This window comes from Zingiber officinale, chromosome 1A (assembly GCF_018446385.1).
Source record: "Zingiber officinale cultivar Zhangliang chromosome 1A, Zo_v1.1, whole genome shotgun sequence".
NCBI lineage: Eukaryota > Viridiplantae > Streptophyta > Magnoliopsida > Zingiberales > Zingiberaceae > Zingiber > Zingiber officinale.
The window spans coordinates 117106774-117178862 of record NC_055987.1 but is presented as its reverse complement, the minus strand read 5'-3'; the positions used below and the strand labels follow the sequence as shown (position 1 = coordinate 117178862).

At 37.3% G+C, this 72089-nt stretch overlaps 1 protein-coding gene and 1 pseudogene across 1 annotated transcript; one reads left to right on the top strand and one right to left on the bottom strand.

Annotated features, from left to right (window-relative positions):
* Positions 1 to 48849: 48849 nt before the first annotated feature.
* Positions 48850 to 55989, top strand: LOC122029104 (annotated as a pseudogene).
* Positions 55990 to 56235: 246 nt separating this feature from the next.
* LOC122002055 (myosin-binding protein 1-like) lies at positions 56236 to 56811 on the bottom strand. The gene has a single exon (XM_042557092.1). The coding sequence runs from the start codon at positions 56809 to 56811 to the stop codon at positions 56236 to 56238; it is 576 nt and encodes a 191-aa protein (XP_042413026.1).
* Between the last annotated feature and the right edge of the window lie 15278 nt (positions 56812 to 72089).

The following is a 72089-nucleotide window of genomic DNA, read 5'->3' as shown; positions in this document are numbered from 1 at the left end:
TGAATGTCGTCTTTGGTATATCCCCTTCTTTAACCTTTACTTGATGATAACCTGATCTGAGATCTACCTTAGAGAACACTGATGCCCCCTTCAGCTGATCGAATAGGTCATCTATTCTGGGAAGAGGATACCTGTTTTTGATTGTGACCTGGTTCAGTGATCTGTAGTCTATGCACAGTCGCATGCTTCCATCCTTCTTCTTCACGAACAACACAGGCGCTCCCCATGGTGAGTGACTCGGGCGTATGAAACCCTTGTAATTGCTCCTGAAGTTCCTTCAGTTCTGCTGGAGCCATGCGGTATGGTGCCTTGGAAATTGGATTTGTGCCGGGAATAAGCTCTATCTCAAATTCAATCTCCCTGTCTGGTGCTAAGCCTGGTAGCTCTTCAGGGAAGACTGCTGGGTAGTCACAAACGACTCGGACCTCTGCTAGCTGTTGGTCCCTGTCCTGACTGGTGCTGACTACGTGTGCTAGGAATCCCGTGCATCCTGAATCCAGTAACTTCTGTGCCTTCATAGCTGAGAGAAACCTCTTGGCCTTTCTCCTTGGTTCCCCGACGAATTCGAACTGTGCTTCCGCTTCAGGTTGGAACGTGACTTTCTGTTTACGGCACTCGATAGAGGCACCGTATTTGACCAAAAAGTCCATTCCGAAGATAACGTCATAGTCGGTCATTTCTAGCACTATCAGATCGCAAAAGAGCTCCCTGTCTGCTATAATGACCGGCACTGCTCTGAGCCAGTGCGTGGACGCCATGATCTCTCCTGAAGGTAGCGTCGTCAAAAACTGACCGCTGAGTATCTCTGGGGGTACCTCTAATTTTTCGGAGAACATCCTGGCTATATATGAATGGGTTGCCCCAGTATCAAATAGAACAGTAGCACTATGCTGAAAAATGCTAATCTGACCTGTGACAACCGTCGAGGCATTGGCTACGTCCTCTCCGGTGAGTGCGTAGATCCTCGCATTCGCTAAAGCTGGAGGGCTTCTAATCGCCTGGCGATAAGTGGACCTTCTAGAGCGCCGCATCTCGATGTAATCGAGCCGGGTGGCCGCATACGGAATCTGGCCGAGGAAGACCGGTCTTGCTCGGCACCGCCCATGTGCCCTTCTTGTCCACATTCAAGCATCCTCGTGTGCCTGCGACAAACCCCCGGGTGGAATTTCCCACAAGTGACACACTTTGGATAACTGGGTCGCTAGATGGTCCTCCTTTTGAGTCACTCCCCGATTTGCGCTTGCTGTTGGAGTTCCCTTCCTAGAGCTGTGGCCTGCCGCTTTGAGTGTGAGAGTTTCCTGGCCCTTGGCCTCGAGAAGACTTGCTTCGCTGTTTCATGCTGCTCGTAATGCTCGTGGTCAAGGCACCGCTCACTAGCTCCTCCGTGGTCTGTGGCCTAGAATGCCACCAGCCACGTTCATCGCGATCTCGGCCTCGGCATCTTGAGCATCAACCGACCTCGTTCCTTCTTGCTGACTAACTCTGGACATAGATGAGCCAACCTGTCCAATTTCTTCACGGCTTCCTCCACCGAAAGGTTGCCTGACGAAACTCCGTGAACTCGTCGTAGTGGCGGTTTGTAACCCGCATGTGAAAGAACTCCTCAAAGAATTCCTTCTCAAAGTCCCCCATGACATCTTCACTGGGCGCTTCGTTCGATTCTTTCCCACCACATGCGCGCGTCTCCGGCGTAAGGAGGCACACTTCACCTTCTCGTGTTCGGGCCGGTCCAAGCTCCATCGTCTTTCCAGTGTTTTGAACCATGCTTGTGCATCCCATGGTTCACTAGTGCCCGAGAAGTTCTCTGGCTTGACTCGCGCCACTGGATCGGATAGGCTTCCTTTCTTGGCTCACCTGCTGGGGCTGCTGGTGCCGGTGTTGGCGCTGTAGGCAGAGCTGGTGGAACCTCTAAGACTTCTGGAGTCGTCAGATTCGGTTCCGGGGTGACTGTGGGGGTACTCTGCTGGTTAGCCTTTAAGGTGGCTATTTCCTGTTGCTGTTCAGCTAGCTGCTGCTGTAACTGAGCCACTAATGCTGTAAGATCTGGAGGAGGCACTGAACTGCCTGCCTCTTGCTGTGGCTCAGTAGCTAGTGCCCTTCTAGCGGGGCGTCCTCGTGCCATTTCTAAAGACATAAGGAACATATGTATAACTAATACTATCACAGTTATATAGTTTCTGATATCATGTTTAAACTATCACATACTAACAAGCAATAAGCATATAACATGAACTGTAACTATAAACAAGAACAATAAAGAGAGTAGAGGTATTCTTACTTGGAAGCTGCAGGTACAATGCTGATGTGTGTGTAGGAAGTATGGAACACTGCTCTGATACCACTCTGTAACGACCCACCTTCTGGGTACTAAGTGTAAGGCGAATCGCTACAATATCGCTAAGCTATACCGCGGAAAGTCAGGCTAATTAAAATTTTGCTAACTAATTGATTCTTATAAACTAATCGCCTTACTGCATCGATCTATCGACATCGTACGGTCACAAGACCGGATCGGTTCGCTGTCCGATCCTCAAGCTTCATTGCTTTCTGGTGGATCGGTCCACGCATCGATTCAGAGTGCCGATCGGCCGCAGACCGATCGCTGGCTTTCGTGCTATCGTTACACCGATCGGCCGGTGACCGATCCTTAAACCCGCAACCGGGTTCGCTATCGTTCGGTCGATCGGCGGCATCGATCCAGCGAGGCGGATCGGCGGCCGATCCAGTATAGTCGATCGGCCTACCGACCGATCCGTACCAAAATCTCTTCGAGGCTATCAGATCGGCCGGATCGGCCGGCGACCGATCCAGAGGATACAGATGTTATCAGATTCACCGATCGGCCGACCGATCCAGGGCATCGTTGCACCGATCGGTCCGAGACCGATCGGTCTCGATTTCGCCGGAACTCGATTTCGTGACTCGGTGCCAAAATACAATCCAACAACTACCTACTGCATAATAAACTATTCTAATAACAGGTAGTGGCAATTCTAAACTGGTTCATGGCATTTCACTCACTAAAACACATTTTAACAACTTAACGTGCATGAAAACGACAGTATCAAACTAATAAACTGAAAGTGCTGAAAGTAAATGCTAAAGAGTTCTAATGTATAAATGAAGCTCGTTAGATCCCTAAGATCTTTCATTCCAGTTCGCCACACACACCATCTTCGCATTGCCCTCCAGCTTCCTCTGCTAGTCCATCTTTCCTTTACCCTTATCTGCAGATAAGGAAAAATAGAATCTGTAAGCTTAAAGCTTAGTAAGAAACCATCTACCTCACAAAACATGCAACGATGCAATCATGGATTTAAATCATGCTATTTGAAAACATGCACTGAAAAGCTAAACCATGGCATACTGAAATCTAATGGCATAACATATAAGCATGGCATATACACTGGAATCATGGCATAGCAAGTAATCACACTAAGCTAATCATAAGTTAAGCTAACTGGAACTAAAGCTGTAACTGAAAACAAACTCCACTAGCATATCTGATTTTGAGTTTGAAACTAATACATAATAAGTGAAAATAATAAACATGCTGTTGGGCCCGGCAACTGTATTTGTTGCGTGCATCCCTACTAGACCCGGGTTGCAAGTCCCGAATTTAGCAGGGTTTACTAGGTTGTCTCGAACCTAGGGACGACTGTGGAGTCCAACCCAATGGATATCTAATCCAAGACAGTGCCACTGAAAATAAAATACTAATATCTTTAGCTAACTGATATAACATGCTGATTCTAGGTTATCTCAACCTAGAGCTAGGTTATCTGAACCTAGAGGCGATTGTGAGCCACCCATTGGACCATAGTCCCATATAAGTCGTAGTGAGCAAAGTTACTAATTTAAATGCTACTAATGCATTTAACTGGGCTAATAAACATAACTGAAGGGTAATTAGCTAAACTAACCCCTTTTTCGAACACTTGGTGTGCTTCAACCCCTCTCTGCATTAGGAAAGACACCTCTAGGCACCCAACCGCGTCTATGATCTCCAACTGAAGGAGAATAAACGTGTCCGGCCCATCTAAAGGTGCTAACTAAATTCCTAATCTTCGAGAAGGGTTAAAACACATCCTAGGTGCCGGAAACTACACATATAGCTAATAACTAATGCATATAAACGAACGGAGCTATTATACCGCAGGTGAGGGGTTTCTTACCTCCTGATCTTAATTTCTTACGATTCTATTCGCTAGAGTTCCGGTGGAGATGATCCTCTCGATGATCCGATCACGTCTTCGCGTTCCTCTCGCGGAGAAGAACCTCTTTCGTGTTGGAGTCGTCGCCGGAAAGTGAACCTATGGACCCTTGCCTTGGTGTGCCGTGCGTGAGGAAGAGGAAGAGGAAGAGGAGTGGGCGGCGGTGAGGGTTTGGAGAGGATCGGCGTGAGTTAGGGTGAGGAGAAGGAAGTTGCCGAACCAAAACTAAAATAAACCAAACCCCACTTAAACCCTCTATTTATATTAAGTGGGTAACCCGAACCAACTCTAATATAAATTTAATTGTCTCCCTTTCCTTTCAGCACGGCCCTGCTGGGTTCAACTGGTTACTAACATTATCCTCTACACGATAGGTCTCGGGTTCGATTCCCGCTTAGACCGTTTTCGTTTATATTTATTTTTGCTACTTCCGCTACTCGGAAAATTCCGGAAAAATATCTAAAAATTCCAGAAAAAATCATACTATATTTCTAAAACAGTTTTGAGAATTTTCGGGCGTTACACCATGCCCAAATGAGTCAATATGAGATATTGAGCTCATTTGATTTAGTGAGTCTACTTGGAGTTCAAGATTTAGATTGATTAGAGGATGACACGGTCTATGCCTCATATTGATCAATCTAGATGTCTAGGATAGAAGGACATTTGTCATATATTGTGAGGAGTCACAATTAGTAGTCACAAGGTGATGTTGGATCTCAACATTCTTGTAACTTGGGTAGTAATGATGTGTTGCTAGGTACCGCTCATTACTTATGCTCCTAAATGGGTTTAGGGTCATTGCCAATATTACAAGAACCTATAGGGTCACACACTGAGGATAATTAGATGGAAATTAGGTTCATATGATGAACCAGGAGGATTAGATTCATTTGATGAATCAAATTGGATTAAGAGTAATCCTAATTGGGCTAACTTGAGTTGGACTCAAGTTGATTCATGTATTCAATGAGTCTAATTTAGATTATGACTCATTAGATCAACTTAATTTAATGAATTAGATTCATTATATTAAGTTGGCTTGAATCAAATGGTTAGATTAGATCAACCATGGAAGAGATTTGGTCAAGTTTGACTTGACTTGAGAGGAAGATAAAAGTCAAGTTTGACTTGACTTTATGCCACCTCATTGGTGAGTTGGCATTGATGTGGACTAATGATGTTACTTCACATCATCATGGGGTGCCACCTCATGGAAGTTACAAAGCAATTCTCTTTAATGGCTTCACATTAATTGCACTTAATGCAAAATTTGGGGGTTACACTTGGGAAGTGGCCGGCCACTTTTGAATGGGAAGAGAATTCATTTTTCTCATTCAAGTGCATTCACATCTTCTTCCTCTTGGAGCTCTTTCTTCTCCCTCTCCTCCTCTCTTGGCCGAACAAGACAAGGTGCTAGCACACCTTTGTTTGGTCTTCTCCATCAAGGATTGTTCGTGTGGATACTTCTAGAGGACCGTACGCTTGACGGTCTAGAGATCCGGCACCTTAGACGAGCGGGATTCGCGAAGGGCGCGCTTCAAAGGTATAACCTTTTTCTTCATGTAGATCTAGAAGTAGATCTAAGTAGAAACTCGTACATGTAAATTTTTGAAATCTATCCTTCGCACGAAATCCAGTGGCATGGGTGATTCGGGGTTTCCGTGACGCGAAAACACGATTTTCGCGGCCCGAAAAACCCAACAGTGGTATCAGAGCCACGTGCGGAGGCGTGTACGAGTTTGTTTTTTATTTTATGAAAAAAAAATAGCTTCTGTGATTTTCTGTAAATTTAGGTTTTTTATAGTTTTTATGGGTAATTTTCTCGTAGAAGCGAAGGACAAGTGTTTCGGCACTTGTAGGCTTCCGCTACCGGGAAGATTTTTCCAAAATGGCTTGGTTTCGCCCCAAATCTTTTTGGGACAGCGGGCTAAGGCACTGTTAGATCGCAAAGGAACCCTCACGATGGTTAGATCGTGGGTAGGGGCGCTCCCCTCGGCCCTGCAAGGGGATTCGTTCCGCGATTGCGTCCGAAAACCGCTAAACGGAACCGCCAGGAAATTGTACCCGCAAAAATTGTGAAATTATAAAAAAATTACAGAAAATTATAGAAATATATAATTTTGAATTATATATTAATTTTGTGATAGTCATGGACCAAACAATCCAAATTGGATTTGGAAATGTGTTGTAATTCATAACACGGCCTGCGTGCCGTTATGTGATGTGCGTGCTGTATTTATTCTTTTTATTTATTTTATTTTCACGACCTGCGCGTCGTGCCTTTCTCTTATATTCTGGTTGTAAATTAGATTTAGACTCGAATGTAACTCGAGTTTCAAAATTGTAATGTAATTTTGAAGCGGTGGAAGGTCCACACGAGACGGAGTTACGAGGAGGGCGCGAGCAACACAAAGTGGTCAAAGGAAGAAGCTTGAGAAGCTGTTGACCTTAGGGGTCCCATCCGATCTTCTCATTGGCTTGAGAAGATCGTAGTAGGGCAATGACACAATCACAAAATAATTTAATTAATTGCTTATATGTATGTGATGCATGTTTAATTAAGTAGTTAATTAGTGCCTAGCGATTAGATTAGATCTAAATCGTGCACATGATGCACCCCACGATTAGATTAGATCTAAATCAAGTATTTGATACGCATCATCATTTAGATTAGATCTAAATCACGTCAACTCGTAATGCCTACCATGTCGTGATACCTACCACTACCTCGATCGCATGTTGTTGTTGAATCTACCAAAGAAGAGCAACATATACTATCTTGGTAGGGTACGGAGGGACAATTTTGGTCCCGCCTATCAACGCATGGGTGAGTACAACTCAATTAGATTGAGTAACTAGTTAACTCAATTGGATCGAGTTTAACTATAGGCATTATCCAATGGTTGGTAGATAGGTCAAAATCACGTTTATATTAACTCTTGGGCGTATTAGCCAAAGCTAACTCGAGTTTTAATATAAATGCGGATTTTGATCCTATAAACAAGAGTTGCATAGAGATGTAATTGGTAATCATTACCTACAAATTATACTAAGTCTTGGGCGTATTAGCCAAAGCTAACTCAAGGGTTAGTATGATGTGGATCTTGTTCCACATGAATTATAGAATTTAGTGGGAGCATCATTTAGTTAAAGGCCTAATTAAATGATTAAGAATATGATATTTATTTCTGCTTTTATTTCTGTTGTAGATTACCATGATGTCAAACACGAACACCTTCTCTCTGCGATCTGTCCTCGAGAAGGACAAGCTCAACGGAGCAAACTTCCTGGACTGGTACAGGAACCTGAGAATAGTTCTCACCCAAGAACGTAAACTATACGTTCTGGAGCAGCCCATTCCGGAGGCTCCTCTTGCCACTGCCCCTGGAGCTGATCGAGATGCTTTCAAGAAGCATCAAGATGACGCATTAGATGTGTCTTGTCTAATTCTCGTGACCATGAACTCTGAGCTTCAGAAGCAACACGAGTTAATGGGCGCTTACGATATGGTTGAACATCTTCGTCAACTGTATCAAGGACAAGCGAGGCATGAGAGATTTGAGATCTCAAGGGCACTGTTTCAGTGCAAGATGTCAGACGGGGCTCCAGTGGGCCCATATGTACTCAAAATGATTGGGTACATAGAGAACCTACAAAGGTTGGGGTTCCCTCTTGGCCAAGAGCTGGCTACTGACCTGATCTTGCAATCCTTGCCGGATAGCTACAGTCAATTCGTTCTAAACTACAATATGAACGAGATTGACAAGCCACTGCCCGAGCTGCCCGAGATCGCAGTCAGGGTTCATGTTTTGCATTAATGGTGGTGCTGTGAGCTGGAAGAGTTCGAAGCAGGACACATTAGCTGATTCTACGACAGAGGCCGAGTATATTGCTGCATCAGAGACAGCAAAGGAGACAGTTTGGATTCGCAAGTTCATCACTAAACTTGGGGTGGTTCCTAGCATTCCTGACCTTATTGAGCTCTATTGTGACAACAATGGAGCTATAGCACAAGCGAAGGAACCTCGCTCACACCAGCGGACCAAACACATACTACGGCGCTTCTATCTCATTCGAGAGATCATCGAGAGAGGAGATGTGAAGATTTGCAGAGTACGTACAAAGGCTAACATCGCAGATCCCTTGACCAAGGCTTTGGCACAGAGGAAGCATGATGGTCACACTAGGTTATTTGGGCTTAGAGCCTACACTGATTGGCACTAGTGCTAGTGGGAGATTGTTAGCTAGAGCCCTAGAGCCAATCATTTGATGATTGTATTTTGGACTTGTTGTATCATATTCTATATATAAATAAAGGCATTTGGTTTTGGTTATTATACTTACTTGTATTGGTGCCAAATAAACTAAGTATAATAACGTCCTTGAGTAGACGGTTCTCACCTATATCAATCGGTTAGTTGAACCGATAGTGAGATGATATAGGGAACACTACTCTTAATCATTCCTAGTCGAGTATTAACATTCAGGGACAATGTTAATGCAATAAGACTAGCATGTAGGTCAACTCGATGACATGATCTCACAAGTCATGGATATAGAGATATCAAGTTGACACATGGGTATGCATTGGAGAATGTATACTGAATGACCCGCCATGAGAAAGTATCATGGATCGTTATATGAATGTCATATACTTTCTCATGTGGCTATTAGTATGACTACTAGTCCTTAGACCTGAAGTCACCATGGTTCCCTACATAAGCATTTATGTACTTTGGTTTCATCAAACGTCACCCGTAACTGGGTGGACTATAAAGGCGATTACTGGGTATGTAACAAATTATGCGGAGGGATGTGAGTGATGTAGATGGGATCTATCCCTCCTATATGATGGGAGAGACATCGATATTCTTGATAGAGTGAGACCACGAAGTGCATGGCCATGCCCAAATGAGTCAATATGAGATATTGAGCTCATTTGATTTAGTGAGTCTACTTAGAGTTCAAGATTTAGATTGATTAGAGGATGACATGGTCTATGCCTCATATTGATCAATCTAGATGTCTAGGATAGAAGGACATTTGTCATATATTGTGAGGAGTCACAATTAATAGTCACAAGGTGATGTTGGATCTCAACATTCTTGTAACTTGGGTAGTAATGATGTGTTGCTAGATACCGCTCATTACTTAAGCTCCTAAATGGGTTTAGGGTTATTGCCAACGTTACAAGAACCTATAGGGTCACACACTAAGGACAATTAGATGGAGATTAGGTTCATATGATGAACCAGGAGGATTAGATTCATTTGATGAATCAAATTGGATTAAGAGTAATCCTAATTGGGCTAACTTGAGTTGGACTCAAGTTGATTCATGTATTCAATGAGTCTAATTTAGATTATGACTCATTAGATCAACTTAATTTAATGAATTAGATTCATTATATTAAGTTGGCTTGAATCAAATGGTTAGATTAGATCAACCATGGAAGAGATTTGGTCAAGTTTGACTTGACTTGAGAGGAAGATAAAAGTCAAGTTTGACTTGACTTTATGCCACCTCATTGGTGAGTTGGCATTGATGTGGACTAATGATGTTACTCCACATCATCATGGGGTGCCACCTCATGGAAGTTACAAAGCCATTCTCTTTAATGGCTTCACATTAATTGCACTTAATGTAAAATTTGGGGGTTACACTTGGGAAGTGGCCGGCCACTTTTGAATGGGAAGAGAATTCATTTTTCTCATTCAAGTGCATTCACATCTTCTTCCTCTTGGAGCTCTTTCTTCTCCCTCTCCTCCTCTCTTGGCCGAACAAGAAAAGGTGCTAGCACACCTTTGTTTGGTCTTCTCCATCAAGGATTGTTCGTGTGGATACTTCTAGAGGACCGTACGCTTGACGGTCTAGAGATCCGGCACCTTAGACGAGCGGGATTCGCGAAGGGCGCGCTTCAAAGGTATAACCTTTTTCTTCATGTATATCTAGAAGTAGATCTAAGTAGAAACTCGTACATGTAAATTTTTAAAATCTATCCTTCGCATGAGATCCAGTGGCATGGGTGATTCGGGGTTTCCGCGACGTGAAAACGTGGTTTTCGCGACCCGAAAAACCCAACAACCACGATTATGAGATATGGTTGATGGATGTCAAAACCACGTTTCGAAATGGAAACTTGCTCGAGGATGTGTGTCATATACTTTCTCATGTAACTATTAGTATGACTATTAGTACTTGGACCTGAAGTCACCATGGTTCCGTACAAAAGGAGTTGCATACTTTGGCTTCATCAAACGTCACCCGTAAATGGGTGGACTATAAAGGCGACTACTGGGTATGTAACAAATTATGTGGAGGGATGTGAGTGATATAGATGGGATCTACCCCTCCTATATGATGGGAGTGACATCATGATTTTTGATAGAGTGAGACTACTTAGTGCATGGTCATGCCCAAATGAGTCAATATGAGATATTAAGCTCATTTGATTAGAGTGAGTCTACTTGGAGTTCAAGACATATATTGATTAGAGGATGACACGGTCTATGCCTCAGTTGATCAATTTAGATGTCAAGGATAGAAGGACATTATCATATATTGTGAGAGTCACAATTAGTAGTCACAAAGGTGATGTTGAATCTCAACATTCTTGTAACTTGGGTAGTAATGATGTGTTGCTAGATACCGCTCATTACTTATGTTTCTAAATGAGTTTAGGAGCATTGCCAACATTACAAGAACCTATAGGGTCACACACAAAGGGCAATTAGATGAAGATTAGGTCCATATGATGGACCAAGAGGATTAGGTTCATGTGATGAACCAAATTGGATTAAGAGTAATCCAAATTAGACTAATTGAGTTGGACTCAATTTGATTCATGTGTAGTATGAGTCTAATTTAGATTATGATTTATTGAGTCAATTTAAACCAATGAATAGAGATTTATTAAATTAAATTGACTTGAATCAATGGTTAGATTTGATCAACCATGGGAGATAAAAAGGTCAAGTTTGACTTGACTTGAGAGGGAAGATGAAGAGTCAAGTTTGACTTGACCAAATACCACCTCATTGTGACTTGGCATGGGGCCAGCCAATGATGGTGTTCCACATCATCAAGGCTACATCATAGTATGCCACCTCATGAGGAAGACCAAGAGCCATGACTCTTGGTATTACATGGAGGTTTAAAACCCTCCTTTATGTGGCCGGCCACATTAGTGCAAGCATTTGTGCTTGTTGTAACTTCTTCTTCTTCCTCTTCTCTTCTCTTGTTCTCTCCCTCTCCTCCATTGCCAAAACCATTCAAGGGTGCTAGCACACTCTAAGTGGTTTTCTCCACCTTTTGTCCGTGTGGATACGTGTAGAGGAGTGTACACTTGACACAACGAGATCCGGCAACCGTTTGGACGAGCTGGATAAGCGAAGGGCATCACGACAAGGGTAACACTCTTATCATGTAGATCTAGGATAAACAAACATGTACATGAATTTTATTTATCTTCGCACGGATCCGTGGCAAGACTTTGAGGTTTCAGTAATGCAAAAAGCGGTTTTTGCGGCTCGAAAGTCCCAACAGTCTCACCTTCCTGCATTTTATATTAAACAATTTATTTAGATATAACTCTCTTTTCATTACCTTTGCGTTGTTAGTCTCCACATGTAGTTCTATGAGTTTGTCCCATATCTCTTTGGTCTTTTCGTGAGGGCCGGCGCAGTTCAGTTCTTCTTTTGTTGGCTCACACTGGATTGTGTTCAAGGCCTTGAAGTCAATTTATGCTTCTTTTTTCATTTTTGGATTCCAATTTTCTGGGTCCATTGGAATTCCGGAGCTTTCCATTGGTGCTTTGAACCCTTTGGTGACGCTGAACCACTAGTCGAAGTCCATTTTCAGGTACACCTCCATCCACTTCTTCCAATACGGGAAGTCGCCACCGTTGAAGAGGGGAGGACGGATGGTGAAGTATCCTTCATTTTGGGTCATTTCACAACTGTAGATAGAAAACTAAAAGAGGTGTCAAGACTTGGTCTTGGATTAGCAGAATTTTAGATAAAGAAATATAAAAGAACTTGAGAGGTGTTGCACCAACTTCAAGTTAAAATCGAACGAAAAATTATCTGAACAGGTAAAGTTTTACCAATTCAAATAGAATGTGAAAAACAAAAAAAAATGATTCCCCCGGCTGATTGGTGATTGTACCAATTCAGAGCAGAACCTGCTCTGATACCACTTGTTGGATCGATTGCACGTGAGAAAGGGGTGAATCACGTGGTTTTCAAAAACTCGTTTTGTTGGTTTTAAATCACAAGTATGCACAGCGTAAAGTACGAATGAAATTGAAATTAAGAAGACACGAGAAAGACACAAGTGATTTACTTGGTTTGGAACCTTCGGTGACTCCTACTCCAAAACTCAGGTCCCTCAGACCTATCGATGGATAATCCACTAAAGGCCTCTTTAGGTACCTCCGGAAGAGGAAATCGAGTGCAAAGAAAGTTTAAACAAATGCAACACACTACACTTGTCCTTTTGCAGTAATCAAGTACACAAATGAAATGTTACCGACACTTTTAGAAATAGAGGTAGGAGCACTCGTGTGTCAATGTCGATCTATCGGCCATGATCAAAAGTTCTTGGAGCAATTGTTAGGCGTAGCAGCTTCGTAGCAGAGTCATAGCAGAAGCCTAGGGCAGTCGAAAGCTCAAAAGGATATGCGGTAGTTCGTATATCAGTGTTATTTGAATGTCTTCTCGAGACTGCCTTATATAAGGCATGGAAGGCGCCTTCCATAGCCGTTTAAAGTGCCTCCAATGGGTTAAACTTGATCCCGAACAACCCGGCACTTATCCGCGGTGAGGTTAAAATTTCACCATGTGGAAGGCACCTTCACTACCTGAAGGTGCCTTCGGACACTGTTCATCCAAAGGTAAATATGCTCCTTTTGTCCTGTAAAACAATATTAGTCCAAATACCCTGGAAAACAAATATTAGGACAATGATAATTAATAGTAAAGGGTGGTAATTAGTTCCTGTCCTCCCAAGACTAGGAACTAATCAAGGTCTTAGTTTAGGGATCCTAAATGGACCTAAACTGGACAGATACCTACTATCTCTCAACCAGGACGTGTCTTCACAGGGTCACTCTACTCCAGTGACTTACCTTAACTTACCAACTTGTCAGATATCCGGTCAGCCTGTCAACCTGTCTGGACTTCATACAAGCTATTCGGTCAGCCCGTTGACCTAGCTGGATTTCTTGCCAGATATCAGGTCAGCCCGTCGACCTATCTACACTTCGTACCAGCTATCCGACCGACCGTTGACCTAGTTAGATTTCCTGCCAGATATTTGGTCAGCCCGTTGACCTATCTAGACTTCTCCTGCGCACTTAATCAAGTTGTTAGATCATAACAAAACCTAACTTAACTTACTTGTCATTCATCAAAATTTGAGTTAGATCGTTAGTGTAAACTACACCAACAGTTTATTGAAAATTAAGTCACGTTTACTTACTTTTGTGTTGGAGGTGCCTTCGTGTAGTTCTATCAACTCCTTCTTTGAGTCGTTCTTCTTCCTTTACTATTCTCTCTCTTTATCTTTTCCAAACGATTACTACTTCAGCATCAAAGGGGTTGCACAGGAGGAGTCGGCCCAACTCTAACCTATGTTTCTATCTTAGATCCAATCATCCCCGTGACAGAGGAAGACTTGTGGAGAATGAGCCCTAGTGAGTAGAAAAAGGAGGTATCATCCCTATAACTTTTCACTTTTATTTTAATACTCCATTATTATCATACTAATATTGATATTGATATACATAAAAACATCTTAACATCAAAATAAAATTTAATTTAATTCTAAAAAATCCACTAAAACTTCTGAATACAACCCAAAAATTTCTAAGCCAAAAACCCTCCAGTGCGAACCCGACCCGAATATGTAAACTCCCAAACCAAATTTGATCATTTTTGGATCGATTTAGGTCAGGTTGAGTCATCATATCAGATTCATTGTTAACACATATTTGAAAATTTCATGTGATTAGTTTACTTATAAACAATTTATTTAAAATTAATTACTCTTGTCAACTTAAATATTCTAACACAATTTGTGTACATTAAAGTTATATTTTTTATAAAATTAAAAAAAAAAATCAATACAAGTATTCATTATTCCATAAATTAGTATAAGGAAACTAACAATGGTCACAAAAAAATTTAATTAATACTAGCCATCGCGCATACACATTGCATATATAATATAATAAATTAATACTCAAACATATAAATTAGACTTGATAAAGATACCCATACAGTAATACAATACAAGGGTGACGCTCGAGAACCCGCAAGCTACTATAATGGACTCTTCCTAATAAAAAAATTAATTTAATATCATACTTGATCTTAGCCAAAAGTCGAGAAAAGTATACTTTCTAATGTCGTCAGCTCAAGATATTTATAGAAGCTTACCCGCTCACAACTTGAGACTTCAAGCTGACCGCTACTCAATATAGCTTGGGTTCAGTTTAGTGGGGGTTTTTTTAATAAGGAATAAAATAACAAATATAGTTATATAGTTTATTGAAAATTAATTCACCTTTACTTACTTTTATGTTGAAGGTGTGTAGTTCTATCAACTCCTTCTTCGAGTTATTCTTCTTCCTTTACTGTTCTTTCTTTTTATCTTTTCCAATCGATTATTGATTTCAGCGTCGGAAGGGCTGCACAGGAGGAGCCGGCCCGACTCTAACCTATGTTACTATCTTAGATACGATAGTCCCCGCGATAGAGGAAGACTTGTGGAGAAGGAGTCCTAATGGGTAGAAAAAGGAGTCATCATCCTATAATTTTTCACTTTTATTTTAATACTCTTTCATTATCATACTAACATTAATATTGATATACATAAAAGCATCTTAAGTTCAAAATAAAATTTAATTTAATTCTAAAAAAATCCACTAAAACTCCTGAATTTGACCCAAAAATTTTCAAGCCGAAAATCCTCCAACGCGAACTCGACCCGAATCTGAAAACCCCCAAAGCAAATTTGATTTTTTCGGATCAATTCAGGTCGGGTTGGGTCTAGTCTCATTTTTAACACATATTTAAAATTTTCATATGATTAGTTTACTGATAAACAATTTATTTAAAATTAATTACTCTAGTCAACTTAAATATTCTAACATAATTTATGTACATTAAAGTTATATTTTTATAAATAAAAAAAAAAAGTTTAAATGCAAGTATTCATTATTCCATAAGTTAGTATAAGGAAACTAATAATGGTCACAAAAAAATTTAATTAACACTAGCCATGTGCCCACAAAGAACTTTAATTAACATAGAATCCCAACGTACTCTCCCTCATACAAAAATTAATTTAATATCATTCTTGTTCTTAGCCAAAAGTCGAGAAAGACATGTTTTCTTATGTCGATGGCCCAAGTTATTTATAGAACCTTCTCCGCTTGTAGTGTTTTCAATTCTAAGATATGGGACTAAAGAGAATCATGACAGTACATAATTTTTGTATAAAATAATCAGTAAAAATTACTAATAAGCCTTAAAATTATTTTAAGTGTGAAAAGAAAAAAAAATGGCATTAACATAATTTTATTTTACACTTCATCAAAATTAATTAGTAAAGTATTTAGACTCTTAATAAAATAGTAAGATAGTATGAAAAGATCAAATAATTAATAAAAAATTTTTGTTAAAAACTTTGTAACCAAACTTGACTATCCCATTTAATACCTAACTTAAACACGATCAACAAATTTTATAGGCTCGATTCCTCATGGTATATGTCAACTACAACTCGAGACTTCAAGCTGTCTGCTACTCGATATAGATTGGGTTTGGTTTAGGGGGAGTTTTTTTAATAATGAATAAAATAACAAATATAGTTATATAGTTTATTAAAAATTAAGTCACGTTTACTTACTTTTGTATCAGAGGTGTCTTCGTGTAGTTCTATCAACTCCTTCTTCGAGTCATTCTTCTTCCTTTACTGTTCTCTCTCTTTATCTGTTAATTTCCAATGGATTACTGACTTCAACGTCGGAGGGGTTGCATAGGAGGAGCCGGTTTGACTAACCAATGTTACTATTGTCGGTTGCTACTCGAAATACCGTCCTAGTTCCCCTGTACAAAAATTTGTACAAGCATAGAACTATCCTAGCTACCCATGTACTCTACTGAAGTTAAATTTGGATTGCAAATGATGCTTAACATTATTAATCCAAATTGTCCTTCAGAAGTTAAACTTGGATTGGAAACGATACTTAACATTTTTACTCCAAGTTTAACCGATGTGATCTTTCTAAATTAAACTATATTACAGAAGTTATCAAATATCTATTTCAAAGATCAGCTTCTAGGTTAAACATGGCGAGCCACTAGGCCTTCTTGGGTATGGGATCATCCACCACTTCCTAGACAAAGCCTTTCAAAGAAATTGGATATTTAACTTCTTACAGTAAACTAGGTTTAACTATAGAGACCTCAATAGAAACACAATATCGAAACATGAAATCGAACAATAAAATCGATAACAAAAACGATAACCTAAAACCGTTAACCTCTTGTGTTTGGTTTTCCAAGATCTATACAAAAGGATGAATTAGTTATGATGCGGAAACAAAAACTAGTTGTACCTTTTGTAGCTTATAGACATCTTGATCTTCTATTGTATTCCTCTCCTTCTCTTGGACTTTGTGTGGGCGACGATCTACCAAGATGAAATCCACCCAAGCCTTCTCTTCTTGCTTCCAAGTTTCGGCCACCAACAGCCTCCAAAGGATGATGAGTTTCAACCACCAACCAATCTCCAATGGATGCTAGGAAACAATGTCTCCTTTCTCCTCTTCTTCTTCAAGCAAAATTCGGCCACCAAAAGAACTCCAAGAGGTTGATGTCGTCGGCCACCAAAGAAGAAGAGAAGGAGAATAGGAAGTGCCGACCACAAGGAATAAGAGAGGAGGAATAGAAGATGTCTTCTTTTTTTCAGGAGGCACACCCTCCCTCTCTTTTATAATCCTTGATCTTACCAAATAAGGAAAGTTTTAAACATAATTAAAACTTCCTTATTTTCCTTGCCAATAACTAAAAAGGAAAGTAAAAATTAAAACTTCCTTTTCTCCTTGTCATGGCCGGCCACCCCTATTGATCCAAACAAGGAAAGTTTTAAACATCAAATTAAAACTTCCTTATTTGTTTCCGGTAAGAAAATTTTTTAAATAAAAATTTCTCTTTTAAATCCCTTCATGGTTGGTTATAAAAGGAAAATTTTAGAAATTAAAATCTCTCTTTTAAAACATGTGGATGATTACAAAAAAGGAAAGTTTTATCAAAAATTAAAATCTCTTCCTTTTAAACTACAAATAAGGAAAGATTAAAAACCTTTCTCTTAATCCTTTGTAGAAAGCTATAAAAGGAAATATTTTAAAAAAAATTAAAACTCTCTTTTAAAATCATGGCTCCCACAATAAGAAAGATTTCAAAATTTAAAACTCCCTCTTAATTTCAATGTGGCCGGCCACCCTTGCTTGGGCTCCAAGCTAGGCCGGCCACAACATACCTCCCATCTTGGTTTGGTTTGGTCGGCCCTAGCTTGGTCTCCAAGCTAGGCTTGGTCGACCACTTCAAGATGGGTAAGAAGTTGAGCTTTAGGTGGATATATGACTTTATAAATAAGAGGCTAAAATAAGGACCTAGAGGAGGAATTGGTTTTGGTCTCCCGATGAGCTTGAGCTTCCCGTGTTCGCCCCAAACACCCAACTCGAGTTCATCAATAATAACTCATACCACTAAAGAGTTATTATTGCACTGCCGCACCAATCCCATATTACAATATGTGCTCCTTCTTATCCTGAGTGTGTTAGTCTCCCTGTGTTTAAGATATCGAATGTCCACTAATTAAATGAGTTACTGACAACTCACTTAATTAATATCTATCTCCAAGAGTTGTACCACTCAACCTTATTGTCATATCAGACTAAGTCCACCTGCAGGGTTTACATGATAATCCTTATGAGCTCCTCAAGGGGATCATTAATCTAGATTACTAGGACACAGTTTCATTCTATAATCAACAACACACCATATAAATAATATCATTTCCCAACTTATCGGGCCTATTGATTTAATGAACTAAATTGCATATTTTAATAAATTAAAGAAATAAATATTAAGTATACGTGCTTGTTATTATATCATGATTAAGAGTACTCACTTCCATAATAACAGAGGTCTTGTTCTTTTTAACAGTCAGTATAAAAAGAACAACCTCAAATGATCCTGCTCAATACACTCAGAGTGTACTAGTGTAATTTTATAGTCAAGATAAACTAATACTAAATTATACTACAATCATTCCAATGGTTTGTCCCATTCCATCTTGGTTGTGAGCTACTATTTATAATTTATAAGGAACTAATAACATGATCTTCTGTGTGTCACCTCACACCATGTTATCTACAATATAAATTAAATGGACAACTACACTTAGCATAAATGTAGACATTTGACCAATGTGATTCTTATTTCAAAATATATGTTTATACAAAAAGCTAGACTTTTAGTATACACTCTAACAATTTCCCACTTATACTAAAAGACTATGCTGCCATAAACATTGTCATACATCTAATTCCCATCCCCTCAACATGCCGATCAAAAGCTTTCGCCGGAAGGGCCTTAGTGAAAGGATTTGTCAGGTTATCTGCTGATGCAATCTTGGTGACAACAACTTCTCCTGGCTTTACGATGTCTCGCATCAGGTGCTACTTCTGCTCAATGTGTTTACTCGCCTTATGGGCTCATGGTTCCTTCGAGTTTTCTACTGCACCGCTATTATCACAATAAATTGTGATGATTTTGGGCAAACCAGGAATCACATCTAAGTCCAACAAAAAGTTTCTCAGCCATACAGTTTCTTTGGCTGCCTCAGAGGCTGCCACATACTCAACTTCCATGGTTGAGTCTGAAACATATTTCTGCTTAACACTCCTCTATGTTATGGCTCCACCTCCTAAAGTAAACACATAGTCTGATGTAGACTTACTATTGTCCCTATCTGATTGGAAGTCAGAATCCGTGTAACCCACAGGGAGTAAATCATCTGCTTGGTAAACCGGCATATAATATCTAGTCCTTCTTAGGTATTTTAATATATACTTTATGGCAGTCCAATGTCCCTGTCCTGGATTACTTTGATATCTGCTAACCATGCTTATAATAAAATAGATATCCGGTCTCATAGATAACATAGCATACATTAGGCTTCCTACAGCTGAAGCATAAGGAACTGCCTTCATTTCTTCTATCTCTTTTGATGTCTTCGGAGACTTCTCTTTAGATAAAGATACTCCATGCCGAAAAGGTAGAAAACCTTTCTTGGAGTCTTGCATGCTCAAATGAGCTAAGATAGTATCGATATATAAATCTTGGGATAAACACAATATTCTTTTCTTGTGATCCCTTATCACTTTGATCCCGAGAATATGTGTGCATTCTCCCAAGTCCTTCATATCGAATTGCTTGGACAACCATACCCTTATTTCAAATAACACTTTGATATTATTGCCAACTAACAAAATGTCATCTATTTATAGTAAAAGAAATACCACCACGTTTCCATCACACTTCTTGTATACACAAGACTCATCCGGGCATTGAATAAATCCGTAAGACTAGATTACTTCATTAAATTAGATGTTCCAAGATCTTGAAGCTTGCTTCAATCCATAAATAGACCGATTAAGCTTACATATAAGATGCTCTTTGCCCTTTGCAATAAACCCCTCTGGTTGCTTCATATGGATGTTTTCTTCAAGACTTCCGTTAAGGAAAGCTGTCTTGACATCCATTTGCCAAACCTCATAATCCATATGAGCAGTAATAGATAAGAGTATCTGGATAGACTTAAGCATAGCTACTAGTGAAAAAGTTTCCTCATAATTGATTTCCTCTTTCTGAGTATACCCCTACGCAACAAGCCTTGCTTTGAAGGTTTCCACCTTTCTGTCAGTCCCTTTTTTCCTTTTGTAGATCCATTTACATCCAATAGCTTTTACACTATTTGATGGTTCTACTAGCTCCCAGACTTTGTTAGAAGACATAGATTCTATTTCTGAATTCATTGCTCTTTGCCAAGATGTCGCATCTTTATCTTGGATTGCTTCGTCATTTGTTCTGGGATCAGGTTCATGTTTTCCTGGGATCAAGTCTGAAGACTCTCCCAAAAACATAAATCTTTCAGGCTGTCTCACAACCCTCCCACTATAACGAAACACTGTCTGTAGTTGTGTATCATTTGTGATACGTGTTGCAGTTTTTTATGATATTTCATCTTGCACTCTTGGTACTAAAGTAGATGTGTCCTCTCTCATTTCTTCTAGAATAATTTCACTCATGGACTTGTGGTTTATTACATAGTCTTCTTCTAAAAATTGGATATTTGTGCTAATAATGACCTTCTGATCTTTAGGACTATAAAACAAATCACATTTTGTTCCTTTAGGATAACCTATAAACAGACGAATTTCTGTACGAGATCTCAACTTATCAGCATCTCCCTTCAGCACATGTGCTGGACTACCCTAAATCTAAACATGACTCAGACTAGGCTTACGCCCGTTCTATAATTCTGTGGGACTAGAGGGTACTGATTTAGAAGGTACCAAGTTCAGAATGTACACTGTCTTTTCTAAAGCATATCCCCAGAATGAATTTGGTAATTCTGAATAACTTATCATCGATCTAACCATTTCCATAAGAGTCTTATTCCTTCGTTCTGCCACACCATTCTATTGGGGTGTACCAGGTGCAGACAATTGAGATTGAATCCCAACCTCTGATAAGTAATTCCTAAACTCTCCTGAGAGGTACTCGCCATCACGATCAGACTGTAGTGCATTGATATTTTTACCATGACGTTTCTCCACATCAGCCTTGTACTCTTTGAACTTATCAAAGCACTCAGATTTGTGGCGCATCAAGTAAATGTATCCATATCTCGAATAGTCATCTATAAAAGAGACAAAATATTCAAAACCACCTCTCGCCTAGATAGTCATAGGTCCACACAAATCAGAATGAATCAATCCCAACACATCTTTTGCTCTATACCCCTTGGTCTTAAAAGGTCTCTTGGTCATTTTTCCTTCCAAGCAAGATTCACAGGTTGAAAAGTTTTCCAACACTAATGAACCCAAGAGTCCATCGGCTATTAGCCTTTGAATCCTACTTAAGTTAATATGACCAAGTCTTAGATGCCAAAGATATGTTTTGTTCATTTTCAAAGGTTCCTTTCTCTTATTAGAATTAGAAGATGTGTTATTAATTTCCATTTGTTGCTTTGTAAGAGTTATTGGATTTAGAGTATATAAATTGCCAACTAATGTACCAGAACATATAACTACCCTATTTTTCTTGATAACCACTTTGTCATTAAAAGAAACATCATATCCATCCAAAAATAGTTTAGAAACTAAAATTAAATTCTTTCTAAAACTTGGTACATAAAGATAATTTCTCAAAATCAAAATTTTATTTCTATCAAATGATAAGTAGACATCTCCCACTGCAACAGCCACCACTTTCGTAGCATTGCCCATGTAGACGGTTATCTCTCCCTCATATAGTCGTCGGATTTCCTAGAACCCCTGCAATGAATTGCATACATGATCAGTGGTTCCTATATCTACACACCAAGTACTGGTAGATAACACCGTTAAACATGTTTCAACTACTAGAGAATAAGACATACCTTTATTGTTCTCTTTCCTACGAGGACAGTCCGTGTTCCAATGTCCAAACTGCTTGCAAATAAAGCACTTGCCCTTCGACTTCTTTATTCCTGCTTTTAGTCAAGTACCTAGAGATCGATTCACTTTCTTTGCCGAGCCAGCTTGTTTCTTCTTCTTCTTCTTACCTTTCAACTTAGAAGTAGAAACATTTTTAGCAAAGTGAATTTGAGAATTATGACGAAATAACCCTTCTGCTGCCTGAAGTTCTGTCAGTAGTTCCGCTAATGAATAAATCCTTTTATTCATATTGTAGTTCAGATGGAACTACTCAAAACTTTTGGGTAGCGTTTGAAGAAGAATATCGACTTGAGTTTCCCCATTGATTTCAGCTCCAAGGATTTATAGCTCGTTCAAATAAGCTATCTTTTTGAGGATATGATCCCTTACGGGTGCCCCCTCTGACATGGTGGTTGTCATTAAGTTTCTCATAGCCTCTTGCCTGGCAGCCCTTCTAGTGTCCGAAGAGTTCCTTGAGATTGTATATCATATTATAGGCAGTAGGCATGGACTGATGCTGATGTTGTAGCACATTTGACATAGAAGTCAAAATGTAACACAATGTCATCTCATCTACCTTGACTCATTTCTTATGATACTCAATCTCCTCTTCACTAGAATCACTATTAGGCACTTCAGGGCAAACATCTAACAGTATAAACTTATAGCCTTCAGCAGTTAGGACAATGTCCAGGTTTCTTTTCCAATCTATGTAATTGGACCAGTAAATTTGTTCTCTTTTAGAATAATAGCTAGTGGGTTGAAAGTCATCCTAAGAATCACAAAATAATTTTTGTTCAAAACTTTAGAATTTAGAATAATATTGATTCCTTAAACAATATCATTTAAATTCACCAACACCTCAAAATATCGGGAATTTTGTATGCCACGAGAGTGTAGACGTATATAAATTCAAACATGTAAGAGGACATTTTAGACATTAATTTTATTCTTGTTAACCTAACTTTATGACAAATAAAATTAATAGTTGGTATTCCTTCGGTCACACAAATAATAGTAGTGACTCCGATGGGGAGGATACTATTAAATGCGCCTAAGTGTATACCATTACTTGATACTTAGTCCATTAAATAGGATTGTGCCCCTTCAGCTGGAGAAGATCACACGCTCCTAAATAATTTCTTATAATCATCCATAAAGGAAGTTTGATCTAGTGATCCACAAACAAACTCATTCGATGTGGAGGAAGGCACTCAAAGCCAACGCGCAAGTTTGTTTGCATCACTTACAAACCAGTAATGGAGACTGTGGAATTTATTTATAAATCCCTCTCCCACTTAGTTATTTAAGATGAGGATTTTAACATGTAAACACACATCACAGCAAATAAAAGCAATAAATATGAAAAATAATTTTTCAACTATTATGGCCTCTTCCATCACTGTCCTCCGTGTGCTGTCAGCCCTAGTAGTCGTCAAAACTAGTCGCCAGCCCTAGGGCTCATCTCGTCACGTCCATCGAGCTTCCTTTTATATTACGCCTCTGGTTCTCAAATAGCACCACGCCTCGCAAGGATATGATCCGTGACAAAAATAAAATTTTACATATATCGATTCTATATTCCACAAAGGAATGTACATAAAGTCTAGATCGAACAAAATGTAAAATCCTAAAACTAATATAGATCCTGCTGTATTTAATAAATACAATCATGTACACACATAAAATGCTTTTGACATGTCCAAGGGTCCAATCACACACAATCACAATAGGCCATAATAGTTGGAGCCTGCAACCACAGAGTTAATCTATTTGCACATTCTACTATTATCCTACCTAAAATATGCATGACATGTGCATAATTAAACTAAAACCAAACACACAGAGGTTAAACCTAGCTCTGATACCAATTGTTGGTTGCTACTCGGAAAACCGTCCTAGTTCCCCTGTACAAAAACTTGTATAAGCATAGAACTATCCTAGCTACCGATGTGCTCTACTGAAGTTAAATTTGGATTGCAAACGATGCTTAACATTATTAATCCAAATTATCCTTCAGAAGTTAAACTTGGATTGGAAATAATACTTAACATTTTTACTCCAAGTTTAACCGATGTGATCTTCCTAAGTTAAACCATATTACAGAAGTTATCAAATATCTATTTTAATTATCAGTTTCCAGGTTAAACATGGCGAGGCACTAGGCCTTCTTGGGTATGGGATCATCCACCACTTCCTAGACAAAGTCTTTCAAAGAAATTGGATATTTAACTTCTTACAATAAACTAGGTTTAACAATAGAGACCTCAATAGAAACACAATATCAAAACATGAAATCGAACAATAAAATCGATAACAAAAATGATAACCTAAAACCGTTAACCTCTTGTGTTTGGTTTTCCAATATCTATACAAAAGGATGAATTAGTCATGATGCGGAAACAAAAACTAGTTATACCTTTTGTAGCTTATAGACATCTTGATCTTCTATTGTATTCCTCTCCTTCTATTGGGTGTCGTGTGCGTAACGATCTACTAAGATGAAATCCACCCAAGCCTTCTCTTCTTGCTTCCAAGTTTCGGCCACCAACAACCTCCAAAGGATGATGAGTTTCGGCCACCAACCAATCTCCAAGGGATGCTAGGAAACAATGTCTCCTTTCTTCTCTTCTTCTTCAAGCAAAATCTAGCCACCAAAAGAACTCCAAGAGGTTGATGTCGCCGACCACCAAAGAAGAAGAGAAGGAGAATAGGAAGTGCCGGCCACAAGGAATAAGAGAGGAGGAATAGAAGATGTCTTCTTTTTTTGTCATGAGGCACACCCTTCCTCTCTTTTATAATCCTTGATCTTGCCAAATAAGGAAAGTTTTAAACATAATTAAAACTTTCTTATTTTCCTTGCCAATGACTAAAAAGGAAAGTTAAAATTAAAATTTCCTTTTCTTCTTGTCATGGTCGGCCACCCCTATTGATCTAAACAAGGAAAGTTTTAAACATCAAATTAAAACTTCCTTATTTGTTTCCGGTAAGAAAAAATTTAAAATAAAAATTTCTCTTTTAAATCCCTTCATGGTTGGTTATAAAAGGAAAATTTTAGAAATTAAAATCTTTCTTTTAAAACATGTGGATGATTACAAAAAAGGAAAGTTTTATAAAAAATTAAAATATCTTCCTTTTAAACTACAAATAAGGAAAGATTAAAAACCTTTCTCTTAATTCTTTGTAGAAAGCTATAAAAGGAAAGATTTAAATTTTTTTTTTAAATTCTCTTTTAAAATCATGGCTCCCACAATAGGAAAGATTTCAAAATTTAAAACTCTCTCTTAATTTCAATGTGGGCGGCCACCCTTGCTTGGGCTCCAAGCTAGGCCGACCACAACATACCTTCCATCTTGGTTTGGTTTGGCCGGCCCTATCTTGATCTCCAAGCTAGGCTTGGCCGACCACTTCAAGATGGGTAAGAAGTTGGGCTTTAGGTAGATATATGACTTTATAAATAAGAGGCTACAATAGGGACCTAGAGGAGGAATTGGTTTTGGTCTCCCAATGAGCTTGAGCTCACTACAAGAAAAAGCCTCATACACATCGGTGGAACAACAGCGATTTTATGCAAATTCCGATGTCTTTGAGTATTTTACATCGGTTTTCCAAAAATCGGTGTCTATGAGCACAAATTTTCGCTCATAGACATCGGTTTTTTTAACCGATGTTTATAAGCGCCTTTTTTTCATTAATAGACATCGATTTTAATAGCAGTTTTTAAAACCCGGTGTCTATGATAGCTTCCTTGTTCTATCTACGAAATCATATAGTAAAAAACTGTTATTAAAAGTGGTGTTAATGAACCAAAATAAAATAATTTAATTTTCCCACCAATACTTTGCCAAAATTTGCAACACTTCACTCTTCCCTCCAAATCTAAACCTATATCACGCCGTCCATCGTATACCATCGCGATGCCACCACCACTTTCCTCCTCGCCTCATCTCCCTCTTCCCCTTCCTAGATCTACGAAAGATGGCGTCTTTTTCGCTGACAGAGGAGAATGTGCTACGGTGCTGCAGTAGCAAGCGTTTCGCCAAGGAGCTCGCCTCCGCCTCGCCGTTTTCCGACCTCCACCACGCAATCCAGTCCGCCTGCGGGATCTACTTCAACAAGGTCACACCTTTGCCCCCCTCTTCTCTACTCTCAATCACCCTTGCCGACCCCTTTCCTCACCTTCTAATTCTTCAGATCGACGTCGTCGGATAGCTCGAGGCCTTCGTGGCTCACCCGCCGATCGGATCCATCTCTCCCTCCGTTTCGCAATCACTATTCTTCCAATCCCTCTCATTCCTTTTTCTATTATGGAATCCTTTTAACTTTTTATTGTTGCCCGGATTAGGTGGCCCAAGGAAGAACAATCTGCTACAATGGCTACTGCCAATGATACCACGTTGCAGGTGGATCTGATCATGTTCCCCTCTTTATTTTAGAGATCATTCTTTTAATTTGAGATTTGAATTCTTTGTCTTTCATCAAACTGTAGGAATTCGTGGACTGGAATATCCGTTACCAGGAGAAGTTTGGGTTTGTGTTCCTCATCTGCGCCTCTAGAAGGGGTACGCTGGAGATCTTTGTTGAATTGAAGGTAAATTACTAAAAGAATAAGTTTAGTTTGGTCATCTCTTGTTCATGCCTCACGTTTCAGCTTCAGAAAAATGGTTTGGTTTCACATTTACTCTTCAAACACAGTAGATTTGAATGTCGGGTAAGACTATGGTTGTGTCTTAAGGTTGAAGCTCTTATAATATCTTAATCTTCACAATATAATTGTCGTCTTAATAACAAGATATATATTACATGTAAGCCATGATGATTATAAGTCTAGCTCACCTCCTATTGTCCATTTTATCATCTCAGAGAATCGATTAACTAAATTTAGTTATCAAACTATGCAGACTTCGTCAAGCTTTGTATAGAAATTGGAAATCGTGACTAAAAGAAGCACCTTCTTCATGTTATAAATCAGCACAATATGCTTATTTTCCTAGCTGGCTAGATCATCTTCTTAACATTATCATGCTATATGTAAGCCATGATCGACTCCCCTTCCTCTTCCCCTTCCTAGATCGACGTCGCCACCACTTTCCTCCTCGCCGCTGGCATTCCGATAATTTTTCCTTTATCCATCGTCGCTACTAAAGTCCTTCCTCATCTTCGACAGCTTCATCTTCTTGATCTCTTGATTGCAAGTATTAATTGATTTATGCATGCAATGTGTTTGATGAATTTCCTCAAACACTACCCTGAGTTGATTTTATCATTTTTGTTTGCTAATTGAGGAGTTGTTATTTCCTGTTGCTAAGTTGGTTTTATGTATTCCTTGAACTATCAAGTTTCTTTTATGTATATGCTAATTCTTTTCACTGATATGCCATGTTTTCTGGTTTATAAATTTACCACTTTTTGTTGTTGTTGTTTCTACAGGATTTGTGTGTTGGGCTTCTTAAACGCGCTACATATACAACTTAAAGGCTTTGATCATTAAGTGAGTATTTTCTTTTGACCTTCTTGTTAAATTGATTCATGACCAAGTTAATTATGATCATTAAGGATTCACCAGCCTCTCCCTCGTTCGCGGCGGTTCTAGCCGGGACCACGGATGGGCCTGCCAACGACGAAGGGAATCTCTTTGATGCCAAAGGGCTTGCCAAGGAAGCTGCTTTCTTGTTCCAGAACCGGCAGTTCCAGGAGTGTGTTGAAATATTGAGACAGATTTTTGATAAAAAAGAGAGGCGATGCGAAGGTGCGTCTAATTTATCTTTCGTTATATTGTGATTCTGCTGTCTGATACATTTCTTGTTAGTGGGATTCCGAATACTAATTCTCAATGGAAAGTGCTGCTCGAATGATGACTTAACAGTTTGTAGAATAGATAACTAAAGAAGACAAGTCTCTCTTAGTCCAATAATTACTTCAAGCATTTATACCAATCTTCTAGCATATGCAGACGCTATTACATATCTAAGCTATGAGCAAACGAAAGGTCCTTTTGTTGGTTGCTACTCGGAAAGCCTAGAGGTTCCACTGTACAAAAATTTTGTACAAAGGTCTGAACCTTTTCCTAGCTACCATGTGTTCTTTTAAATTAAATTTTGGATCGCCTGCGGAACTTAACACGTTTGATTCAAAACTTAATCTATTTGTTCTTTTAGGTTTTGACTTGGATCTCCTGCGGAACTTAACACGTTCGACCCAAGTCACCTTAAGTTATTAATTCCATTAAATATTAATTTCCATAATCGGTTCCCAGTACTGACGTGGCGAGGCACATGGCCTTCTTGGATATGGGAGCAACCACCACCGACTAGACAAAACCTTTTATAGAAAGCTAATATTTAATTTCCTAAAATAACTTTAGGTTAACCGAAAAGAACAATCAAATCACAAGGAAAAGAAAAACAAAAGAACACTATATCGAAAACAAATTCGAAACTCTAGAATCATATGCCTCTTGTATTTAGTATTATTTCCAAAAATAACTAGTATGATGCGGAAAGAAAAATTACTAGTTATACCTTTAAGAAAAACCTCTTGATCTTCTACCGTATTCCTCTTCTAACCTCGGACGTTGTGTGGGCAACGATCTTCCGAGATGAGAAACCACCAATCACATTCTTCTCCTCCTAGCTAGGTTCGGCCACAAAAGAAAAAGCTTCACCAAGGAAGAAAATCAAAATACTAACCAAGCTCCAAGAGATGCTCGCTTCCTCTCCTTCTTCTTCTTCTTCTCCAAGTAGTATCCGGCCACCACAAGAGCTCCAAGGAAAGAGAAGGGTTCGGCCACCACAAGAAGAAGAGAGGGAAAGGATGGCCGGCCACACCAAGGAACCAAAAGAGGGAGAGAAAATAATAGAGGTTGTTCCTTGTGAAGGCACCCTCACCCCTTCTTTTATATTCCTTGGCCTAGGCAAATTAGGAAATTTAATTACAATAAAATTTCCTTAATTCCCTTGACATGATTTAATTGAGAAAAATAAAATAATATTTCCCCAATTAATCTCTAATGGCCGGCCACATCAAGAGGAAATAAATTAGACAAGTTTTAATCAACAAATTAAAACTTCCTAATTTGTTTCCGGAAATTTTAAAAATAAAATTTCTCTTTAAAAATCTCTTCATGGTTGATAAAAGGAAATTTCTATAATTTTAATTTTATCAACATGTGGATAATTTTAAAGAGAAAATAAAATATCTCACCAATCTACAAATAAGGAAAGAGATTTAATCTCTTTCTTTAATCTTTTGTAGATCTTTTACAAGAGAGATATTTTAATTTTAATTCTCTTTAATAAATTATTTCTTCCACATAATAAAAATTAAAATTAAAATCCCTTTTTAATTTAATTTTGCCGGCCCCCACTAGCTTGGGTTCAAGCTAGGGCCGGCCACCCAATTTTATACCTAGGCCGGCCCTAGCTTGGTTCCCAAGCTAGCTTGGCCGGCCCCTTATTGGTGGGTATAGAAGGTGGGTATAGGTGGGTATAGAACTCTATAAATAAGAGACTACGATAGGGACCGAGAGGAGGAATTGGTTTTGGTCTCCTGATAAAATTAAGCATCCCGTGTTCGCCCCGAACACACAACTTAATTTTATCAATAATAATTCATTCCACTAGAGAATTATTATTGAACTACCGCACCAATTCCAAATTACATTTTTGGGCTCCTTCTTATTATGAGTGTGTTAGTCTCCCTGTGTTTAAGATAACAAATGTCCACTAATTAAGTAAGTTACTGACAACTCACTTAATTAATATCTAGCTCCAAGAGTAGTACCACTCAACATCATCGTCATGTCGGACTAAGTCCACCTGCAGGGTTTAACATGATAATCCTTTTGAGCTCCTCTTGGGGACATTCTCAACCTAGTATCTCTAGGACACAGTTTCCTTCTATAATCAACAACACACACTATAAGTGATATCATTTCCCAACTTATCGGGCTTATTGATTCATCGAACTAAATCTCACCCATTGACAAATTAAAGAAATAAATATCAAATATATGTGCTTGTTATTATATTAGGATTAAGAGCACACACTTCCATAATAACTGAGGTCTTTGTTTCTTTATAAAGTCAGTATAAAAGAAACGACCTCTAATGGTCCTACTCAATACACTCTAAGTGTACTAGTGTAATTATATAGTTAAGATAAACTAATACCTAATTACACTACGACCTTCAAATGATTTGTTCCTTTCCATCTTGGTCGTGAGCTACTGTTTATAATTTATAAGGTACTGATAACATGATCCTCTGTGTGTGACACCACACACCATGTTATCTACAATATAAATTAATTGAACAACTACATTTATCACAAATGTAGACATTTGACCAATGTGATTCTTATTTCTAGATAAATGTTTATACCAAAAGCTAGGCTTTTAGTATACACTCTAACAATCTCCCACTTATACTAAAAGACTAAGCTGCCATATCTGCTGCCATACATCTGATTCCCATCCCTTCAACATGCCCATCAAAAGCTCTTGCCTTAAGGACCTTAGTGAAAAGATCTATAGGTCATCACCTGATGCAATCTAGGCGGCAACAACTTCTCCTCGTTTATACGATTCCTCGTATTGGGTGGTACTTGCGCTCTATTGTGTTTACTTGCCTTATAGACTTATGGTTTCTTCGAGTTTGCTACTGCACCAACATTATTACAATGAATTGTAATAATTTTTGGACAAACCAGAAATCATATCTAAGTCTATCTTGAGGTTATTGAGTCATTCAGCTTTTATGGCTACCATAGAGGCTTGCCATATACTAAGCTTCTATGGTGGAGTTCAGAAAAACACCTATGCTTATCACTCTTCCATAGTTATGACTTTACCTCCTAAAGTAAACACAAAACCCCGAGGTTGACTTATTATTGTCCCTATCCGATTGGAAGTCAAAATCCATGCAACCCACAAGGACTAAATTAACTACCTTGTAAGCTAGCATATAATCTCTAGTGCCTCTAAGGTACTACAATATATGCTTTACTGTAGTCCACTGTCATTGTCCAGGGTTACTTTGATATCTGCTAACTATGCCCTTGGCAAAACAGATTTCTGATCTCGTGCATAGCATACATTAGGCTTCCAACACACGTAGCATAAAGAACTGCCTTTATTTCCTTTATCTCCTTTGATGTCTACAGAGACATATCTTTAGATAAAGTTACTCCATCCTGAAAAGGTAAGAAACCTTTCTTGGAGTTTTGTATGCTTAAAACGAGCAAGGATTTTTCCGATGTATGAAGCTTGGGATAAGTAAAATATTCTTTTCTTGCGATCCCTTATTACTTTGATCTCAAGAATATATACATTCTCCCAAGTCCTTTATATCGAATTGTTTGGACAACCATACCCTTACTTCTGACAACATTTTGATATTGTTTCCAACTACCAAAAATGTTATCTAAGTATAGTACAAGAAATACCACCACGTTTCCATCACAACTTTTGTATACACAAGACTTATCCGGTTACTAAATCCATAGATCTGGATTACTTTGATAAACCGGATGTTCCAAGACCTTGAAGCTTTGCCTCAGTCCATAAACTGATTAAGCTTACACACAAGATGCTCTTAGCCCTTTGCAATGAACCCTTCTGGTTGCTTTATATGGATGTTTTCTTCAAGACTTCCATTAAGGAATGCTGTCTTGACATCCACTTGCCAAATAGATAAAAGAATCCGGATAGACTTAAGCATGACTACCAGTGAAAAAGTTTCCTTTTTCATCTAGCCTTGCTTTGAGAGTTTCTACCTTCCTGTCTATCCCTCTTTTCCTAATATAGACCTTTTTACACCCAAAGGCTTTTATACCATTTGGTGGTTCTATAAGCTTCCAGATTTTATTAGAATACATATATTCTAATTCTTTTATTCATTACTCTTTGCCAAGATGCTGCATCTTTATCTTGGAGTGCTTCGTCATATGTCCGGAGATCAGGTTCATGTCCTCTAGGGATCGAGTCCATAAACTCTCCCAAAATATGAATCTTTTAAGGTTGCCTAACAACCCTCCCACTATGACGAGGCACTATCTGCAATTGTGTATCATTTGTGATACGTGATGCAGTTTTCTTGTGGTATCTCATCTTGTACAGTTGGTACTAGATTAGACATGTCTTTTATTATTTCCTTAAGAACAAATTTTCTTATGAGCACGTGGTTCATTATATAGTCCTTTTCTAAAATCAGTCATTGATGCTATCAATGACCTTTTGATTTTTAAGACTATAAACCTACTTTTGTTTATCTAGGATAACTTACAAACAAGTGAACTCCTATCCAACTTATCATTGTCTCTCTTTAACATATGTGCTGGATTACCCGAATCCGAATATGCTTCAAAATATGCTTATGCCTATTCAGCAATTCTATATGAGTAGAGAGTTATGACTTGGAAGGCACTATGTTCACTTTCGTTTTTTTAGAGTTTATCCTTAAAACAAATTTGGTAATTTTCTGAATAATTCATCATCTATCTAATTATTCCATAAGAGTCCTTTACCTTCTTTCTACTACACCATTCTATTGGGGTGTACCAGATGCAGTTAGTTGGGATTGAAATCCAACTTCTGATAAGTGACTCCTAAAATCTCTCAAGAGGTACTTGCCACTACGATCTTCCATAGTGACTTTTTACTTTATTCCTCCGCATCAACCTTGTACTCTTTGAACTAATCAAAGTACTTAGTCTTGCGGTACATTAAGTAAATTTATTTGTATCTTGAATAGTTGTCTATAAATTAGACAAAATATTCAATACTACCTCTTGTCTGGATAGTCATAGGATCACACAAACCAGAATGAACCGATTTCAACATATCTTTGACTCCATACCCCTTGGACTTAAAAACTTCTTGGTTATTTTTCTTCCAAGTAAGACTCGCAAGTTGGAAAGATTTCCACTACCAATGAACCCAAAAGTTCATCAGCTACCAATGAATCCTACTCAAGTATAACCTAGCTTTAGATGCCAAAGATATAATTGATTCATTTCCGAAGGTTGCTTTCTCTTAAAATTAGAAAATGTGTTACTAATTTCCATTTGTTGCATTGTGGGAGTTTTTGGATTATAAATTGTCAACCATCATACCAGAATAGATAACTTTCCTATTTTTCTTGATAACAACTTTGTTATCAAAATAGACACAATATCTATAATAGTTTAGAAACTGAAATCAGGTTCTTTCTAAACTTGGTACGTAAAGACAATTACTTAAAATCCATATTTTATTCTTATCTAAAGATAAACATCTCCCACTGCAACAGCTACCACTTTTACAGTAGTGCCCATGTGGACGGTGATTTACCTTTCATTTAGTTGTCGGGTTTCCTGGAACCCTGCAATGAATTGCAGACATGATTAATGGCATCTTGTATCTACACTCCAGGTTCTGGTAGATAACACCACTAGACATGTTTCAACTAATGAATTAAATACACCTAAATTGTTCTTAGTTCTAAGAAGACAGTCTACCTTAATGTCCAAGTCCTATTTCCAATCAATTATAATTGGGACCAATAAGTCTATCCTAAAGTATATCAGCTAGGGATTGACCATCATCCTAAGAATCACAAAAATATTTGGTTAAGACCAACTCCTTAAAAATCCCCATGAATTTTGTATGCCACGTTAGTGTGGACGTATACAAATTCAAAGAGGAAATTTTAATTTTATTATCTCGTCAACCTTACTTTATGACGAATAAAATTAATAGTTGGTCTATCTTTAATCAAATATTTGGTCAAGACTTCTAAATTTAAAATAATATTGATTCCTCTAACAATACTATTTAAATTTACCAACACCTCAAAACACCGTAAATTTTGCATGCCACGTTAGTGTGGACGTATACAAAATCAACATTTGTAAGAGGAGGGTCTTACCCATTAACTATCTTGTCAACGTAACTTTATGACAAATAAAATTATCTCAAACACCGTTAATTTTGTATGCCACATTAGTGTGGACGTATACAAAATCAATCATTTGTAAGAGGGGTTTTAACCCTTTAATTTTATTATCTTGTCAACCTAGTTTTATGACAAATTAATAGTTGGTTTCATTTGGTCACACAAATAATAACAGTGACTCCGATTGGGAGGATACTATTAGATGTGTCTAAGTGTATACCATTACTTGACACTAAGTCCATTAATAAGATTATGCCCCTTCCGTTGGGGAAGATCACACGCTCTTAATTAACTTCCTATAGTCATCCAAAAATGGAAGTCTGTTCTAGTGATCTGCAAACTAGCTCATCCGTTATGGAGGAAGGCACTCAGAGCCAACGCGCAAGCTTGTTTGCATCACTTACAAACCAGTAATGGAGACCATGGGATTTACTTAAAAATCCCTCTCCCACTTAGTTATTTATTAATGAGGAATTTTAACTATGCTAGCCTACTAAACTTGTAAACTAACATGCACACACAGCACAATATAAAAGTAATAAATAGAAAATCTAATTTTCAACTATTATGGCTTTTATCTCTAGTTGTCCTCCGTGTGTTGTCATCCCAAGCTGCTGCCATATTTGGCCACCGCCACCGGGTCTAGCATCCATCTTGCTCCTTGTTCCGCTGCGCCTCTGGTCCTTAGAAGGTTCCACGCTTTGCAAGATTCGATCCATGACATAAATAGAATTTTACAATTTTGATCCTATATTCAATAAAAGGAATGTACATGTATCTAGATCAAAAATAAAATCCTAATAAAACTAAATACAGCTCCTGCTGTATTTTATAATACAATCATGCACACATATAAATGCCCTTGACATGTCCAAGGGTCCAATCACACACATAAAACTATAAGCCATAATAGTTGGATCGTACATCCACAAAGTTAGCACATCCTACTATTATCCTGCCTAAATTATGTATGACATGTGCATAATTAAACTAATACCAAATACACAGAGGCAAAACCCTAGCTCTGATACCAATTGTTGGTTGCTACTCGGAAAGCCTAGAGGTTCCACTGTACAAAAATTTTGTACAAAGGTCTGAACCTTTTCCTAGCTACCATGTGTTCTTTTAAATTAAATTTTGGATCGCCTGCGGAACTTAACACGTTTGATCCAAAACTTAATCTATTTGTTCTTTTAGGTTTTGACTTGGATCTTCTGCGGAACTTAACACGTTCGACCCAAGTCACCTTAAGTTATTAATTCCATTAAATATTAATTTCCATAATCGGTTCCCAGTACTGACGTGGCGAGGCACATGGCCTTCTTGGATATGGGAGCAACCACCACCGACTAGACAAAACCTTTTATAGAAAGCTAATATTTAATTTCCTAAAATAACTTTAGGTTAACCGAAAAGAACAATCAAATCACAAGGAAAAGAAAAACAAAAGAACACTATATCGAAAACAAATTCGAAACTCTAGAATCATATGCCTCTTGTATTTAGTATTATTTCCAAAAATAACTAGTATGATGCGGAAAGAAAAATTACTAGTTATACCTTTAAGAAAAACCTCTTGATCTTCTACCGTATTCCTCTTCTAACCTCAGACGTTGTGTGGGCAACGATCTTCCGAGATGAGAAACCACCAATCACCTTCTTCTCCTCCTAGCTAGGTTCGGCCACAAAAGAAAAAGCTTCACCAAGGAAGAAAATCAAAACACTAACCAAGCTCCAAGAGATGCTCGCTTCCTCTCCTTCTTCTTCTTCTTCTCCAAGTAGTATCCGGCCACCACAAGAGCTCCAAGGAAAGAGAAGGGTTCGGCCACCACAAGAAGAAGAGAGGGAATGGATGGCCGGCCACACCAAGGAACCAAAAGAGGGAGAGAAAATAATAGAGGTTGTTCCTTGTGAAGGCACCCTCACCCCTTCTTTTATATTCCTTGGCCTAGGCAAATTAGAAAATTTAATTACAATAAAATTTCCTTAATTCCCTTGACATGATTTAATTGAGAAAAATAAAATAATATTTCCCCAATTAATCTCTAATGGCCGGCCACATCAAGAGGAAATAAATTAGACAAGTTTTAATCAACAAATTAAAACTTCCTAATTTGTTTCCGGAAATTTTAAAAATAAAATTTCTCTTTAAAAATCTCTTGATGGTTGATAAAAGGAAATTTCTATAATTTTAATTTTATCAACATGTGAATAATTTTAAAGAGAAAATAAAATATCTCACCAATCTACAAATAAGGAAAGAGATTTAATCTCTTTCTTTAATCTTTTGTAGATCTTTTACAAGAGAGATATTTTAATTTTAATTCTCTTTAATAAATTATTTCTTCCACATAATAAAAATTAAAATTAAAATCCCTTTTTAATTTAATTTGGCCGGCCCCCACTAGCTTGGGTTCAAGCTAGGGCCGGCCACCCAATTTTATACCTAGGCCGGCCCTAGCTTGGTTCCCAAGCTAGCTTGGCCGGCCCCTTATTGGTGGGTATAGAAGGTGGGTATAGGTGGGTATAGAACTCTATAAATAAGAGACTACAATAGGGACCGAGAGGAGGAATTGGTTTTGGTCTCCCGATAAAATTAAGCATCCCGTGTTTGCCCCGAACACACAACTTAATTTTATCAATAATAATTCATTCCACTAGAGAATTATTATTGAACTACCGCACCAATCCCAAATTACATTTTTGGGCTCCTTCTTATTATGAGTGTGTTAGTCTCCCTGTGTTTAAGATAACAAATGTCCACTAATTAAGTAAGTTACTGACAACTCACTTAATTAATATCTAGCTCCAAGAGTAGTACCACTCAACTTCATCGTCATGTCGGACTAAGTCCACCTGCAGGGTTTAACATGACAATCCTTTTGAGCTCCTCTTGGGGACATTCTCAACCTAGTATCTCTAGGACACAGTTTCCTTCTATAATCAACAACACACACTATAAGTGATATCATTTCCCAACTTATCGGGCTTATTGATTCATCGAACTAAATCTCACCCATTGTCAAATTAAAGAAATAAATATCAAATATATGTGCTTGTTATTATATTAGGATTAAGAGCACACACTTCCATAGTAACTGAGGTGTTTGTTTCTTTATAAAGTCAGTATAAAAGAAATGACCTCTAATGGTCCTACTCAATACACTCTAAGTGTACTAGTGTAATTATATAGTTAAGATAAACTAATACCTAATTACACTACGACCTTCAAATGGTTTGTTCCTTTCCATCTTGGTCGTGAGCTACTGTTTATAATTTATAAGGTACTGATAACATGATCCTCTGTGTGTGACACCACACACCATGTTATCTACAATATAAATTAATTGAACAACTACATTTATCACAAATGTAGACATTTGACCAATGTGATTCTTATTTCTAGATAAATGTTTATACCAAAAGCTAGGCTTTTAGTATACACTCTAACACCTTTATGATGAAAGATATATAAGATTTTGGGGCTTAAAAAATGATGAAAAGATGAACAGAGCTTGCACATGGCTTAATGACCTAAGGATATCTTTTATAAAATTGCAGCAAATGCATGGTTGATGTAATTCTGCGGTGAGACCAACAAGTAAGAGCAACAAGATTTTAACTTTCTCTATGGTCAACCTTGCATAACGGAACTTGTAGATTCCTACTCTATGTTATTTGCTATGAAGAAGAGTGTACTGTAATCATGTGTGAAATGTGAATATTGTAGATTTCAGAGTCAAAGTCATCAGCCTACATTAACTTTAGCGTCCAAATATTAGATGCTAAGTTGTTAAGATTAAACCTCAAGGGGCCCTTCTCACCTTTTCTTGCACCTAACATTTCATAAGACTTCAACTCCTAGTGTGTTTAGCATTTGCATTTCAGATTCATTACATTTTATGCGCAGCAAGCTTAGATTCTTTACCACAAATAAATTCTTAGATTTAGTGTTTTTAGAATGTTTAGGTTCTGTGAACTGTTGTGATAATGGAACTTGTTGTCTACTTGTTTATTTCTTCACTTTGATTATCATTTGTCATTGATTTAATCTGTATTTTATTTGAAATATAATTCGACTTCAACTCTTAAGGATTTTACATTGACTATATTTTACTTGGTTCTTCTCCATACGAAAATCAATTGACTAGTTATTATACAAATCAAGAATGTAAAATTCCTCAAATTTGTTCTATTTTAATTGAAATCTCATTGCTTCCCAAAGATGGCAGTGATCCAATGATTCTTTGCTGGGTTTGATATGAAAGAAGAAATTGCATATTTAGTATCCACACTTCTACTTTTTGTGCGAAGGCGTTTACATTGTTTGTCTTTAGGTCTCCCTAATAGTTGCAACTCAGGGTTTGATGTTGTTTCTCCATGTCAAAATGTATTAATTGACTGCTATATGAAACATGTCTATTTTTTCCTCTAATTATTTCTATTTTAACTAATATCTTACTCATTTTTAAAGTGCATGATGATTTGTTGTTGGCTTGCATACAAAAGAAGAGAAGTTTATTTACTATAAGTAGTTCTTGTTTGTATCAACCTTAATCATTTTCTATTTATTTCAGGTTCTTCATAACATTGCTATTGCAGAATACTTTTGAGATGGTTGCACTGATCCTAGGAATCTCCTTGATGCATTAAACAAGGTTAAAGTAAGTTTACTGAATCACAGGTAATTAGTTTTTTAAATTAATTTATGAAGATAATTTCTCATCTTCATACTGACATTCTTGTGGAAACAAATTATTAAACATTAAAGCTATAATCATATTAAACATATGATATTATATGACATGATTATACTTAACATGTATGATAAGGTTAAACATGATCTTTAGAATCATCCATTCTTCTATAGCAGAAAAGTCTGGTGTTCCTTGGGAATCACGTCTTCTCTAAATCATGGTATTTTGAATATTGCTAATATTTTATTATCTATTTCATGTAATTTCACCATTTTCTCTATCTTTTTTTCAATGTTTGAAATAATTTAATCCATGTTTATCCATTCAGTCAATATTCTATGATTTCTTAAACTAGCATTGTTCTTGCAACTGAAAAGATATTTTACATGCACTCTTTGATTAATAACTATAGTGGTTATAGGAGCAGAGTGAAGAGCTTGTGCATACTTTTGTGGACCAGATTGACTCTGAGAATAGCTGCCTAGGCTATATGGTTTCAAGGTCTAAAGCTAATAGTGCTTCAATTCATCAAAGTGCTGCTATAAAAAGTAGTAGAGTTGTCCATCCCAAGAGTTTGATGTTTCAGTAACAATGCTGAATATTGTATGTAGTTCAACGCATTTTGTCAAAAATTTTCTTTCCATAATTAGTGAATGAGTTAATAAATTGCTCTCTTCTTAGTATTTTTGTTAATTTGGTTCTTCACATGTAATCATTCTCTACCATATCCATGAGTATACACAGTCATTATTTGTTCTCAAAAAGATGTTCCAGAATATCGAGCCAATTGAAGAGGTATACCTTAATTTAATCATCTTATGAGTTATTGATAAGATGATTCTTTTTATTCTGCCTTGCTATTTTTTCCTATGCAGCAAATAGCTCTCCGTGTATGTCTTCTTCTACTGGATGTTGCATTAACTTGTGAATATATTTTACAAGTCTCAATAAGTTTCTTTGTAATCAACACCTTTTACTTTTTTATTTTCCTCAATGATGTCTCTTTTATTTTTTTTTAATTCACAAAATGAAAGTGCTGCAATATCTGTTTTTATGTGTTGTTACAGTTTACAAATCTCAAGTACTCCAGAGTTAAAATTGATGAAGTGTGGTTCAAGTGGGCTAAATGCATGCTAGATTACATTTGAGTAGAAAAGGTATTTGATTTTTGAAAACTTTGGATGATGCATGCATTTGCATGGAATGTAAATTGCGGATGCTACCTTGATGTGTACAGTATCTATTACCTTTTGATGTTGTAAAAAGAATATTTGTGTATTTTATGGATACTGACTTGATGTGTACAATATCTATTACCTTTTGATGTTGTAAGAAGAATATTTGTGTAATTTGTGGATACGAACTTGATGTATACAATATCTATTATCCTTTTATGTTGTAAGAATAATATTTATGTATTGGTTACATTGATATTGACTTGGTGTGTTTAGATACACCGATGTATAATAATATTAACTAAATTTTGTACTATTAAAATGTTGTATAATATCGATTTTTCACTGTTTCGGAAATTGAAACGGTGTCGTTAAACAATACTGATATTACATCGGTTTTCCACCGCTTCCAAAACCGATGTTATTAATTGATATTACATCAGTTTTACATCGTTGATGGAATTGGTGTTGTTAATATTACATCGGTCGTAAATCGCTCCCAGAACTGGTGTTATTAACATATATTACATTGGTTTTACACCGTTGCTGAACCGGTGTCGTTAAGTGATACTACACCGGTTCATAACCGATTTGAAAACCGATGTCGTTAAGTGATACTACATCGGTTATAACCCGATGTCTAAAATGGCAGACCTTTTACATCACCTTCATAGACATTGGTCGATTTTGTAATAGACAACGGTGGAAAATCGATGTCTATGAGGGTTTTTCTTGTAGTGGCTTCCCGTGTTCGCCCCGAACACCCAACTCGAGTTCATCAATAATAACTCATACCACTAAAGAGTTATTATTGTACTACCGCACAAATCCCATATTACAATATGGGCTCCTTCTTATCATCAGTGCGTTAGTCTCCCTGTGTTTAAGATATCGAATATCTAATAATTAAATGAGTTACTGACAACTCACTTAATTAATATCTATCTCCAAGAGTAGTATCACTCAACTTTATTGTCATGTCGGATTAAGTCCACCTGCAGGGTTTACATGACGATCCTTATGAGCTCCTCAAGGGGATCATTAATCTAGATTACTAGGACACAGTTTAATTCTATAATCAACAACACACCATATAAATAATATCATTTCCCAACTTATCGGGCCTATTGATTTAACGAACTAAATTGCATATTTTAATAAATTAAAGAAATAAATATTAAGTATACGTGTTTTGTTATTATATCATGATTAAGAGTACACACTTCCATAATAATAGAGGTCTTGTTCTTTTTAACAGTCAGTATAAAAAGAACAACCTCGTCAAATGGTCCTGCTCAATACACTCAAAGTTAGGGGTGATCGCGGATCGGGTTGGTTCAGTTATTAGGGTAAAAAACTATCCGGCCCTACTAGATCAGATAATACAATATCAGAACCTACATCCGATCTTATATCCGACGGTTATTATGTATCAGATATCCAACGAATTGTCAGTTATTTGGATATCCGACCCTATATCCAATGAAATATAAAATATAAATATAAAACAACAAAAAAATAAAATATTTTAAAATGATAATAGACATTATTCATTACACGTTGTAGCAGCTAATCGCCAATAGCTGCTACACCGTGAAGCAGCTTATCTGTAGTAACTACTACAACGTGTAGTAACTTATTGACAGTAGTTGCTACAAGTAGGGGTGATCGCGGATCGGGTTGGTTCGGTTATTCGGATAAAAAATTATCCGGCCCTATTAGATCGGATAATGCAATATATCAGGACCCTATATCCGATTCTATATCCGACGGATTTTTTTCGGTACGGTTCGGGTCAGTATAAGCAGGTTCATCTGTTTGGCGGGTTGACTGCTCACCCCTACTCAGAGTGTACTAGTGTAATTTTATAGTCAAGATAAACTAATACCAAATTACACTACAACCATTCCAATGATTTGTCTCATTGCATCTTGATTGTGAGCTATTATTTATAATTTATAAGGAACTGATAACATGATCTTCTGTGTATCACCTCACACCATGTTATGTACAATATAAATTAAATGGACAACTACACTTAACATAAATGTAGATATTTGACAAATATGATTCTTATTTCAAAATAAATGTTTATATAAAAAACTACACTTTTAGTATATACTCTAACAACTATCTCAGATCCAATCGTCCCCACGACAGAGGAAGACTTGTGGAGGAGTCTTAGTGGACAGCAAAAGGAGCCATCATCCCTATAATTTTTCACTTTTATTTTAATACTCCTTCATTATCATACTAACATTAATATTGATAGACATACAAATATCTTAAGTTCAAAATAAAATTTAATTTAATTCTAAAAAAATCTACTAAAACTCCTAAATTTGACTCAAAAATTTATAAGCAGAAAATCCTCCAGCATGAACCCAACCTGAATTTGAAAACCTCCAAACCAAATTTAATTTTTTTTCAGGTCAATTCAAGTCGGGTCGATTCATCCGATCGGATTCATTTTTAACACATATTTGAAATTTTCAGATGAATAGTTTACTGATCACTAATTTATTTAAAATTAATTACTCTTGCCAACTTAAATATTCTAACATAATTGGTGTACATTAAAGTTATATTTTTATAAAATTAAAAAAAAATAGTTTCAATGCAAGTATTCATTATTCCATAAATTAGTATAAGGAAAATAACAATGGTCACAAAAATTTTTAATTAACACTAGTCATGTGGTTACAAAGAACTTTAATTAACACTAGTCATCACATATACACGTTGCATATATAATAAATTAGTACTCAAGTCTATAAATTAGATTTGGTAAGGGTACCCATGCAATACAATATAAGGGTGACGTTTAAGAATCTCGACAGTAAGATATTATAATGAACTCTTCTTCATAAAAAATTAATTTAATACCACATTCCATCTTAGCTAACAATTGAGAAAAGTACTCTATTAAATGTCGTCGGCCCAAGGTATTTATAGAAGTTTCTCCGCTTATGGTGTTTTCAATTCTAAGATGTGGGAGTAAAGAAAACCATGATAATACATATTTTTTATATAAAATAATCAGAAAAAATTATTAATAAACCTTAAAATTATTTTCAGCGTGAAAAAAAAATAATGACATTAACATAATTTTATTTTACATTTCATCAAAACTAGTTAGTAAAGTATTTAGACCCTTAATAGAATAGTAAGATTGTATAAAAATGTCAAATAATTAATAAAAATTATTATGTTAAAAACTTTGTAACCAAACTTGACTATCCCATTTAATAGCTAATCTAAACACGATCAACAAATTTTATAGGCTTGATTCATCACGGTATATGTTGACTACAACTCGAGACTTCAAGCTGGCCCGCTACTCGATATAGTTTGGGTTCGATTTAGTGGGGTTTTTTTAATAAGGAATAAAATAACAAATATAGTTATATAGTTTATTGAAAATTAAGTCACCTTTACATACTTTTGTGTTGAAGGTGCCTTCGTGTAGTTCTATTAACTCCATCTTCGAATCATTATTCTTTCTTGACTGTTCTCTCTCTTTATCTTTTTTAGTCGATTACTGATTTCAATGTCGGAAGGGTTACACAGGAAGAGTCGTCCTGACTCTAACCTATGTTACTATCTTAGATACAATCGTCCTCGCGACAGAGGAAGACTTGTGGAGAAGAAATCCTAGTGATAGAAAAAGGAGTCATCATCCCTATAATTTTTCATTTTTATTTTAATAGTCCATTATCATACTAACATTGATATTGATATACATAAAAATATCTTGGGTTCAAAATAAAATTTAATTTAATTCTAAAAAATCTACTAAAACTCCTAAATCCGACCCAAAAATTTCCAAGCCGAAAATCCTCGAGTGTGAACTCGACCTGAATCCAAAAATCCTCAAATCGAATCTGATTTTTTTTTATCGATTTAGATTGGGTCAAGTCATCATATCGGATTTATTTTTAACACCTATTTGAAAATTTCATGTGAATAGTTTACTGATAAACAATCTATTTAAAATTAATTACTCTCGTCAACTTAAATATTCTAACATAATTTGTGTACATTAAAGTTATATTTTTATAAAATTAAAAAAATAATAGTTTCAATGCAAGTATTCATTATTCCATAAATTAGTATAAGGAAACTAATAATGGTCACAAAAAAGTTTAATTAACACTAGCCATGTGGGCACACAGAACTTTAATTAACAAAGAACCTCAACAAATTATTGTAATAGACTCTCGCTCATAAAAAAATTAATTTAATATCATACTTATTCTTAGTCAAAAGTCAAGAAAAGTATGTTTTCTAATGTCGTCGGCTCAAGGTATTTATAGAACCTTCTCACTCATGGTGTTTTTAATTCTAAGATATGAGACTAAAGAGAACCATGATAGTACATATTTTTTATATAAAATATCAAAAAAAAAATACTAATAAGCCTTAAAATTATTTTAAGTGTGAAAAAAATAATATTAACATAATTTTATTTTACACTTTATCAAAATTAGTTAGTAAAATATTTAGACTCTTAATAAAATAGCAAGATAGTATGATAAAGGTCAAATAATTAATAAAAATTATTATGTTAAAAACTAACCAAACTTGACTATCCCATTTAATACCTAACTTAAAATCAACAAATTTTATAGGCTCTATTCATCACGGTATATGTCAACTACAACTCAGGACTTCAAGCTGGTCGCTACTCGATATAGCTTGGGTTCGATTTAGTGGGATTTTTTTAAGAATGAATAAAATAACAAATATAGTTATATAGTTTATTGAAATTTAAGTCATGTTTATTTATTTTTGTATCGGAGGTGCCTTCGTGTAGTTCTATCGACTCCTTCTTCGAATCATTCTTCTTCTTTTACTGTTCTCTCTCTTTATCTTTTCCAATGGTTTACTAACTTCATTGTCGGAGGGGTTGCAGAAGAGAAGCCAGCACGACTAACCCATGTTACTATCTAAGATCCAATTATCCCCGCGACAGAGGAAACCTTGTGGAAAAGGAGTCATAGTGGACAGAAAAATGAGCCATCATCCCTATAATTTTCACTTTTATTTTAATACTCCTTCATTATCATATTAACATTGATATTGATAAACATAGAAACATCTTAAGTTAAAAATAAAATTTAATTTAATTCTAAAAAAATCTACTAAAACTTCTAAATCTGACCCAAAAATTTCTAAGCTTAAAATCCACCAGCGTGAACCCAACCTGAATCCGAAAACCTCTAACCTAAATTTGATCTTTTTCAAGTCGATTCAGGTCGGGTCGAGTATCGAATTCATTTTTAACACATATTTGAAAATTTTAGATGAATAGTTTACTGATCAATAATTTATTTAAAATTAATTACTCTTGTCAACTTAAATATTCCAATATAATTGGTCTACATTAAAGTTATATTTTTATAAAATTAAAAAAATGGTTTCAATGCAAGTATTCATTATTCCATAAATTAGTATAAGGAAAATAACAATGGTCACAAAATTTTTCAATTAACACTAGTCATGTGGTCACAAAGAACTTTAATTAACACTAGCCAGCACATATACACGTTACATATATAATATAATAAATTAGTACTAAGTCTATAAATTAGATTTGAGAACCCAGCAGAAACTATTATAATGGACTCTTTCTCATAAAAATTAATTTAATATCACATTTGATCTTAGCCAAAAATCGAAAAAAGTATGCTTTCAAATGTTGTTGGCCCAAGGTATTTATAGAAATTTTTCCGCTCACGATGTTTTCAATTATAAGATATGGGACTAAAGAAAATCATGATAGTACATATTTTTTATATAAAATAATCATAAAAAATTACTAATAAATTTTAAAATTATTTTCAACGTGAAAAGAAAATAATGACATTAACATAATTTTATTTTACACTTCACCAAAATGAGTTAGTAAAGTATTTAGACTCTTAATTAAAATAGTAAGATAGTATGATAAAGGCCAAATAATTAATAAAAATTATTATGTTAAAAACTTTGTAACCAAACTTGACTATCCCATTTAATACCTAACCTAAACACTAACAACAAATTTTATAGGCTTGATTCGTCACGGTATATGCCGACTACAACTCGGGACTTCAAATTGGCCGCTACTCGATATAGCTTGGGTTCAGTTTAGTGGGATTTTTTTAATAAGGAATAAAATAACAAATATAGTTATATAGTTTATTGAAAATTAAGTCACCTTTAAATATTTTTGTGTTGAAGGTGCCTTCGTGTAGTCCTGTTAACTTCATATATCTTCGAGTCATTCTTCTTCCTTTACTGCTCTCTCTCTTTATCTTTTCCAATCGATTATTGATTTCAATGTCGGAAGGGATGTACAAGAGGAACCGGTCTGACTCTAACCTATGTTACTATCTTAGATACAATTGTCCTCGCGACAGAGAAAGACTTGTGGAGAAGGAGTCCTAGTGGGTAGAAAAAGGAGCCATCATCCCTATAATTTTTCACTTTTATTTTAATACTTTTTCATTATCATACTAACATTGATATTGATATACATAAAAACATCTTAAGTTCAAAATAATTTAATTTAATTTTAAAAAATCTACTAAAACTCCTGAATCCGACCCAAAAATTTTCAAGCCAAAACTCCTCTAGCGTGAACCCGACCCGAATTCGAAAACCCCCAAATCGAATCTCATTTTTTCGGATCCATTTAGATTGGGTCAAGTCATCATATCGGATTCATTTTTAACACCTATTTGAAAATTTCACGTGATTAGTTTACTGATAAATAATTTATTTAAAATTAATTACTCTCGTCACTTAAATATTCTAACATAATTTGTGTACATTAAAGTTATATTTTTATGAAATTAAAAAAATAGTTTCAATGCAAGTATTCATTATTCCATAAATTAGTATAAGGAAACTAACAATGGTCACAAAAAAGTTTAATTAACACTAGCCACGTGGGCACACAAAACTTTAATTAACAAAGAACCCTAACAACAAGTTATTGTAATAAACTCTCCCTCATAAAAAAAAATAATTTAATATCATACTTATTCTTACCTAAAAGTCAAGAAAAATATACTTTCTAATGTCGTCGGCCCAAGGTATTTATAGAACCTTCTCGCTCGTGGTGTTTTCAATTCTAAAACATGAGACTGACAATACATATTTTTAAGCGTTAAAATCATTTTAAGCGTGAAAAGAGAAAAAAAACATTAATATAATTTTATTTTACACTTCATCAAAATTAGTTAGTAAAGTACTTAGACTCTTAATAAAATAGTAAGATAGTATGATAAAGACCAAATAATTAATAAAAGTTATTATGCTAAAACTCTGTAATCAAACTTGACTATCCCATTTAATACCTAACTTAAACACAATCAACAAATTTTATAGTCTCGATTCATCACGGTATATGTAACTACAACTCGGGACTTCAAGTTGGCCGCTACTCAATATAGCTTGGGTTCGGTTTAGTGGGAGTTTTTTTAATAATGAATAAAATAACAAATATAGTTATATAGTTTTTTGAAAGAGTCACGTCCTCTCTCTTTATCTTTTCCAACGGATTTCTAACTTCATCGTCGGAGGGGCTGCACAGGAGAAGCCGACACGACTAACCCATGTTACTATCTCAGATCCAATCGTCCTCACGATAGAGGAAGCCTTGTGGAGGAGTCCTAGTGGACAGAAAAAGGAGTCATCATCCCTATAATTTTTCACTTTTATTTTAATACTCCTTCGTTATCATACTAACATTGATATTGATACACATAAAAACATCTTAAGTTCAAAATAAAATTTAATTTAATTCTAAAAAATCTACTAAAACTTCTAAATCTGACCTCAAAATTTCTAAGCCAAAAATCCTCCAACGTGAATCCAACCCGAATCTGAAAATCTCCAAACCAAATTTGATATTTTTTTTCAGATCAATTCAGGTCGCGGTCGAGTATCAGATTCATTTTTAACCCATTTGAAAATTTCAGATGAATAATTTACTGTTCAATAATTTATTTCAAATTAATTACTCTTGTCAACTTAAATATTCCAACATAATTGGAATACATTAAAGTTATATTTTTATAAAATTAAAAAAAACTAGTTCAAATGCAAGTATTCATTATTCCATAAATTAGTATAAGGAAAATAACAATGGTCACAAAAAATTTTAATTAACACGTCATGTGGTCACAAAGAACTTTAATTAACACTAGTCATCACATATACACGTTACATATATAATATAATAAATTAATACTCACGTCTATAAATTAAATTTGGTAAGGATACCATACAATACAATATACACTCGAGAACCCTAGTAATAAGCAATTGTAATGAACTTTTTCTCATAAAAAAATTAATTTAATATTACACTTGATTTTAGTCAAAAATCGAGAAAAGTATACTTTCTAATATCGTCGGCTTAAGGTATTTATAAAAATTACATCACTCATGGTGTTTTCAATTCTAAGATATGAGAATAATATTTTTTTATATAGAATAATCAGAGAAAATTATTAATAAATTTTAAAATTATTTTAAGCATAAAACGAAAAAAATAACATTATCATAATTTTATTTTATACAAAATGAGTTAGTAAAGTATTTAGATTCTTAAAAAACTAGTAAGATAGTATGATAAATGTCAAAATAGTTAATAAAATTTATTATGTTAAAAACTTTGTAACCAAACTTAACTATCCCATTTAATACCTAACCTAAACACGATCAACACATTTTATAGGTTTGATTCGATATATACTGACTATAACTTGGGACTTGAAGCTGACTGCTACTCGATATAGCTTGGGTTCCGTTTAGTAGTGTTTTTTTTAATAAGGAATAAAATAACTTTAATTTTTTGAAAAAATAATTTAAAAAATTAGGATGGATTATTTAACATTTTCTTATTATCTCTAAAATATTTGAGATTTTATTTCTTTTTCAGGGTTTCAAAAGAAATATAATATAGCAAAATGGGGGGGACGAAAGATGAAAACAGAGCCGAGCGTGACAGATCTCGCGGCTATAAATAGACATGAGAACCAGTAATCACCTGCCGTCTTCCTTCCTTTCCCAGGCTGCCTTCTTAGCTCGCGCCCTCGCCAGGCGCCGTCGCCGTCGCTGATCGAGTTCCTTGTGATTCTTTAAATCCAGATAGCAAGAGGTTGGAGAGCGGGAGTGGTAGTAATATCAATCGAGTATGTCGGGCAGGCGTACGGCGGAGGTGTTTAACATGCCGATGGCCATGATGTGCGGCCTCGAGACGGAGAAAGAGATCTCGAGGGACGGCAGCCATTACAGCATCTTCAGCGGGATTCTTCCCTCCCTCGGGGCCAGGAGTACCCGAAGGGTCATGCTCCGGTGGTTCATCGTTTCCCCTTATGATCGGCGATACAGGTCTTGTGTTCTCTCTCCTCTGCCGCTACTATGGCTACTTCTTTTTTCGCATCGGAGATTGTGGGCCGTGGGGGGTTCTCTGGATGGAAAGCTTTCCAGTTTCCTGGGGTTTCCCTCTGTTCTTCGCCTTTTTTTTGTTCACGGGAAAATGAGAAAACAAAAAGGGAGAGAGTATACAGGAGCAGGCTTTCTTGGCTTCACAAAAAGATAGTTTTTTCCTTCTTCCATACCTTTTTTTTTTGTCATAAACTCTTGAAGAATCCGAAACTTTCTTCTGGATCAATATTCCTTACGAAACATCAATCATAGGTTTCGTGTGGGATTCCCGTTGAGTAGCCTTTAACCCGTTTTATTGTTTTAGGAAGCAATTGAATTCCACTCCTAACTCCTAAATATGTAAAGGTATTATGCGTTAATTTAAATTTCAAGTCTAATATTTTGGGAAAATATTGTAAGATTTAGTACTGCAAGCTAAGTACCCTAGGCTTTAAGATTTATGATATAAATGTTTATTTTTTATTCCTTGGGATAGTTCCTTTGCATACAAAAAATCTCCTCGCTTCTAGTTTTTTTTTTCTGTTATATTTTCGTTCAAAAATGTAAACGCCTTTATTTCATGACATTTTATCATTCTTTGTTAGTATTGCACTTGAAAGAGGAAACCCTCAGCCATCTTGTTCTTAAGTAGTAATTTAATTCGTCTGGGAGAGAAGTGATTGGATATTTCATTATTGTATACGTTTCTGATGTTAGAAATTCTACCACAGGGCATGGGAGACTTTCTTGATTGTTCTCGTTATTTATTCTGCTTGGGTTTCTCCATTTGAATTTGGATTCCTTGGACATCCAAGGGGAACTCTTGCCCTGGTGGACAACATTGTCAATGCATTCTTTGCCATAGACATCATTTTAACATTCTTTGTAGCCTACCTTGATCGAACTACTTATTTGATGGTGGATGATCCTAAGCTAATAGCATGGAAATATTTGACCACCTGGTTCGTTCTCGATGTTGCTTCCACAATCCCTTCTGAACTCGCACTAATATTGCTGCCGCATAAGCTCCGCTCTTATGGATTCTTCAACATGCTTCGGCTTTGGCGTCTCAGGAGAGTCAGTGCACTATTTGCTAGGTATGACTAATAAATCTTGTTCTTCAATCTGTTTTCATGTTTCATAAACCATATGAATGTTTTTGACTCTTAATGTCAAAGCGGATTTCATGGTTCAAAAATTATGTGTTTTAGATATTAACTATTATTTTGTGTTCTATGAGTAAAGATATTACAGCCCCCAACTAATTGCACACATGCTATCTTTTCATTTACCAGGCTAGAAAAAGATAGGCACTTCAATTATTTTTGGGTCAGATGTGCAAAACTTATTTTTGTAAGGATCTCTACCTAAGTTTATACATTCAGTTACCATTTGCAGTGGATAATTCTAATGATACTGTCATTTCATAACAATCTCACAGGTGACTATATTTGCTGTGCATTGTGCTGGTTGCTTCTTTTACCTTATTGCTTCAAGGTATCATAATCCAAGCAGAACTTGGATTGGTTCTTCTATGCCAGATTTCCATCAGCAAAGCTTGTTGATTCGTTATGTGACCTCTGTGTACTGGTCAATCACCACTCTTGCAACCGTTGGTTATGGAGACTTGCATGCTGTAAATATGGGAGAGATGATTTTCGACATCTTTTACATGCTCTTTAACCTTGGACTAACAGCCTATTTAATAGGAAATATGACCAATTTGGTAGTTCATAGAACTAGCAGAACTAGAAGATATGTAAGTTTCGCAATGCAAAACTTGTTCATTCCATTCAGAATTCAGCAAGTTGAGTTTACAACCAATGTTTAATCTCGTTTAATTTCAAAACATTAAGGATGCGTCATGATCATTGCAGAGGGATACAATCCAAGTAGCCACAGGGTTTGCACAAAGAAATCAGCTACCTGAGCGCTTACAAGAACAAATGATCTCACATCTCAGTTTGAAGTTCAGGACTAACTCAGAAGGGATCCAACAGCAAGAGACGTTGGATGCTCTTCCAAAAGCCATCAGATCCAGCATTACGCACTATCTTTTTTACTCACTTGTTCAAAGGGTGTACTTGTTCTATGGCGTTTCTAATGACCTGCTATTTCAACTGGTAACCATCATAGTTTTCTAACTCGGGACTTTACCTGATTATCAAAAGATAGAGCTAGATGTATTGCTCTCACCTCAGTATCTCATCTTTTACATATTTGAAGGTCTCTGAGATGAAAGCTGAGTATTATCCTCCAAGGGAAGATGTGATCTTGCAGAATGAAGCTCCTACAGACTTTTACATACTAGTGACTGGAACAGCGGTAAAAAGGGAGTTTCATTTGAGAATTTTGTCTTTTCACTTAACTTTAAAATCACCAAAATTTTTATCATCTCAGTGATAACCTAGATATCTTTATTGTTATATGAAATAAGAATGCAATCCATTAGATGTGTATATAAAGACTCTAGAAAAATAACTAGACTAAAAAAGTGGGAATTAAACTAGCTGATTTATTTTGGACATATTAATATCACGAACGAAGTGGCTGTGATTGCTTATTAGCTTCAGTTCTAGATCATGCTACAAAACTTCTTACTTTCCATGCAAACCAAGTTGCCTCCGACAAAGGGCTAATTTATCTCAGATAGTCCCTTCTACCTATACATATATCGTTTATAGTTGTTACATTACATTCTAATCCTGGTCACCATATTCACAAGGGAGACCCAAATATTTACATTTAGGTCTCTAGATCTCCCTCCCAAGACATCATGAAAATATAGCTTATTACATATATACTCGATCCGAATCTTAAGGATTTAGTTAGCAGATTATTATTGGAGCTGAAAAATGATGTGATAATTTCATTGAATTTTACACCATTTTGACCTAGTAGCAAGCAATTTCAATGTGATTTTTCCACTTGTGGAAATTGGATTAGAGTTTGTGTACGATTGCTTGTTGGAAATAAATGTACTCCACAATCTAAAGATGATCATGATTTAATATAGAACTTTTGCTAGAGCATTTCTTGGATACCATAAAATACTTTGCCTTCAATTGCTCGAGTCAGAGCCTCAAGAAATTATGGACCATTCTCTCGGAGGATAATACTATGAGGTAGTTTAATTTTCAAAAAGGTCTTTAGTACCTTTCTAGATCAATCAATGATAACCCCTATTCCGTCATCAATTTGACATTCAAATCTACAGAGATATCAACGGGCATAATCCAAACATGTCATTTTCCTTGAGCGTATAAGGATATAGTTTTACAATGGTTTCTCCACCTCTATGCTAATTAAATATCTTAGGTCACTAAAATCCTTAGATTGAAAGTGCTCATGAAGATAGGCTTTTAGCCTCATGATCCTCGTAGAGCCATCACTTTTATGATGATTTTGTATAGATAGATAGATTAGATAGATTATATGGATGGATGGATGGATAGATAGATAGATTAGATGGATGGATGGATGGATGGATGGATAGAATAGATAGATGACAATTAGCAGAATATCATTTTCAGATAGTGAGATTAGATGAAAAAGTGAGTGATCTAAGACACTTCTGATCATCTTGAACTGAACAAAAAATAAAACTATATTTACCAAACCGTGCTCTAGGAAATTGTGTTAAATATACAAGAATTATTTCAACAATCTGCATACCAGACTTCACTCCTTCATAGCAACTAACTCTTTGAGGTTTATTTATATATACTTTTATCAAGAGCTTTGTTCTTTAAAAAAAAATGAGAACCATTAGCAATAAAAATAAGTGCAGGTGGAAAGATGAAGAGTAAAAATAATTTGTGATTACCTATCATCTGCGTTGATGACTTTTAATAAAGTAATTAGGGAGTCTTAGATTTTACCGTGAAGGCAAAATTGGAAAGGCAGAATTGAAAGTGTAGGAAGTTGGAGAAATTTAAACTGGAGGAATTTTGGAGGAACAATCGAAATTGTTTTATTTAACAAAACTGATTAACAAAAATTTGTCAGAAGGTCATATGCTGACCTGGCACCCCACACAGAAATTGAGCAGACTACCACATGAGAGGGTATCAACGAACAAGAGGAGAGTATGAAGTCTGCTCACGTCCACAAACCTTGTACTCGGTTTCCATGACTTTGCTCAGCATTAGGCGTCACATTTTGTGATAGAGAAGAAGAGTGTGGACACGCTAGCATACCACGAAGAACTCATGCTAAGGCATTTAATAGAGTTGTGCACAATAGGATGAACAAGTAATTAGACCGTGAATCATCTATACATTATGCTTTAAAATTTTGGGATCATGGAAATAGGACTCCACCGAGGGGAGAAATTGATAATAAGGCTGTAGAGTGATGGCCTTCTGAGTGGCGTGGCCAGAAACATTGGAAGAGTAGAATTTCTAATTACACCAGATTCATGAGGGAGAATTTGATCTACCTGCTAGGATGTGAAAAGCATGATGGGTAACAAGCTGAAGAATGGGGAGGAGAGGTGGATAGGCTTTGCAATAAGGACTAAGGAGAAGAGGCATCCTTGTTAGAGGAAGGACAAAGAAAGAGAATTCTTTATTGCTATATGAAATAAGATTACGGATTACAGATTTCAGAATAACTAACCTAAAAACTTTAGGAAATTGGACTAAGAAAATAGAAGATCACGTAAGCTATTCTTTCTAGCAATCTCTAGTTTCTCTCCTATTTCTTCAACAGTCTAAACTCATTTGGTAATCTGATAGATCAAAAAATCCTCTAAGATATATTTCCCATAGAACTCATTTTTCTTGCTTCAAAGCTGATGTGTTAACTTTGCAGGAGCTAATAGACCATAGGAATGGAACAGACGAGGCAAGTTGTTTTTTCCCTTAACTACCTGAAAGGAAAAAAAGGCTATATTTGATTTAGCATTGACACACCTACTAAATGGGCATCTTGTGCTTATTCTGCAGATTGTTCGGATTGCACAGAAAGGAGATCTCCTCGGAGAGATTGGCGTTCTTTGTTATAGACCACAATTCTTGACAGTTCGAACAAGATCATTGTGCCAGCTGTTGCGATTAAACCGCACTACATTCCTTAGTATTGTTCAGTCAAATGTTGGGGATGGAACAATCATCATCAGCAACCTGCTGCAGGTACATATATGATACAATGATAGCATGTTGTTTCTAGAACTGAGTGATTAGTATAATGCTTAAAATTAACTTCTCCCATACATGACTAACGATCTTCTCATGTAATAGTACCTTAAAGACCAGAGGGATAATCCTTTGATGGAAGGACTCTTAAAGGAGATAGAAAACATGCTGACCCGGGGTAGATTGGACTTGCCCCTTACGCTCTGTTTTGCCATACTCAGAGAAGACGACTTCTTGCTGCATCAACTTCTAAGACGCGGTTTGGACCCAAATGAATCAGATAACAATGGACACACAGCACTGGTTAGCATTCTATATTTCTGACACTTGTGGATTTCAGAGATCTCATCTGCCACGAGGAATTTTAATTTCATTTGTTTCTTTCGATAGCATATGGCAGCTTCCAAAGGAAGCGAGCATTGTGTTCGTCTCTTGCTAGATTACGATGCAGAACCCAACAGCAAAGGTAGGTGCACTGCATACTTATCCATGAGTTTTACCCATTGCTCCAGTGCATATGCAGGTTTGTAATGTCTTGCAGATTCTGAGGGGAGCGTTCCCTTGTGGGAGGCCATTCTCGGTAAGCACGAGCAAGTGGCAAAACTACTGAGCGATCACGGCGCAGAACTCTCGGCCGGCGACATGGCCTACTTCGCCTGCACTGCCGCAGAACAGAGCAGCCTCGACCTCCTCGAAGCTTGCATCCGCTACGGAGGAGACGTGAAGGCGGCGAAGAAGGATGGCACCACGGCTCTCCACCGCGCCGTGTGTGACGGGAATCTTGCCATGGTTGAGTTCCTGCTCCGCCGCGGAGCCAACATGGACGCCGCCGACGACCAGGGATGGACGCCGCCGACGACCAGGGATGGACGCCCAGGAGCCTGGCGGATCAGCAGGGCCACGACGAGATCAAAGCTCTGTTCGAATCCATAAAGGGCTCCGACTCCTCCTCAGCGCCGCTGGTTCCGGCGCCCGTGAGGCGGTTCTGCAGCGAGCCCGTCATGCCGCAGGCGGCGGAGGAGGAATTCCAATCCTCATCGCGGGACCACGGGACGGAGAAGGCGGAGAGCGCGACCGGGGCCCATTTCCACAACTCGCTGTTTGGGGTCATTTCAGCTGCCAACGTCGGAGCCCGGCGGCATAATCAGGGCGGCCTGCTCTCACCGCTCTTCGGCGGCATTCCGAGACCGTTACTCCCCGACGAAGGGGGCAGCATGCGTAGCGCGTGCTTGCCTCCTCCGCGCGTGACCATCAGCTGCCCGGATCGCAGCGAAACGGTCAAGCGGAAGCTTGTGCTGCTGCCGAACTCGTTGCGGGAGCTGCTCGACGTAGGGTCGAAGACGTTTGGCTTCGAGGCGCGCAAAGTGCTGACAGAGGACGGCGCGGAGATCGACGACGTGAGGCTGATAAGAGACGGCGATCGTCTGGTTCTCTCCGGCGAAGGCCAAACGAGGATAGAAAACTAGCAGCAGGATAAGCCAATTAAGCGCACAGGTAAATGCAAGTGAAGTTGTATTTTACATCTTATGTACCTTGCCCCTTCAGTTTAAGGTGCTAGTCTTTACTCAAATTCATGAAGCCCAAATACTGCCATTTTAATACATGGACAATATTTTTATCAGAAACTTTTTGAGGCCGTTGAAGTTCAGATAGCCTTTATCCGTGCATTTTTCTTCCTATAGATCATATATTTCATGTAATTATTATCATAATTCATAATTCATAATATTAACGGCTAAATAACACGTGTATGCTGCGTTCCTAGTTTGCCGGAGATTTAATACTAAAAAAAGCCCGCGCAGACAAGACCTATATATGGATGCAAGATCAAGTAAAAACAGATCCGGAAATGGAAATGCGACTAGATTCGCTAGGTTTACGTTACGGGAATTCTCCTTAATTCCCTGAGCTGGCATGCCATTTCCTCAACTAAGCTCACTCCATCGGCTCCATGTCTCAGCGCGCCCACAGCGCGGCTAAGGATCTCTTTCTCCGCGTAATGCGCGTGCAATCGATCCTTCAGCTTCGAAACCTCATCTTGCAGAGATCCGCAGCATACGCCATTATCGATCTTCTCCTGTAGATTCTTCAAGCACGCCAAAATTCGAGCCTTGTCTTCCTCAAAGCCTTCCGCCATGCGTTTCAGCTCTGTCTCATGGCTAGATTTCTCTTCCGGTTCGGTTGTTTCTTCGCCGAGCCTCTTCCGGCAACTCTCGAGCTCTGCTTCGAGATCGATCAGCTCTTTCTCTCGATCCGTGAGCAGGTTGTTGAGCTCGTGGATGGCTTCCTGGTCGTGCTCCGCTTGCTCCTCCATCATCCGCCGGTAGTGCAGCGCCTCCATCTGCATCCCGGCTTTCTCCTCCTGCAGGCGGTTTATCATCGCCATGGCCTCGTAAGCCGCCACTGCCGAAGCGCTCCGCTCCTCCTCCAGCTCCTTGTACAGCTCGGCCATCGTCATCCGGTCCTGCTCGACCTGCTGCAGCTCCGCCGATGTCTCCTCTTCCACGTCACGGCGTAAGGTGAACGGCTCGGCGCAGCAGGAGCAGGAACTCACGGAAACCTGTCCGAGATCACCACCGCCACCTCCGTAGAGCAAAGCGACGTCTCCGAGGTGCTCTGTTTCGGCGGCGTGAAAGACGGCCAATTTGGGCTTTCGGAGGTCGGAGGAGGAGAGGAGGCATGCCTCGCACATGCTGCGGCAGCTGGCGAGGCGGCCGTGGGCGTGGCAGTATATCAAGGAGGATACCTCGATCTTGTGGGAATGGCAGAGGATGTGACGGTAGAATCCGCGGCGCTCGCCGCCCAGGGCGTGGTCCAGGCGTGAGCAGAACAGGCAGGGGGGCTGCAGGCGGCAGGCGCGGGCAAATCTGGTGGCGGCGTACGACAGCACGGCGTCGACCAGCAAGATCGCGATCAGGCACAACTCGGAGACGGCCGCGAGCAACGAGGAGACCAAGAGGTCCGGCTCCATTGTCGCTGCCGGCGCCGCCTGCTGCCCTGGTGCTGCGGTTCCGGCGACCTTGTCCGCGAGAAAAATTACATAAAAATGAAAAGCCAAAATTGTTGCCGAATATCAAATCCACAAAACGAAGCTGCAGAATGTGCTGAATTGCTTCAAATGTGAGCGATCGATAAAAATCAAACGTGGCTAACACCAATTAGCCAACCTGATGGCTGATACTGACTGAAGAATGGCCGGTTCTCGATGCCAATCAAGAAAGATTTGTTGTCGTTGAAATAGGAGGTAACTACTAACTAATTGATGAGATGAGCAACGTAACCAGGCCGTTAATTATTAAGAATTAATGCTAATTTGTAGGAAAACGCTGAAAGAAAGACAGAAAGAAAAAAAAAAGAGGAGAAAGACCGGCCTTGTCTTTCCCTCTTCTTCTCTTCTGATCTGGTAATCTCCTTTTGAAATGCTCAACTAATTTGTGGTTTCTAAATTCGAAATATTTGAGTGGATAACGTCTCGCAGAGCGGATTATGCGCTGTACGTAGGGCTAAAAAACTAGCCATCGGGCTCCAAAGTTTCAGCATGGATGCCGGAACTCAGTCCTGATTTACAATTGCAGGAAATTAAACACGGGGCAGATAAAGATAAAGAATAATTCTTTATAAGGGCAGCAAAAGATGAAAGGAGAGCCATAGGCTGTTGGCTAGACCTGACCCCGGGCCGAGTCTGGCCCAGACATGGCCCGGGCCCGTAACCAGATCAATGAGCTGGTTGCCCGTTGATCCGGTTTGCCGGGTCGAACCGGAACTGGCCTGGCAAGTTGCCGGGCCGATTCCGGTTCATTTGTTTTAAAATCGGCGAACCGCTGGCTTAACCCGTCGGTTAACCGGCGGTTCATAGCCGTTGGGAGGATTTTTTTAGTATTTTTTTCAACGGTTAGGATCATTTGACCGTTTTTTGATCAATGGCTATGATTTAATGTCCGTTACTATCAAAACTCTATAAATAGAGAGCTCATTTCATCATTTTTCACACACATCTTCTCTACTCTTAATCTCATTTTCGTATTCTCTAATCTCTACACGCTTTCGTTTCCAATTTTCAATTACAGTGGAAGGAGGCCGTGGAGGTGCATCATCTCGAGCTCGGAAGGGAAAGCAAATAATGAATCCGCGGGAGGAGGACCCCAACATTCAATCCACCGATGATGAGATCGAGCATCTTCCGAATCCGACACCCGAAACACAAGGAAGTACCGATGCAATTACTTCTAAGGTTCGGAAACTTCCCCCTCTAAAGTCTTCTATTTTCACTAAACATTTTGAGAATGTCACTCTTCCGTCGGGAGAAATGCGTGCAAAATGTAAGCACTGCAATGATTCCTACAAATTCCAAGCCAGCGACGGCTATGGGTCGTTGAAACGACATGTAGAAACGAAGTACCCGACGGAATATGGACTCGACCGTTCTCAAACATAATTATCAAGATTTTCTTCAACTAGCGGTAGTACCGATTCCGGTTTATTTTTATATTCGGATAATAAATTAAGAGAATCATTAGCTAAATTTATTTTCGTAGAACATCTTTCTTTTAGTTTTGGATCTAAATGCTCATTTGAAGATTTTTTGTAAAGAATCTCTTAATCCATGTGCTAAACGTGTTCCTAGGACTACACTTACTCGTACAATTAAAAAATTAGTAAAACAAAGAAAAAAAATTTAATTGATGAATTTAGTAAATTAGATAATAAAGTTTCTTTATATTCCGATATTTAGAGTGATCATTGGCAAACACATTCGTATATGGGTGTGAATTGCCATTGGATCGATAACTCTTGGAACCTCCAAAAAAGATTATTAGCTTATAGAGTTTTTGATGAATCACATAATGCTCATAATATCGCACAATTATTATGTTTAATTTTAGAAGAATATGGTTTAACTCATAAAATATTTTCAATATCATTAGATAATGCTAGTTCCAATACCGCTTGTATAGATGATCTAAAATTTGTTTGTCAACCTATTATTGGAGGTTTATTTTTTCATATTCGTTGTGTATGCCATGTTTTAAATTTATGTGTTCAAGATGGTTTAAAAATTTTAGAAAGTTATATTAAACCAATTAGAATTTCAATTTCTTATTTATGGTTTCATTCATCTATAATGAAACAATGGGGTAGGTTTTGTAAAATTAATGGAATGAGACCTAAAAAATTTCCACGTGATGTACCAACACGTTGGAATTCAACATACCAATTATTACAAGATTCATTTCAATATAAAGAATTATTATGTTCATTTTTTGCACAAAACACTAATACTAATATATATTTATTTTCACAGCAATGGAATATTTGTAGTAGTATTTGTGAAATTTTAAAAGTATTTAATGATGCAACCGAACAATTTCCCAATGTTTATTATCCCACTGCTCAATTAGTTTTAGAAAAATTTTCTAATATAGTATTAGTTTTAAATGAACATATTAATAATGAATCTTTATCTCCTTGCATCTTAGTTATGAAAACTAAATGAGAAAAATATTTTTATTTAATTCCTGAAATTTATTTAATTTCATTTGCTTTAGATCCTAGATTTAAATTAGAAGTTTTACAATAAATGTTAACTTTATATTATGACGCTTTAATTCCAATTAAAAATTCTTTTTCCCCTGATCCAGTTAATATTATATATAATGTTAGAATTTATTTATATGATATTTATAATCAATATTATGTAAAATATGGAACATAAATTAATATTTTTGAAATACAACAAACTACTAGTAGTAATTTAAAACTTACAAAAGCACAAGTCTTATTAAAAGAACGAATAAAACGTCCATGAGGATCCTCAAGTTCCACATAGGAACTTGGGAATTATTTTACGAATTCTTTTGATTTTAATGAAGCAGATAGTAAAAACTTTGATATATTAAAGTGGTGGTCACAGAAGGCTCAAAGCTTTCCTGTTCTCTCCGTGATCGCAAAAGAAATTATAGTTTGTCCAGTGTCAACTGTTGCTGTAGAGCAGACGTTCAGTGCCGGCGGCAACATATTAGATGAACGACGATCAACTTTGTCTCCCGACTCATTGGAAGCCCAAGCATTACTAGACGATTGGACCAGAGTGGAGAAAAGAATCCAAGGAATGTAATTTTCATATGATGAAGTTGAAGATTTTGATACTGAAGGAACAAATACAACAGGAACAGAAAATAGAAGTGAATGAAAATGTAAAAGGATAAAAATGTAAAAGAACTACGTGGGCTTTGATTCCCCTAAAGGGATACGTAGGCAACTTAAATAAGTGCAAGCCATTTTTCCAATAAATTTTAATTTTTAATGTTTAATGTTTAATTTTTAATTTTTAATTTTTAATTTTTATTTTTTTTAACATATTAATCTTGAACCGTGGTGAACCGTGACGAACCGTGAAGCGAACCGTGAACCGACGGTTCTGAACCATGAACCGTAACCGTCTTAGGCGGTTAAGGATAAGGGTCGACCTGCCTAGAACCCTCGAACCAGCGGTTCCGAACCGTCGAACAGTCGGTTCCGAACCGTGGTCAGGTCTACTGTTGACCCATGCTGGCGCCATGTTGTTGGCTGATAAGGAGTTCAAGGCCTGTGGACGGCCGAGATAGAGAACCATGGACTCATACCGATTGGATTCTCTAAAGAGCAGAGCAAGCCGAGTGGTGGAGAGCAATGCTACCGTCAACACTGAGGAGCTGCCTCCAGAGCGTCATTCTTTAATGCCCATAGCGGTCCCTTCGGAGTCTACGACCTCTACTGAGCCATTACTGCAATGTCAGTGCCATTAAAGACTCCGAACAGAGGCCTCCATTCGATCAGCAACATCCGCTCAGCCTAGCTCTACTACTGCATCAACCTTGTGACCATCATCCGAGTGGGGAGAAAGTTCTTCATCTAGTGTTCCGAAGAGAGCAACCGGTCGGTGCACTCCCACTTTGTCCGATCGGACCCCTTCTTTGGCCAAGATGTCAACTAGCACCACCCCTTCTTTCGGCTCGAGAGTCTGAAACTTAGGCATAAGAGCATGTTCGCTTATAACTCGACCGATCGACTTGAGAATCAGGAACTTGGGCATGAGAGCATTCTCACTTATAACTCAGCTGATCGACTTGAGACTCTGAAAATTTGTCGTGAGAGCATGCTCACTTATAACTGGGCAAAGCGATGTGAGAGTCTGGGATTTGGCGTGAGAGCATGCTCACTTATAACTCAACCAAGTGGCACAAGAGTCTGGGACTTGGCGTGAGAGCATGCTCACTTATAACTCGATCGATCGGCTCAAAAGTCTGGAACTTGGGCATGATCGAGAGCATGCTCACTTATAACTCGGTCGATCGGCTTGAAAGTCTAAAAATTTGGCATGAGAGAATGCTCACTTATAACTCGGTCGAGCGGCACGAGAGTCTGATTTATAACTCTACCGAGAGGTGCGAGAGTTTGGGATTTGGCTTGAGAGAATGCTCACTTATAACTTGGTTGAGTGACGTGAGAGTCTAGGACTTGGGTGTTTTTCACTTAAACCTTCCTGCATTCATTGAATATAAATTTTTATAATTTACATAAATTTAGCGCAAACTTACTATCTGACCCGATAGGACTGTAGATGATTTGCGCTCCATGGTTACTCAAAGTTTTTTCTATTTTCATCTTGCAAGTAATAAGATCCTGAGTTGAGATTTTGTCACTTTATACGGTCCACACCACGGTGTTTCTAACTTGTTGACATTGTCGATTGATTTAATCCTTTTCCATACCAAGTCACCCACTTGAAATGACCTTGGAATAACCCTCTTGTTATAGCTCTGCTTCATTCTCTACTGGTACGTCATTAGCCGAGCAACTGCTTTATCTCTAATTTCCTCCACTAAGTCCAACTCCATAAGGTGCTAATCGAGATTCTCCTCGTTATACAACTATCTCTGATCGGATTCAATGCTAACTTCAACTGTTACCACCTCTTCTCCTCCATACACTAAGTGGAACGGGGTTATGCCAGTGGCTTCTCTAAATGTAGTGCGATGAGCCCACAACACACTCAAAAGTTTATCAACTCAGATTCCACCTAAATGGTCTAGTCGGGTTCCGAGTCCTCTTAAAATTTCTCTATTTGTGATTTCCGCTTGACTTTTGCTCTCAAGATAAGCCATGGAGGTGAAGGTTTGCAAAATACTATAGCTCATGCACCACTCTTTGATCTTCCGCCTTTGAAATTGTCTCTCATTATCAGACACAAGCTTGTGAGGGATACCGAACTGGCACACAATACTTTACCATAAAAATTTAATAACCATCTGCTATGTTATGTTAGCCAATGGCTCGGCTTCCACCCATTTAGAGAAGTAGTCTACTGCAATGAGAAAGAATTTCATTTGACCGATCGCCATTGAGAAAGGTCCTATGATATCCATGCTCCACTAGTCGAACGGGCAGGAGATGATTAAGGTCTTCAATGCTTCTATGGGTCGGTGCTGTATATTTTGATGCCTTTGACATGATAAACATGTGGCGACCACTCGAGCTGCGTCTACCTATAGAGTAGGCCAAAAGTATCCGGCTTATAAGATCTTCCGGGCGGGCGATCGATTGCCCATATGGCTTCCATAGTAACCTTAGTGTACTTCTTATAAAATATATTAAATATCCTCCGATCCAATACAGTTGAGAAATCTCTCTTGTATAAGTGGTCTCCTATTAATGCAAACCTATCAGCTCTCTTTTTTACAACCGTGCCTACTCCCGATCGCCCAGTAAGTTTCTTGCTTAGAAGAACTCTATCAACGGAATTCGCCAGTCACTCTGCACTTCTATTTCGACTGGTCTTTCGATATGGGTCACCAGCAGTATTTTCTCAATAGGCTTATCCAACGCCAGCAAGCTCAGCGAACTAGCTAACTTGGTCAATACATCTGTGTTGGTGCAATCATACCCTAAGGAGGAAATTTCGATGGTTGATGATTATTTAAGTTTAGGATAATACATTGAATCTTATATGAGTTGGTGTTTGTAGGACCAAGAAGGTTAAGGACTGGATTCCTAGCAAGAGAAGCCCTTGCAGGTCAGAAGACCGGATGCAAGGCAAGAGAAGTCCAAGGAGGTTAGGGGACCAAATTTTTTGCACAAGAAAAACCCTTGCAGGTCAGAAGACCAGATATAAGGCAAAAAAAAGTCTAGGGAGGTCAATAACAAGATTCGTGGTGGGGCAATTGAAAATCAGCACAAGTAAAGCATGTTAATCGATTAAGAAAAACACTTAATCGATTAAGAGAGTGTTAACAAACATTCTGTTTGAAACAGAAGGTTTCCTAATCGATTACGATGCCTTTCTGCTTTAAACAGAAAACTTCTATTCAAAGCTTAAGCGATTAGCTTAGTCGCTTATGCATTCTGTTCGAAGCAGAATAATCCCTAATCGACTGATCTAGTTGATTACCCTAATCTTAATCAATTAGGGTAGGCAATTTGGAGGAGTCGCGTAAATAAAACACGCACCAAATCAACTACTCTAATTGATTAAAGTCAAGTAATCGATTAAGATCACTTCTTAATCGATTAAGATTCACAAAATGACAAGAAAAATGACTCCTTTTAGCAGAGTTTAAGAACGCTTGTGAAGATTGTTTTTCAGACACTAATCCATTGCGATTAATTTTTCTCCAAGCTCTCACCAGTGCTCAAACTTAAGCTCTCACTAGTGCTACAATCTCAAGCCACTCAAAGAAGAAGAAGGTATACTCAAAACCCTAATCTATTATCTTCTTTTTCCTTGTGAGGTGTTCTATTGAGGTGTTCTATTGAGAGGAAGATTTGTAGATTATTGTGTAAGGTTTCTCCACCTTCAGTGTTGATCCGAGAAGGAGAAGTTTCATAGTGCAAAGTGTGACCATGGTGTGGACCCTTAGATTAGTCACCTCAAGGAGATGGATATCAAGTAAATATAAGGAGTTAGCATTGCCTTCAAGTTTCCGCTACATAACATCAAGTTAACCAAGAAATTGAAGTGAGTCATTCACCCTTCCTCTAGCTCAACCAGTCCTAGAAAGTGGTATTAGAGCAAGGTTGGATTTTGAGGATTCACCTCCATGGAAGCATAAGTTTAGAGCTACAAGATGTCATTGAAAAAGGGGCACAACACTTCATGACCATCATTCTATAAAGGTAACAACTTTGCTTACTAGAAGAGTCGCATTGAGCACTATCTCATGATTGAAATTGAAATGTGGTTCTCAATCATGAAGGGATTCACAACACCAAGCAAGGATGGAAAAGTGCTTGAATCATCAAAATGAACTGTTGAACAAAAGATGGAGGCTCAAGCAAATGCTAAGGCGACAGTGACTCTTTAATGTGGGTTTAACTCAGAGCAACTCAACAAGGTTAAACCCTTCAAGAGTGCCAAGGATTTGTGGGATAAGCTCATTGAGCTAAATGAAGGCACCAAGGATTCAAGAATTTCAAAGAGAGATATCCTAATATTCAACTTCAAATTTCACAATGAAGGATAGAGAAACGATAAGTTCACTACATTGGAGATTCAAGGAACTCCTAAATGGTCTCCATTCAGTTGGAGAAAGTGTGGAGACCAAGATCTCATAAGATATGCACTAAAATCCTTCCCAAAAAACTCATTATGGTCATCCATGGTGGATGCCTATAAAGTTTCAAAGGACTTGTCAATAGTAAAGTTAGATAAATTATTTTGTGAACTTGAATTATATGAACAAGCTAACATAAGCCATAAAGATAACGGTTACATAGGTTGCAGGTGACAAGAGTAGGAAGAAGCATAAAGAGAAGAAGAAGGAGGAGTCATCTTCAGAATCTGAGCAAGATAGTGATAGTGATAGTGATAAAGAGCTATCATCAAGTGAAATGACAAATTTTATTCGAAAAATGATGGACGCTCAAGGAAATTTAACAAGAAAGATGTCAAGAAGATCTTTAATGATGACAAAAGAAAAGGTAAATCTCTTGTGGATTCAAAGTTTAAAACTGATGTCATTTGTTATGAATGCAAGAAAAAGGGTCACTACAAAATGGAGTATCCAAAATTGAAGAAGCAAGAAGAAAAGATTAAGAAGAAGAGGAAGGCCTTGAAAGCCACATAGGATGAATCATCTTCAAGCTCATCAGAAGAAGATGAAAGGAAGAGCTCAAAGCACACGACACTCACGGCCTTAAGCCATGTGGAAGATAGCGAAGGTGAAAATAGTCAAGGGGAGAATGAGGAATCTTCAAGTGAGTCATCACCTAGTGTTGACGAGATAATTTCTCCCAAGCTTTATAAGATGTATGCTAGCATTGCATGTTTAACTAATGCTCTAGCAAAATCAAAAGATAAGGTTAGAAAGTTACAAAATGAATTGAGATCATTTAAGAATGAAATTGCACCATGTGAAATTTGCATGCGTCAAGAAAATGGCATAATTGAATTTGATGACCTTAAGAATGAGAATGCATCTTTGAAATTGCAAGTTGATGATCTTAGACGTACTTTAGAAAAGTTTACTTCAAGGTCTAAATATTTAGACATGATTCTAGGAGCTCAAAGGGGTGTTTACAACAAAGCGGGTTTAGGGTTTAAATCACAACATAAAGAAATCAAATTCATATATTTAGTTAGTAGAAACCATGCTTCAAAGGTTAAGATTGTGCAAGCTTGGGTACCCAAGCAATTTGTTGGTGATGCTACTGGACCCAAAATTTAGGTACCAAAGTATTTGATTTATCTTGTTTGAATAGGCATACGTCGAGAGAGAGTATCCAACAACATGGTTTATAGATAGTGGATACTCTAGGCACATGACAGGAGATTCATCAAAATTCTCATAATTTAGAGATAAAAGTAAAGGTACTATTTCTTTTGGTAATAGTGGTGAATTAAAAGTTATAGGAATTGGAGATATTATAATTTCTAAAAAATTTGTGATAAAAAAAATTTTATTAGTGAAAGGCATGACTTTTAATCTTCTAAGTATTAGTCAACTATATGATTCAGGTTATAGAGTTGAGTTTACCTCATCTCAATACCTAATCAAGCATAGTAAACTAAACACCATTATGCTCATAGGCCATAGAAAAGAAAATATTTGTCAAGTTGAATTATTTTGTGCTACTAATGTATTTGCTAAGTGACTCATGTCTAAAGAAAATGAGACTTGGCTTTGGCACCGAAGACTTGCTCACACCAACATGAGGAATATCAAAGGGCTTTCAAAGAAAGAGTTGGTGTAAGGATTGCCAAAGTTAAAGTTTCAAACGGATAAAATGTGTGATACATGTCAAATGGGTAAGCTAATCAAAGCTACCCATAAAAGTAAAAATGTTGCAAGTACTTCAAATGCATTGGAACTCATTCACATGGATTTGTTTGATAGTAGTAGATGTATTTTTTTAATTGGTAGTATGTATTGTTTTGTGATTGTAAATGGTTACACTAGATATACATGTGTATTTTTCTTGAAACATAAGGATCAAACTTTAGATACCGTGATTGCTTTTTGTAAAAGGGTAGAAAATAAAAAGAGCACAAGATAAACAAAACAAGAAGCGATCATGAAGGTGAATTTGAAAATGATAGGTTCACAAGTTTTTGCATGGACAAAGGTTATAAACATGATTTTTTGACCCCTAGGACTCCTCAACAAAATGGAGTTGTTGAGAGGAAAAATAGGATTTTGCAAGAGGCCGCTACGAGCATGCTAAATGAATATTCACTTCATAGCTACCTATGGGCCGAAGCAATAAATACGGCTTGTTTTGTACAAAATCGAACATTAATACATAGGTTTCTAGGAAAAATACCTCATAAGTTATGGTTTGGTAAACTACCTATAATTAAATATCTTAGAGTGTTTGGATGTAAGGTTTATATTCTAAACACCAAAGATCAATTAGAAAAATTCTCTGCTAAGGCGAATGAGGGTATTCTTGCAGGTTATTCAAGTATAGCAAAGCATATCAAATTTACAATAAAAGATCTAAATTAGTTGAAGAATCATTAAATGTTTGGTTTGAAGAAAATCCTCTATCAAATTCTACTAGAACAAATGATGAAGAATTACAATTTGAGTTAAAGAAATTAACATTAAACGAAGGTAATGATCAAAGGGGAGAAAACCAAGAGAGTGATAGTGAGAGAATTGAAACTTTACCACTTGAACATGAAGTTACTGTTGGTGCAAGTTACACTAATAATCTAGTTTTGATGTATGACAAATAGGTTAAAGTTAGATATGGTGCATGTCTAACCTTTCTACTAAGTGTGCAGGAGTTGAATGTCTGAAGGACCTAGCACCAGGCTAAAATTTATCTAGGTCCGCGGGACTTGATATCTGGTGGGAAGTCTAAATAGGTCCGTAGGGACCGATATCTGGTTGGAAGCCTAATTGGGTCTGCGGGACCTGACAACTGACTGAAGTCTAGTTGGGTCTATGGACTTGACAACTGACGGGAAGACCTAGTGGGTCAAAGGCAAGTCAAGTGACTACAGTTGGTAAGTGAAGGTAAGCAACTAGAGGAGAGATCGAGTGAGAACGTGTTCCCCGTTAAGGGAACTGTAGGCATCGATCCAACTTAGGTTTATTTGGGAAACCTAAGTTGAGATCTTGACTAGATCGTAGTCTCGAGGAGATAGGATCTAATTACTACTCCTATATGCTGAGTTGTACTAACTCTGTTTTGTAGGATGAACATATTTTTATAGCCCAGGACTAACCTTTTTTTGCAAGAAAAGGAGTTGAAAAGGGGGTCCGGGCGCCTGGAGCTAGTTCGGGAACCTGGACCAGTCTCGCCCAGGTGGGTGCCTGGGGTGCCCTCGCGATCCAAGCGCCCGGAGTTGGTCTAGGCGCTTGGACCATAAAATTATCCACAAGCTGATGTGGAGCATGTCGGCTGGTCGAGCCACGTGGTCCAGGCTCCTAAAGGGGTTCTAGGCGCCCGGAATGGACCTATTTAAAGGCCTTCGACCAGGAGCTTCATAATAGCAATTACTACAATTTTCTCTCTTACGTGTGGCTCTGAAAAAGCTCTAACAACACCAAAAGATTGCTCTAAAGTTTGAAGAATGAAGAGTCCTTCAAATTTCCTTTCTGTGTTGCTAACATTATTCTTTTTTAGTTCTTGTTGTTGGTTGCTACTCGGAATACCGTACTGGTTCCCCTATACAAAAATTTTGTACAAGTCCTGAACCATTCCTAACAACCTATTGTGTTCTTTAAAAATTAAATTTGGAATTGCAAACAGAACTTAACATTATTGATTCCAAACTCAACTTATCTGTTCTTAGAGGTTTAGACTTGGATCGCAAACGATGCTTAACATTATTGATCCAAATCCACCCAAGTTACAAATTCGATTGAATATTTATTTCAGAGATTGGCTTCCAGGTTAAACATGACGAGACACTAGGCCTTCTTGAGTATGAGATCATCCACCACTTCCTAGACAAAGCCTTTCAACAAAATTCAATATTTAATCTCCTTATAGTAACCCTAGGTTTAACCAAAAAGAATAATCGAATTACAAGTTCAAAAAATAAAAGAAACACAAAATCAAAGACATAAATACGATAACCTAGATTCATTAGCCTCTTGTGTTTGGTATTTCAAGATCTAAATAAAAGGATGAACTAGTTATGATGCAGAAACTAATAACTAGTTATACCTTTTATAGCTTATAGACCTCATGATCTTCTGTCGTATTCCTCTTCTTATCTCGGACGTCGTGTGGGTGACGATCTACCGAGACGAGAATCCACCCAAGCCTCCTTCTTCTTCTTGCAAGTTTCGGCCACCAAGAGTCTTCTAGAGATGAAGAACTTTGGCCACCAACCAAGCTCCAAGGGATGCTATGAAACAAAGCCTCCTATCACTCCTTCTTCCTCTAACAAGATCCGACCGCCACCAAGCTCCTTGAGATGAAGATGATGCCGACCACACAAGGAAGAAGAATAGGAGAAAAGGAGGAAGAGAGGGTCGACCACCACCAAGGAAAAGAGGAATAATAGAAGATATGTTGTCAGGTGAGGCACCTCTACCATTTCTTTTATATTCCTTGGTCTTGGCAAATAAGGAAAGTTTTAATTAAAACTTTCTTAATTTCCTTGCTAATGAAAGGACAATTTAATTAAAAAATCCTTTTATTCTATTAATGTAGACGACCCCTACAACTCCTCCAAACAAGGAAAGTTTTAAACACAAAATTAAGACTTCCTAATTTGTTTCCGGAAATTTTAAAAATAAAAATTTCTCTTTTAAAAATTCCCTTCATGGTTGCTTATATAAGGAAACTTTTATAAATTAAAATCTCTCTATTAAAAACATGTGGATGATTACAATAAGGAAAGTTTTCTCCAAAATTAAAATCTTCCTTTCAATCTATAAATAAGAAAAGATATCAATCCTTTCTCTTAATCTTTTGTAGAAACTATAAAAGGAAAGATTTAATTTTAAAGCTCTCTTTTAAATCATGGCTTCCACATAAGGAAAGATTTTAAAAAATAAAATCCTTTTAATTTTATTGTGGCCGGCCACCAACTTGGGCTCCAAGTTAGGGTCGGCCACCTACTTGCTCCATCAAGGCTTGATCTTGGCCGACCCCTTGCTTGGGCTCCAAGCTTGGCTTGTCCGACCACCTTAAGATGGGTAAGAAGGTGGGTATGGGTGGGTATAACACTTTATAAATAAGAGGCTACGACATGGACCGAGAAGAGGAATTGGTTTTGGTCTCCCGATGAAGTTGAGCTTCCCGTGTTCACCCCGAACACCCAACTCGAGTTCATCAATAATAACTCATATCATTAAAGAGTTATTATTGAACTACCGCACCAATCACATATTACTATATGAGATCTTTCTTATCATGAGTGTGTTAGTCTCCTTGTGTTTAAGATATTGAATGTCCACTAATTAAATGAGTTACTAACAATTCACTTTAATTAATATCTAGCTCCAAGAGTAGTACCACTCAACCTTATCGTCATGTCGGACTAAGTCCACCTGTAGGGTTTACATGACAATCCTTATGAGCTCCTCTTGGGGACATCATCAACCTAGATTCCTAAGATACAGTTTCCTTCTATAATCAACAACACACACTCTAAATAATATTATTTCCCAACTTATCGGGCCTATTGATTTATCGAACTAAATCACACCCTTTGATAAATTAAAGAAATAAATATTAAGTATATGTGCTTGTTATTATATTAGGATTAAAAGTACACACTTCCATAATAACAGAGGTCTTGTTCTTTTATTTAGTTAGTATAAAAAGAAACTACCTCAAATGGTCCTGCTCAATACACTCATAGTGTACTAGTGTAATTTTATAGTCAAGATAAACTAATATCAAATTACACTACGATTATTCCAATGGGTTGTTCCTATCCATCTTAGTCGTGAGCTATTGTTTATAATTTATAAGGAACTGATAACATGATTTTCTATGTGTGACACCACACACCATGTTATCTACAATATAAATTAATTGAACAACTAAACTTCGCATTTAAATGTAGACATTTGACCAATGTGATTCTTTATTTAAAAATAAATGTTTACAAAAAGCTAGGCTTTTAGTATATACTCTAACAATCTCCCACTTATACTAAAAGACTATGTTGCCATATACCCTGCCATACATCTAATTCCCAACCCTTCAACATGTCCATCAAAAGCTCTTGCCTTAAGGGCATTAGTGAAAGAATCTCCCAGGTTATCATCTAATGCAATCTAGGCGGCAACAACTTCTCCTCGTTATATGATGTCTCGTATTGGGTGGTACTTGCGCTCTATGTGTTTACTTGCCTTATTGGCTTGTGGTTCCTTTGAGTTTGCTACTGCACCACTTATTATCATAATATACTATAATAATTTTGGAGCAAACCAGGAATCATATCTAAGTCCATCATGAAGTTTCTGAGCCATACAACTTCTATGGATGCCTCAGAGGCTGCCACATACTCAGCTTTCATGGTGGAGTCTGAAAAGCATCTATGCTTATCACTCCTCCATTGTTATGGCTTTACCTCCTAAAGTAAACACAAAACCCGAGATTGACTTACTATTTGTCCCTATTTGATTGGAAGTTAGAATTCGTGTAACCCACAGGAAGCAAATCATCTGCTTGGTATACCAGCATATAATCTCTAGTCCTTCTCAGGTACTTTAATATATGTTTTTTGGTAGTCCAATGTCCCTGCCCTAGATTACTTTGATATTTGCTAATCATGCCCATGACAAAACAGATATCTGGTCTCGTGCATAACATAGCATACATTAGGCTTTCTACAGCTGAAGCATAAGGAACTGCCTTCATTTCTTCTATCTCTTTTAATGTCTTCGGAGACATCTCTTTAGATAAAGATACTCCATTCCTAAAAGGTAGAAAACCTTTCTTGGAGTCTTGCATGCTAAAATGAGCAAGGATTGTATCGATATATGAAGCTTAGGATAAGCACAACATCATTTTCTTGCGATCCCTTATTACTTTGATCCCAAGAATATGTACGCATTCTCCTAAGTCCTTCATATCGAATTGCTTGGACAACCATACCCTTACTTCAAACAACACTTTGATATTGTTTCCAACTAACAAAATGTCATCTTCGTATAGTACAAGAAATACCAGCACGTTTCCATCACACATCTTGTATACACAAGACTCATCCGGACACTGAATAAATCCATACGACTGGATTACTTCATTAAATCGGATGTTCCAAGATCTTGAAGC

Coding starts and splice junctions, on each gene's coding strand:
- LOC122002055 (XM_042557092.1), bottom strand. CDS start 56,811: ATGGCCGAGCTGTACAAGGAGCTGGAGGAGGAGCGGAGCGCTTCGGCA.